This window comes from Schistocerca nitens, chromosome 3 (genome assembly GCF_023898315.1).
Source record: "Schistocerca nitens isolate TAMUIC-IGC-003100 chromosome 3, iqSchNite1.1, whole genome shotgun sequence".
Taxonomy (NCBI): domain Eukaryota; kingdom Metazoa; phylum Arthropoda; class Insecta; order Orthoptera; family Acrididae; genus Schistocerca; species Schistocerca nitens.
Window position 1 is genome coordinate 535,467,172 of NC_064616.1, and position 72,089 is coordinate 535,539,260.

Sequence of the window (72,089 nt, forward strand, 5' to 3'; positions counted from 1 at the left end):
GCTATGTTCCGTTTGTCTTTCCGCACACTAATTTCCAAATATACCTTTTGCCTCAGACTTTCACTAGAGAGAGAATTCTTTTGTGACATTTTTCGAGCACAGAAACCCAGAATTTTCATTTCCGCCTATTTTGGAAATATGTAGATTATTTTTATGGAGCTGGTCTAAGTACTGAAGCGAGTGAATACAGAGAAGGGCGACGCTAGTACTCATAGGTTCGTTTAACTACCGGGAGGATGTAACAGAACTGATTGAAAATGCTTACCGACAAACACTCTCAGAAAGATCAGTTCCTAAGACGGGCTTCCGTGGTAAAATTATGTTCACGAAAATTCCTCAGACCCCGTAGATGTCGCAAAAATGAAGTTAAATTTATAACGGACCATAGAGGAAATCGTTAATCCTCTGCTCCATTCGTAAGTGGAATGGAATAAGACCTTAATATAAGGTTTGCAGTTTTCCTTTTGGTCATATTGATAATTAGTAAAGTGATGAATGCGAGTTTCCTCGCGAGGCTGTCCAGCGACAGTTGTGTTATCTTGCTTGCTGCAACGGCGCTTTCGCGAGCCAGTAAAACGCCTGGATGCGCTAGCGTTTCGGACCGGAAATTGACATCACGTGACCACTACCGGCCCGGCTTTACAGAACACCTCGCTACGCGTTTTGTACAATTCTGAAAGTAGCTGCTAATTGTAGGAAGCTTGCCTATTCTCATTTCGCTTGCTTTATTATTTACTGTTTTTGTTTCTTATATAGTTTACGCTGCCAAAGAGATACATTTATAACTGTATTTGAAGTAATTCCCAATATGCCAGTAGTGCAGGTATGCTCTTGTTTTATTAATTTTGCGGGAAAAGCTTCAGTACTGTAACACGTTTCTCAGTATTTAATGCTTGATGATAATTAATCTTACCACGTACGTTAAACAAATGTTGAATACTGTTTAATCTTACAACGGGGTCGCATGTTCTACAAAACCAGCAATCACATGCTTTCTTTCTATCAGGCGATAGTTCTTAAGCACAACTGAAACGTTATTGCCACTATATTTTTCCCTTTATTAGCAGCCAGCCATTTTAGTATACTCGCTAATTTGTTTAGCGCATATAGATATATGAGGGATTAAAATCAGGAAAAGTTCAAAAGTTTTATAGCTACGAATATATATATATCCCACTCGAGCATAGAGTTCCATGCCAGATGTTCATCTGTCGCTGCTGCCAGGCGTGTGCAGCAGCTAGTTAAGTGACGCCGGTTTCCGGTCCGAAACGTCAACGCAGCCAGGCGTTTTATGGCGCGGGACACTCCCCTGCTGCAACAGGAGACAGCAGGCGTGGAGAGAGAACAGGGAAACAGACCCCCCTCCATGCCGTTCGCGCGCAAGCAGGTAGTCGCAGACTGGCGAGTAACACCCACAACGACCTTTCCTGCCTTCCCAGAAACTGTCGTAAATTGGATCCCTCTTCTCACGTTGCACAGATTTATGGAGAGGTTTCCGGCACAGTGCAGATGGATCTAAGAAAAATACTGATTACAGAGTGGTGTTCAAATGGCTCTGAGCACTATGGGACTCAACTGCTGAGGTCATTAGTCCCCTAGAACTTAGAACTAGTTAAACCTAGCTAACCTAAGGACATCACACACATCCATGCCCGAGGCAGGATTCGAACCTGCGACCGTAGCGGTCTCGCGGTTCCAGACTGCAGCGCCAGAACCGCGCGGCCACTTCGGCCGGCAGAGTGGTGTTTTCATATGCACCTGCAACTGGGTATATTACGCAAACGACTCTACAGTGCATGACGTAAGTTTCTCTGAACAACTCTAATTCTCCTCATGATCCATCACATACAGTAGTGTTATACAAGCAGGAGAAAAACTTCAAAAAGCCAAGATTGTTAATAAAGTATTTCGATAACCGGTTTCTGTAAGACTACGTTACCGCCTTCGGATCTGTATGAAGTCAATATCTATTTATTACTAGGTTTTCTTCCGTAGCGACAGCAGTGCATTTATATTAGATTACCATAGCCATTTGCTTCCGATTGGTATTTACATTCTCTTAAACGGTATATCCAAACATCAAGCAGCAAATTTTGTATGTAACGAAATTAATTGTCTAGTATAGGTTCTTTTACTTAAGTGGTTTTACCCGCAGACTATCAACTTAAACTGTAACAGTGATGAAAATTAAAATGGTTAACACCCCGATTCGATGTTTAGACATAGCATTCATTCACCTAGGCATCGAGCGACACAGTACGATGTGATGGAAATGACTAGTAGTGGTACAGGGTATCTTCCGCCACGCACCATACGTGGAGTTGCAGATTATGTATGTAGATATAGATGTACCTAGATATCGAGCAAAAAAAACTTTTTTGATAACGAAATTAAATTGCACAGTACAGTTTCTTTACTGATGTGGCATTCTGCACACTCTATTAACTTATACTATATCTATGATGCAAATTAAAACTGTTAACACCCCCATTCAACGTCTAGCCTTAATATAAATTCACCTAGACATCGAGTGACACATTGCAATGTATCTAGACACCAATACTCTATTGACAGTCGCGAAATATATAAGGTACCATACTAAGTATGTACTGCCATTTCTAGGTATGGAATTTCAACATCTGGTAGCTTTAGTTTATGAGTTTGTATTCTAACCCCCCCCCCCCATGAACCATGGACCTTGCCGTTGGTGGGGAGGCTTGCGTGCCTCAGCGATACAGATAGCCGTACCGTAGGTACAACCACGACGGAGGGGTATCTGTTGAGAGGCCAGACAAACGTGTGGTTCCTGAAGAGGGGCAGCAGCCTTTTCAGTAGTTGCAAGGGCAACAGTGTGGATGATTGACTGATCTGGCCTTGTAACAATAACCAAAACGGCCTTGCTGTGCTGGTACTGCGAACGGCTGAAAGCAAGGGGAAACTACAGCCGTAATTTTTCCCGAGGACATGCAGCTTTACTGTATGATTTAATGATGATGGCGTCCTCTTGGGTAAAATATTCCGGAGGTAAAATAGTCCCCCATTCGGATCTTCGGGCGGGGACTACCACTGAGGACGTCGTTATCAGGAGAAAGAAAACTGGCGATCTACGGATCGGAGCGTGGAATGTCAGATCCCTTAATCAGGCAGGTAGGTTAGAAAATTTAAAAAGGGAAATGGATAGGTTAAAGTTAGATATAGTGCGAATTAGTGAAGTTCGGTGGCAGGAGGAACAAGACTTTTGGTCAGGTGACTACAGGGTTATAAACACAAAGTCAAACAGGGGTAATGCAGGAGTAGGTTTAATAATGAATAGGAAAATAGGAACGCGGGTAAGCTACTACAAACAGCTTAGTGAACGCATTATTGTGGCCAAGATAGATACGAAAGCCCACACCTACTACAGTAGTACAAGTTTATATGCCAACTAGCTCTGCCGATGACGAAGAAATTGAAGAAATGTATGACGAAATAAAAGAAATTATTCAGATAGTGAAGGGAGACGAAAATTTAATAGTCATGGGTGACTGGAATTCGAGTGTAGGAAAAGGGAGAGAAGGAAACATAGTAGGTGAATATGGATTGGGGCTAAGAAATGAAAGAGGAAGCCACCTGGTAGAATTTTGCACAGAGCACAACTTAATCATAGCTGACACTTGGTTTAAGAATCATGATAGAAGGTTGTATACATGGAAGAACCCTGGAGATACTAAAAGGTATCAGGTAGATTATATAATGGTAAGACAGAGATTTAGGAACCAGGTTTTAAATTGTAAGACGTTTCCAGGGGCAGATGTGAACTCTGACCACAATCTATTGGTTATGACCTGTAGATTAAAACTGAAGAAACTGCAAAAAGGTGGGAATTTAAGGAGATGGGACCTGGATAAACTGAAAGAACCAGAGGTTGTACAGAGTTTCAGGGAGAGCATAAGGGAACAATTGACAGGAATGGGGGAAAGAAATACAGTAGAAGAAGAATGGGTAGCTTTGAGGGATGAAGTAGTGAAGGCAGCAGACGATCAAGTAGGTAAAAAGACGAGGGCTAGTAGAAATCCTTGGGTAACAGAAGAAATATTGAATTTAATTGATGAAAGGAGAAAATATAAAAATGCAGTAAATGAAGCAGGCAAAAAGGAATACATACGCCTCAAAAATGAGATCGACAGGAAGTGCAAAATGGCTAAGCAGGGATGGCTAGAGGACAAATGTAAGGATGTAGAGGCTTATCTCACTAGGGGTAAGATAGATACTGCCTACAGGAAAATTAAAGAGACCTTTGGAGATAAGAGAACCACTTGTATGAACATCAAGAGCTCAGATGGAAACCCAGTTCTAAGCAAAGAAGGGAAAGCAGAAAGGTGGAAGGAGTATACAGAGGGTCTATACAAGGGCGATGTACTTGAGGACAATATTATGGAAATGGAAGAGGATGTAGATGAAGATGAAATGGGAGATACGATACTGCGTGAAGAGTTTGACAGAGCACTGAAAGACCTGAGTCGAAACAAGGCCCCCGGAGTAGACAACATTCCATTGGAACTACTGACGGCCTTGGGAGAGCCAGTCCTGACAAAACTCTACCATCTGGTGAGCAAGATGTATGAAACAGGCGAAATACCCTCAGACTTCAAGAAGAATATAATAATTCCAATCCCAAAGAAAGCAGGTGTTGACAGATGTGAGAATTACCGAACAATCAGTTTAATAAGCCACAGCTGCAAAATACTAACACGAATTCTTTACAGACGAATGGAAAAACTAGTAGAAGCCGACCTCGGGGAAGATCAGTTTGGATTCCGTAGAAATACTGGAACACGTGAGGCAATACTGACCTTACGACTTATCTTAGAAGAAAGATTAAGGAAAGGCAAACCTACGTTTCTAGCATTTGTAGATTTAGAGAAAGCTTTTGACAATGTTGACTGGAATACTCTCTTTCAAATTCTAAAGGTGGCAGGGGTAAAATACAGGGAGCGAAAGGCTATTTACAATTTGTACAGAAACCAGACGGCAGTTATAAGAGTCGAGGGACATGAAAGGGAAGCAGTGGTTGGGAAGGGAGTAAGACAGGGTTGTAGCCTCTCCCCGATGTTATTCAATCTGTATATTGAGCAAGCAGTAAAGGAAACAAAAGAAAAATTCGGAATAGGTATTAAAATCCATGGAGAAGAAATAAAAACGTTGAGGTTCGCCGATGACATTGTAATTCTGTCAGAGACTTGGAAGAGCAGTTGAACGGAATGGATGGTGTCTTGAAGGGAGGATATAAGATGAACATCAACAAAAGCAAAACGAGGATAATGGAATGTAGTCGAATTAAGTCGGGTGATGTTGAGGGTATTAGATTAGGAAATGAGACACTTAAAGTAGTAAAGGAGTTTTGCTATTTGGGGAGCAAAATAACTGATGATGACCGAAGTAGAGAGGATATAAAATGTAGACTGGCAATGGCAAGGAAAGCGTTTCTGAAGAAGAGAAATTTGTTAACATCGAATATAGATTTAAGTGTCAGGAAGTCATTTCTGAAAGTATTTGTATGGAGTGTAGCCATGTATGGAAGTGAAACATGGACGGTAAATAGTTTGGACAAGAAGAGAATAGAAGCTTTCGAAATGTGGTGCTACAGAAGAATGCTGAAGATTAGATGGGTAGATCACATAACTAATGAGGAGGTACTGAATAGGATTGGGGAGAAGAGGAGTTTGTGGCACAACTTGACCAGAAGAAGGGATCGGTTGGTAGGACATGTTCTGAGGCATCAAGGGATCACCAATTTAGTATTGGAAGGCAGCGTGGAGGGTAAAAATCGTAGGGGGAGACCAAGAGATGAATACACTAAACAGATTCAGAAGGATGTAGGTTGCAGTAGGTACTGGGAGATGAAGAAGCTTGCACAGGATAGAGTAGCATGGAGAGCTGCATCAAACCAGTCTCAGGACTGAAGACCACAACAACAACAACATTCTAAACACAAATTTTGCATTTTGGAGTCTTTATCAATGTATAATATAGAGTTCGAAGTATGTTTGGCTTGATTACTCACAGGATAACATCATAAATTGGTTGTATACAACCAGTTATACATGTTAATTAAATGGAGTCTCTTTAAGATTTGCCATAACCTTTTTATAAAAATTTGTTGTTTTAAAATTACTATGGTTTCTGATTTAGATTATGCTTTGTATGTTAATAATGGTGCTTTGGAAGCTCTTTTTTCACTTAGCATATTAACAATTACTTGGTGCTGTAGATTCGTTCCTCTGCATGCACAAAACTATTTCAAACTGTACTACCACCGTGCCACCTGGTGGGCTTATGGAATAGTTGTTGTGTTTACTCTGTATCTCACTCTGTAGTCAGATGATATGTGACCATGAGCACTTGCGTTCAGTGCGCTATCCATATGTTTGTACATATTTTTTATTTTAAGTTTGACATGCCGATATCCAGTGATTTTCATAATCTTCACATGCATATTCGTGATGTGACACGATATATAGCAGATTTAGAGGAGATCATCTGAAGTTGTAGAGCATAAGGTATATTACTTTTCCAAGTGTATGGACAGTTTTGTACATTGTTAAATTTGACTTGTAAACCTGTTATCTTGTCAACTTGGTTCTATTCATTGCAGATTCGAAGATGGTAACGTAGTCTTATTGAAACAGGTTATCGAAATAAATGCTTTCTAGCTGTCTTGGCTTTTTGAGGTTTTTGTTCCGACTTTGTTACACTACAGCTCGCCCCCCGTCTGACGCAATATCAGGAATATATTACAATGGTGGTAGCAATACTGTCGTAATATCTACCTCAAATAGCGATTCCTTAAATTTAGCGAACAAGGTTTCGTCGGGACAACGTCGCTGTTTTCCAGCGATTTCCATTTAAGTTCGCTGAATATCGCCGGTACACTTTCTTTGGCAGCAGCGACCTGACAGGATCGTAGGAGGACGTCTCTAAATTTTCAGGCGTACACTATCAAGCCTTCATGACAACGGCCCCTAACAGTATTCTAGATTAGGTCGCTCAGTACTCTCAGATGCCGTTCCTTTAACATACGCACTTCTCATTCATAGTTTTTTCTCATTCATAGTCTTTCCAACATGCTAATTCATCCCGTCATCTTTCCTTCAATTTATTTCACTTATACTGACTGTTTCATGTAACTTCGTAGCATTAGACCAGGTATCTAAACGATATGATAAATTCTAAAGCTTACCACTATCTATTTATCATATACTGTCGGAACTTCCACTTGTTCCTAGTCATTATTGTACAGGGTGACCATTAATAAAACTGACAAAATGCATTGGCGGGTTGCTGACTGGAAATGGAGGAAGAAAAGTCGTATGAATATGCGTCCGGAAATGAATCGTTGCCATGGTAGATGGTTCTGTCGAATGAAAGTTGCGCTGACCACATGCCATGTTTGTAACCCACAGATGACGATTATGTAGACTGATGATGTCAGTTCTGGTAAAGGTGGCTTCGTCGGTAAAGAGGACTGGGTACAGAAACTCCATAATTGTGATGGTCCACTGCAAAACCCATCGACAAAATCCGTCCCGTAGAGCGAGTTCCACTGCTGATAATCCTTGTACTCGTTGCAAGTGATAGGGATAGTAGCTGTTGTCACGCACGATTCACATAAAATCGTACTTTGTTTTACACCATGTTGGCGGGCCACGTGCCTGGAGCCTATACTAGGGTTCGTCTCAGAACCCTTTACAACCCGGTCCTCCAAGTGTGGTGCGCGCACAGTCCGCGGCCTTCCTACACGTCCGTCTGTCTGAAAGGACCCATGATAGCACAAACTCCCAAAATTGGCTTGAAATATTGTGTGGTGTGGTTGGTGTCTGTGATGGTTCTTGTTTTGGTATAGCCGTGTTTCATCTAGACCGTTTCCATCTTCTTGGCCATACACAAACACTATCTCGGCTTCATTCTACTGCTTACAGTACGCTACGACAATCACACGGCCTACAGCACACAAGGAAAATACGGCAAGTGGTCAGAGGAATTATTCGTCAGCGCCATCTACCGAGACAACGATGCATTCCCAGACACAAGCTCAGGGGCCTTTTTTTTTCAATTTCCAGCCAGGAATCCGTCCCTACAGGTTGTCGGTTTTATTAATGTTCTCCCTGTAAATTGGAGGAGGATGAGTTGTTATACAGCGTACAGACACTTGATGAAAGGTTCGGCTTCCCAACATATCACAGTCGAATTGCTTGGTTGGCCTTCAATGAAACGCTATCCTTGCCCTCCTGCTATTTTGCCTCTGCAGGGCAGGTGCTCTTAAATATTGCAGTTTAGATTAATTGCATGTAAGCTCGAACTGATCTGGCTAAACCACGTATTAGCTACAACCGATTAATCTCTTTACACAAAAAAATCACTTAAGGTAGTTACACACAAATTTTCAGTACTAACAGGTAAATAAATATTTCCCCATATCGTTGTGGTAACTGTAACCTCTAGCTGAAAACAGACCACGATGGACAAAAGCAACTACTGTTATCATAAGAGCTTTCAGTAATTGTAAACAAGGGCAACACCTGGACCAACAGAACTAGAAATCTGCATTCATATCAGCATCACCATACCGTAATTACATTCAGCAAAAATATACGCCTGGGAGAGAATTAAAATCTCTAGTGCGACTTGGTAGTGCCATGGAAAGAACAATTACTACGTGTAACTGAAAATCAATGTTAATATTGCCCACATAGCACTTGTACAATACAAAAAATCTGCTGCTGCTTAATTAAAAGAGATTAAAGTTACAAATAGTAAAAACAAGTCATTGATTTCACTCAAACTCCTTCAACGTGCATTTAACTGTCTCCATATGACAATGAGCTACGGGGATGGAATACCGAATCGAGACTAGGTATGTAAAGGAAAAAACAATTTTGGTCGAAATAAATTATTGGTAAAAGTTCAATTTCAATGAAAAAATTGTTGACAACTATATTTAGTCAGAAGTGTGAGTGGCTTTTGCGTTTTTACCTCTATATAGCGTGTGGGCATGACCAGATTCTCCTTCCTCTTATGATGAATTTTCTTGCTATTTTATACCTTATTCGTCGATATAAAAGTAATGCCACTTTTTTTATACAGGAAATTGGTATAGATATATCACCCACCACCATTTTACTTGAACAACAACCAACCGTTGTGTTGCAACTTCACTGCACGGCTTCTAATAATGATGTAGACATATATACTATACAATATCATATGCATGATTTCTTTACCGAATTATAGTAATTAGAATTATTTACAAACAGTAAATATAAAGAAAACAGTTACCAATTTTATAGTGCAAAGTATTGCGAAATTTACGGCTTGCTAATTATTACTAAGGTTAGCAGTTCAAGTTACACCGTAGAGGTGTTACTACCGTGTCATCCCTACGCACAGTTGTTTAACTTATTGATTGTAATTCCAGAATTAACAACATACATAACATTATACTACTGCAAGCACACCATTTAGGATGTGATTTTCAGAAATACTTTGTTGCGTAAGTGTTACACCTTATTAGATATTTCTTGCGGAGAAAAATAATTTCTTGTCTTTCCAAGCATTCTCCCCGTTTTTCGATCCACACGTGAGTAGAATTTGGCCGTGCTGTAATTGTTCTTGTATGCCATCACTGTTTGCACCATAGCTTAGTAAAAGACCGTTAATTCGTTATTTGTTAATTAACGGAGGTAACATTTCGAGTAATCGATTAACTTTTAATTTTCTTTTAGAAAAACTTTACAGACTCTTTACATTTCGGTAACGTTCTTTGAGTCCTTTAGTCGTTAATTAGGTACCTACTATTTATGACTAACATGACACCACGGAAATCATGACAAATTCGGGTCATGTAGGTGTGTGGATACGCGGGGTGCGTGCGATTGGTGTAAACAACGAAGTGAGAGTGGGAATAACGGGCTTTTGGCCGTTTATTGTTGTTTATTTACTTAGTTCGCATTAAGTACTAATTTTTGTTAATGGATTGACTGAGGAAACTGAACCACTGAATCGTATTATATGTTTAACAACAATGTAAAGAGAAGTCTAGTAGTAACACATCTGAAAAAAGTAAAGCCCGGAGTCTAGTCAAAATGTGTCTGGACATGAACTCGAAATATTCATTCAACGATGCAGTATTTTTTGGGGAACAGATTTTAGTAAATTAATATGTGAAATATACTATCCCTAATCTCCTAGTGCTGGAGTCAAGAGACTTTTTCTGTGGGCAGACATTTTATCTCGTAAATGAGCCTCGCTGTCGGATGAAACCTTTAACATGTTGATGTTCATGAAGGAAAATATGCACCTTATGTCAGATGATGTATGATTCTTCAGTATTTTGATTCTGCTGTGATTTATAATTGATGAATAAATAATTATAAAACTAAATTATTAAACTGCTTTTTATTTGTCTTCGATGTTCTACCTAAACTTTCCCAACCAAAACATATTTATTGAAGCAACGATAATACGTTTGATTCACTTGATCATTTCACGACATCTGCAAGATAGAGTTTACTATTACTGATTAACGATTAACTTTAACTTCCGGTAAAAATCCTGTTAAGTGTAACACTTTAACGTTTAATGAAGTTAATTTCCTCAGTAACGGATTAACTATTAGCGAAATTCGCTTTTTGATTAACGTTGCCCAGCTATGTTCTCAGCATTGCCATTTTAACCTAAGATGTAGAGGAAGGTGTGTACTCCATTTGTTTGCGAATCTAACAAACTCTTTTGTATTCCCGCGTTTAACTGTTTAAGTGCAATGTTCCGTGACAGCATTTTGTCCATGCTCACAAGCCCCTAGCAGATATTGTTCTTATAGCATCGGTCATCTTTTTTACTTATTCTGCAGTCCTTTATAATGTCATCATTCCCTCTGTGTGTAAGGTCCTCTCTGATCTTAGTAGACTTTGATCATTCATAAAAGCTGTCGTTTCCCTTCTTGTGTTGCTTCGATTATTTCGACAGTGCTTACTCAATTCTTCGTGGAATTCTTGCGCTGCCTTTGGCATTATCTGAGATAGTTTGAAACCCAAATGCATTCAGTTATGACTTCAGCAGCTATCTCTCTCTTACAAGGTTAAGTACCATACTAGGTGGTGCGGTAGTTATGACACTGGAGATGGATTCATAAGAAAGGAAACTCAAATCCCCGTCGCAACACGCTCAGTTAAATTATTTATGGAAATCAAGGAAAATCTAAGATGTATCCAGAAATGTGTCCCTCATCTTACCCACGGCAGATTCCAACCACCCCTCCCCCTGCATCTTCCCCATAATGTCACTAAATCATAAGTACTCAGGCTAATGCTTCATAACAGAACGTAAAAGTCATGCGTTCATCTTTATACACTTTTTTATAACGGGGTACATGAAGGAGCCTCCCCGAAGATTGCAATTGAGAAAAGCAGTCGGGCGTACCCTGGGCGTCAAGAAATGACGTCTGATCCTTTCACACCAGAAACATCCATACACAAGCCCTTTCAGGGCCACTGCTAAGCATTATCTCAATCAACATAGAAGGAATAACATCAGCCAAAGAAGAACTGCTACAAGAAATTTGCAGACAGCACCAGTGTCATCTACTGTGCATACAGGAAACACACAGGAGCTGCGAGACCGAAGATAAACGGAATGTGCCTTGCCATCGAAAGACCACATGATAATACGGAAGCGCTATCTTCGTTCATCCAGACGTCTAGACTCTATCCATAGCACTCGCAGAGGAAAATAACATCGAAATCCTTAGTGTAAAAACAGATAATTGTATCAATTCGTCTCTCTACAAACCACCTGGTGAAGAATTCACAGTTAATAAACCAACAAATTACGAAAATAAACAAGTGCAAAGCCAAATTAACATTTGGGGCTATGATAATAATGATGAAAACGGCGCAGTACTACGAGAGTGGGCAGAAATGAATCACCCTACCCTAATCCACGGTGCAAACCTTCCTACACCATTTAACAACGGCATGTGGAGGTGAGGGTACAATCCCGACCTCATATTCACCACCAACAACGTTAACCAAGAGTGTATAAAGTCTGTCTGTTCTCCAATACTAAATTCACAATATCGACCAATAATCTGCCAAATATTTGGTGCTGTTAGACCTCAAAAAATCCCATTTGGGAGTAGGTTTAACTTTAGAAAGGCTGACTGGCCGAGATTTGCAGATTTACTGGATGTCGAAGCGTCTGCTATAGAACCAACGCCAGAACAGTGCGACACCTTCACCACGACCGTAAAGGGATGTTCCAAATATCTATCCCTCGTGGCTGCCGAATATCTTATATCCCTCGGCTCACATCAGATCAGGCAGCCTTATCTACAGAATACTTATTTACAGAAAACCCTTTCAGTGATATAACTATAGAAACAGGGAACAAACTAATTTCCTCGATAAGAGAGTCACAAAGGGAAAAATGGATTAAAACAATAGGAAACCTGCATCTGAAAAGAGACTGTCATAAGGCTGGGAGACTTCTGCGACGCCTGTGCAATGATCCAACTAAGACCACTACACACCAAAATATCACCGTCAACCAAATTGTACACCAGCTACTGCTAAATGGGGAGCCCAGCCATAAATCCAAAACACCAAACCTGCGAAGAACTGAGCGAGGAGAGAATAACAACTTTTCACTCCCATTCACGACGGATGAATTACAGAAGGCTATTAAACAGAGTAAAACTGGAAAGTCAGCTGGCTTGGATGATGTACGAACTGAGCAAATCAAGCACTTTGGATTAGCAACAAAGGAATGGATTCTCCAACTCTTCAATAAATGTATTGATAGATGTTAAATTCCAAAGATGTGGCGGTAGATCCGAGTAATTGCTGCACTGAAACCTGGTAAAGAAGGAAAGAGTCCAAAGACTTTTAGACTACTTTTACAAACAACTTGAGAGAGGGATTTTAAATCGTCTCTCACATGTTACTGATCCCTTGCTTATACCTAAGCAAGCTGGATTCCGCCCTGGTAAAAGCCGCACAGGACAATTATTCTCTCACACAGTTCTTAGAACATGGCTTTGAAGCACGTAAGGTGACAGTAGTGGTACTTGTGGACTTGACAGCAGCGTACGACACTGTCAACCACCAATTACTATTGAACAAGGTCTATAGCCTAACCAAGGATTTCAGCCTCACCAGTCTCATCGTCAATCTTCTGCAGAACCGAAAATTCTTCGTTGACCTCCAAGGACAGCGCAGCCGATACGGGATACAGAAAAATGGCCTTCAGCAGGGAAGTGTGTTGGCTCCAACTGCAGGAGTTTCTTGTGTGCTGATAATTTCACTCTGGCAACCCGATGCACGAACTTCGATTCAATAAAAATCACCCTAAAGATTGCTCTCGAAGATCTGTCAAAATACTCCAGAATAAACCAGCTTAAACTAAACCTATCAAAGACACAAGTTGGCGCCTTCCACCTGAGAAACAGTGAAACCACCCGCAAGCTAAAGATAGAATGGTCAGGGCTTAAATTGGAACACTGTGGCACTCCAAAATATCTCGAAATAACACTCGACAGATCTCGAACGTTCAAAAAAACACTGCATGAATCTCAACTCAAAAGTCTCCACCAGGAGCAACCTAGTGAGAAAACCGGCCGGATCACAGAGGGGCAGCCAAGCTCAAAACATCCAAACTTCTTCAGTGGCATTATGCTACTCCGCTGCAGAGTATGCCTGTCCTGTTTGGTATAAGTCAACATATGCCAAGGAGGTTGATACTCTCCTAAATGACACATGCAGAATTATAACAGTCAACTCTAGTCGAATGGCTCTACCACCTTGCAGGAATTGCACCACCTCCTGTTCGAAGGGAAACAGCAGCGAACAGGGAAAGAACGAAACTGGAGCAGGAAATAACGCGTTCCATGCACAGGCATCAACCCAACCCACAACGACTAAGGCCAAGGAAAATTTTCCTCAGAAGATAGGAGAAACCAACAACCACTGAAGAAAAACATAGGCAGCAATTTGGAGGGCTGAGACATCCCAGCCTCCTGGTTGAAAAAAAAATTTTCGGAATCCTTACCCCCTGGTTATGATGAGAGTTTGCCAGTCTGGAAGTCCTTGAGCAGGCTGAGTCAGTAGTGAGCAGAACACGGGCTAACCTGGCAAAATGGGGATACATCGAAGAAAACAAAATCCTGTGTGGCTGCGGGGAATAACAGACTGTTCACCATATGCCTTAGTGTCCAGCCAGCTGTACAGGAGATGACCTTCACCAGGCAACGGATAGTGCATTGGAAGTGGCCAGATTTTGGTCAAAGACTATATAAACTGTGTTGATCTGTCAGTAATTCTATAAACTGTGTTTTATGTATGTTTCTGAAACGAAAATAATAATAATTTTATAACGATTTCTGAATAACTTAAATTCTTCATATGACATGTCCGAAAGAACAGACACCATTGGTGATCTTCCAGCTCTCGAAGAATGAAATTACAATGAAATACAGACCTTTAGCTGCTTACAGGCGTTGATAAATATGAACGGGGACGGTTGAAAATGCGTGCCTCAACCGGGACTCGAACCCGGGATTTCCTGCTTACATGGCAGACGTTCTATGCGCCTGAGCCACCGACGACAGAGGACAGCGCGACTGCGCACGCTCCCCGTGTGACGCATATTCTCAACTTACTGTCCACACACAACATTTGTAGTGCCCCTGCCCACTATATTCATTACTCGCGCCAGTCGATCTACCGATTCCCGTAAGAGTTCCGGCAATGTGAGTGCGTCCGCACTGAAGAAGATTGACTGCCGCGAGTAATGAGTATAGTGGGCAGGGGCACTACAAATGTGTAGTGTGTGGACAGTAAGTTGAGAATGTGGGTCTCACAGGAAGCGTCTCAGAGATAAGTCCCTGCAGACGCACTATTCTCTGTGTCCTCGATAGCTTGCCGACACGGTAGCTCAGCCTGTTCCGTCAGAGGGCCGATTGTCCTCTGTAATAAAAAAAAAATGAGTAAAGGAATCAAATGGCTCTGAGCACTATGGGACTTAACATCTATGGTCATCAGTCCCCAGTAAAGGAATCAACGATCAACTTGAACGAATGTCACGTGACGTCCGCCGAGACCAAACGAAACGAAAAGAAAAGGGTCAGACGGATAGAGCGTCTGCAATGTACGCAGGAGATCACAGGTTCGAGTCCCGGTCGGAGCACACATTTTCAACTGTCCCCGTTGATATTTATTAACTCCTGCAAGCAGCTAATGGTATGGATTTCATTGTAATTTCATAAATTCTTCGTAGTTTCATCTTATGAATGTGTGTGTCGTAAACACGCTGGTATTCTGCTCTCGCAAATACTTTTTTTCCCATTAAGTGTAACGTTATCAGCATCACAAACCCGGAACAACTGTGAGAGGGTATGGTTTCGAACTGACCATAAATTCCAAAAAAAAAAACAGAATGTGATAGATATGAAAGAAGAAAAGACAGATGAAGACAATGATAACGTAAACCGAAATGGGCTTCAGTTCAATGATTTATTTCAGAAGACACTCAAAGTAACAGGGAGAGAAGACAAACATCATTGGCGAAAGCACAACCGTGAAAATAAAATCGGACACAACAATACCTTAAAAGAGAAGTTAACAACCAATGAAAAGGAGAAAAGACCCTCACAAGGACAGAAGAAGAAACCTGAGGAGTACACGGAAAAGTGAGTGCTGCAAAATTAGCAAGCTGGGAAACTGATGTGAACACTAAACGCACCAGACGACAGATACACCACAGAAAAACACCATGCTGACTGAAAGCCAAAACACAAACGTCGTAAAGGAATATGTGACACAACATTGTGAATAACGAAACATCATTTGATTAGCGAGCACAGGACATAAAAAATAAGTTACGCTGCAAACTTAAAACATCTATTACAATTGTAGATATCGTAACAGATGAAATAATTGCCGTCAAGCAATACATATGGGGCAGATCTGATATAATTCTACTGAAAGAAATAAACAGTCCCGACTGCATCATTAAGATCTGAGAGTGCCTATTGTGACAGACGGAAATTTCGGCTACTCCTTGGGCGCAGCGTAGAAGTCAACAAACAAATCATTGTGGAGAGCTTAAAATCGTAGGATAACTTCAGCTGACTCACACTTGGACGTAAACGTATTGCAGGAGCTCTCGTATATTGACATGTAACTCCCTTTTCGGCCAGTCGGATGAACAAAATATGCTCATGGAGATCGATAACAGACATACACACTTCAATATTTTGGTCAGTGGCGTCCTGCTGAAGTGTCCCAACATGACGTGGCGTGGACTAGAACAGTCTGAAGTAGTACTGGAGGGAAATGACACAATGAGTACTGCAAGGCTGTCCATAAATCCGCAAGAGTATGAGGGGATGGAGATCTTTTCTGAACAACACGTTGCAAGGCATCTCAGATATGCTGAATAATGTTCATGTTTGGGTAGTTTGGTGGCCAGTGGAAGTGCCTAAACTCAGGAGAGTGTTTCCTGCAGGCACTGTGTAGCAGTTCTGGACGTCCTGGGTGTCGCATTGTCCTGCTGGAATTGCCCAAGTCCGTCTGAATGTACAATGGACTCGAATGGATGCGGGTAATCAGACAGGATGTTTACGCACGTGCCACCTTTCACAGTCATATCTAGACGTATCAGAGGTCCCATATCACTCCAACTGCACACACCCCACACCATTAAAAAGCCTCTACCAGCTTGAACAGTTCGCTGCTGACAACCAGTGTCAATGGATTCATGAGGTTGTCTTCATACCCGTACACGTCCATCCACTCGATATAATTTGAAACGAGATTTGTCCAATCAGGCAACATGTTTCCAGTCATCAATAGTCCAATGTCTTGTTGACGGGCACAGGCGAGACGTAAAGCTTTGTGTCGTGCAGTCATCAATGGTGCACGGGTGGGCCTTCGGCTCCGAAAGCTCATATCGATGATTTTTCGTTGAATGGTTCTCACACTGACACTTGTTGATGGCCCAGCACTGAAATCTGCAGCTATTTGAGGAAGTGTTGCACATCTGTCACTTTGAACGGTTCTCTTCAGTTGTCGTTGGTCCCGTTCTTGCAGGATCTTTTTCCCACCGCAGGATGTCGGAAGTTTGATGTTTTACCGGACTCATGATATTCACGGCACACTCGTGAAATGGTCGTACGGGAGTATCCCCACTTCTTCGTTACCTCGGACATACTGCGTCCCATTGCTCGTGCACCGACTATAACACCACGTTCAAACTCGCTTAAATCTTGATAACCTGCCATTGTAGCAGCAGCAACCGATCTAACAACTGCGCCAGACACTTGTCTTATATAGGCGTTGCCGACCGCAGCACTGTATTCTGCCTGTTTACCTATCTCTGTATTTGAATACGCATGCCTATACCAGTTTCCTTGGCGCTTCAGTGTATATACTGGAGACTACATGTAGGAGGTAGAGCCAGGCGCGGTGGCCGGCGGTTCTAGGCGCTGCAGTCCTGAACCGCGGGACTGCTACGGTCGCAGGTTCGAATCCTGCCTCAGGCATGGATGTGTGTGATGTCCGTAGGTTAGTTAGGTTTAAGTAGTTCTGAGTTCTAGGGGACTGATGACCTAGGATGTTAAGTCCCATAGTGCTCAGAGCCATTTGAACCATGTAGGAGGTAGTTATAATTAAAATTTCGACACTTGAGGCATCGTGGACGGAAATCTATGTATCATATGGGCACCGAACTTTATAGGAATGATGTTCAGACTACGTGCTGCAGGAATGCGTTGCTATAGTGAGCGTCACTTACGACGGCGGCCGAGTTTAGGTTCGTTCTGCGCATCTGACGTCACAAAACACAGTCAGCCAATGAACAGAGAACTACATATCCAGAGCTCGACTGCCGTGCAGAGCACGGACGAGTGTCTTCAGTTTTAGAAACGTTCAGTCACAAATAAAGTAATTGAATAAAAGCAATGTCTTGATAGCAGACCTTCTATAAAAGAAAGTTTGGAAAAAGCATTCTTTATACCAGTTGCTTCATATTCTATTAATTAATTAAACCAAACAAGCAATAAGCCTCCTAATTCAGGCGATAGCAAGAAAAGGTGTTTGTAACATTCTCACGAACCGCTTTTTTGCAATAAAGAACAGCGGTAATTGTTTATTTCCTATTGTACTTCGACGAAACGAGAGTAATTCATAGTCATACCAACAGTGTTTGTCAGTATTTTGCGCGATATTCTAGAGTCCTCCTGGAGTTCTGTTGAATGACGAGCTGCACTAGCGTAACGGTTAACGTGTTTGCCGAAAGGTTCTGAGTTCAAACCATGTTCGGTGCTTAATATTTTCTTTATTTAAAAACAATATCGCAGTGTTTTACTTCATGAATTATATTCGTTTGAATGCAATTTTTTTTGAAATTTCTTGTGCTTTGTCTTTTCATTATAATCATATTAGTTTTGGTTTTTCTAATTTTGTCCTCCAATATTTCTTTTCACAGTAATTAAAAATAATGAAAAGGCACACATACAATATTCATGTTATCTGTTTTATTTGTATATCTTATCTTCCGCAGTCGCTGTTTTACTATTCATATTGAGATATATTCTTTTGCGACAGTATTCAAAGTATTATTTAGAGCAGAATTTCGGCTCGTACGTTGCCGAGCTACTTGATTGTCTGACGCAATTCTTTGCTTCGCTGCTTTGGCAACATCGTATTCAGTGTTTTCGTCGACTGATCTATGTTTTGGCAAGTATTTGCTGTCCGTTGTGACAAACACAAATTGTTTGCGCACTGTGCCTCACTGACAATATATTTTAATTTATATGTTTTATTACGTCCACAATTCAGTTTTGTGTACTTCGCCAACTTTGTTTTAATCAGAACGTTTTAGAAAAAAAATAGGGAAATGACTCTTGTATAAATAAAAGTTTTATTACAGTCGCTAAAGATGGAATATTTCCCAATTTATAAACACTGTTTATGTTATGAAGGGTGTTCATTTTAACTGGGGACATTGAAATCTCTTGGAAACGACACACAGAGCCAAAAGAAATCCTAATGAACATTGGATGTCCCCCTCGGAGACAAACAAATTTTAGTTTAAATTTGTTTGATTCGATGTGTAGATTTTTTCGGATATTTGAATGTCTCCAATTAAAATGAACACTCTGTATAGTTGGAACTATGAACGACTGCGATTGATTTAAGGCTCGTTCTACCCACCTGACGTCTCGCATCCGCTGACAGCCAATGAGTGTTCAGCAGTTTTCTGAGCGGTCTGCTGTGAATGTCTTGGCGAGTACGAGTGTTAAATGTGATTGTGGTTATTATTTGATGAATTTTTATCGCATTTGTTGCAAGTTGTCATGGCTGATGATGGTGGTAAGCGACAAACTCTCCATAAAGAGGCGAAGGACATAATTTACAGGATACATGCTTTTTTCAGGCGCGAAGCAGAAAACGGTGGACGTATCACAGACGTCGCCAGAACTCAGGAACCCACTGCAGAAGCGACAGGCGGTTGATAACCGTTCAGCGGATTGCCAATGAAGGAAAATTATCTACGGAGACCTGAGGAAGCTCAATTTTCAGATCGCCAGGGAAATATCGCACTCGCGAGAGGACTGTAACCAATTTGGATAATTACGACAAAGATGTTCTAAGACGAGAAGAGCTAAACATGCACAACACAGGCGAATATCCTACTGTAAAAAAAATCACCGTGAAAATGCGTGAAATCATAAATTTTATTAAAGGTAGCATCACTTCAATGAATAACATTCTTTTCTTGGACGAAACATGGGTGAGCCAAAATCACACAAGGAAAGCGTGTTGGAAAATCAGTGATGATTCGGGTGGGTTTAAAGTACCAGTTGGTAAAGGTGGACGAATAATTGTGCTTCACGCTCGTTCTGCTTCCGGATTCGTTCCAGAAAGCAAATTAGTGTTCCGGGCAAAAAAGAGCAATTCAGGGGAATATCATTCCGAAATGAACTCAGAGACAATTAAATTGTGGTTTAGGAATCAGTTTCTCCCTTACTTGCCTGCAAAGTCGGTGACTGTAATTGACAAAGCGAGTTATCACTCCGTTGTTGTTGACAAGACACCCACAACAAGTACAAAAAAAGCCGATATCATGTTGTGGCTTGCAAGTAAAAATATACCACATACTGCCAACCAAACTTGTGCTGAAATATTGAACCTTGTAGCGCTCCATAAGCCTCGCACAAAACTTTATGAAATCGATTGTATTGCACAGGAACATGGACACATAGTTTTGCATTTGCCACCGTATCATTGTCAATACAATCCAATAGAGTTAATTTGGGCACAAGTGAAAGGGTATGTCGCAGAACGAAACGTGACATTTAAAATTGCCGACACAGAAAGGTTTTTGCACGAAGCACTTGACAGAATTACTCCTTCAGCATGGGCTGAATGTGTTCGGCATGCACAAAGGCTACAGGAGGAGGACATGGACAGGGAAATTGTAATTGACAATCTGCTTGAATCCGTCGTCATCACTCTAAGACCTGATGATTCGGACTGCGACACTGACTACAGCGATGCAGGTGACAATCGCAGCGATTGACAACAATGAAGGCACATACACAATAATACTCATGTTCTCTTTCTTGTTTTTGTTCTACAGTCGCAGTTTTACCAATGGTATTCAAATATGTACCTCTTCAACTGTAATAAGCGTCTTATATAGACCAAACGCGTTTTTCTCTTTTGAAGCACCTTCAGTGGGCAGTATTTTGTCTCCTCCTATGACAAGTCACCTTTCGTAGTTTTGTGCTGCGGTAACACAATATTCAATGTTTGTGTCGGCTGATCAGTGTTTTAACAAATAAATGCTGTTTGTGTGTGCCACAAACAAAAATTATATTTGACATAGCTCAGAGCACTTTACTGATACACTGTTTATTCAAGTCCTAATGTTTTCGTAATAGTTTTTTTAATGTATTTTGTCTACTTCCTTTTGATTGATTGAAGTGCTTTAAAATAAAGCCAAACGCGCCTGGTGTAAATAAAACTTTTATTACAGTCGCGAAAGACGGAATATTTTTCAATATTACATACGACACATTATCTGGTACTTAAATTAAATGAGATATTGTTATACAGTAAATTTTATATGAAATTTAGGTGTCTTGTCTTCATTTCATTCTCAACATTGTGGCAACTAAAATCGACCATACGGAAAATATAAGCTATGGACTTTTACCTCTGCAAACTCTTCAAAGTTTATTGTAATGGTTTACTACATTTAATGCTGCACAATAACTGCGTTGAACATCGAAACAAAATTTAGCCATTTATGGGGAGAAGGTATCAGTCAAGAAGAAAAGTAAAAATCAAATTTTTGGGCCAAATAGTTTTTGTGAAATCGAAAGATCAGTGTGTCAAATCAGTCGGAACACCATGTGTCTGCACAGGCGAGCAGTGCAGTGATGACAAAATCGAGCACAGCGCGGAATGCGGGGTGCACGTCTCTGTAGCAGCGAAAGAGTTAATGCGGCCGTGGTGGCTTTACTTCATAAACTGCGCGCTCCCCCCGAAAAGTAAGTTTGCGAACTGGCGCTGCTTCTCTTGGCGCGTGCGTCGTTTGCAACTGGCAACGCAGCAATCTCCCGCGTCTAGGCAGGCATGCGCGAGCCGCCAAGATAAAAGAATTGAACTATAGCAGTGTTGTTTCATGCCTTGCGGCTACGCGCCGGTGCTTGTAAGCCGATGTTGGGCTCAGACACAAGCATCAGCGTACATCACAGCTGCAGTTAGTCAACATGAGTCTGGAGAAGGTGAATAGGGCTTTATTCGTGAAAGTGTTGTATCAAAACAACAGAGAGAGTTGTGCTACCCCTCGCGAGTATCGACGAATTAAAGGAATACGGAGAGGGCCTATTTCCGCATCGGCGTTGAAGAAAATTTTTCAGAATTACAAATTAACTGGCGATTTGGGAATTGCCCCTGAGAAAGTCCGTCTGCCAACTGCGCCACAAATTGTTGAAGAAATTACTGTTGTCATGGGTGAGAATTCTGGACCTGGTGTGCTATCTTCAATCAGTGCACGAGCTGTGTCACGACAGTCGAACATTCCATGGTCCATCGTCCGAAAAGTCTTGCGAACAGCTGTGGAATTGAATCCGTACAAATTTCCAAGCGGTCGTGGATGCAGACGGTCTTCACACTAAGCAACATTTAATACCTGGATCGTAAACATGGTACTCAATTAACAAATGTCACCCTCTCAGCTGCAAATTAAAATGTGTTCCTTTCAAGGGTTTATTCGTTATTTCCCTTTTTCATGTCCTTACAAATGTTTCCACAAGGTTTCATTGTCCTAAGACCACTCGTTTCTCGTAGGGGCCCTCTCAAATAGCAAAAGTTTAATTATAACTACCCTATATACGGAGGAAGAAGAAAAGCAGATCAAATTAGTGGGAGATGAAAGAACAATCAGGGACACACAAAAGCGGAAAGGATCCACAAATTCACGGGATAGGCAATATACGAAACTGGTAAGACGTTGCCAAAATTAATCGGTGGGGAGGACGAATTTGAGATTTAATTTTATGTCGAATTCTTTCACATTATCGGATCACAAATCAGCAATGAAATTTAAAAGGGGTACAGACACCTTCCAGTTGTGCAGAAACTATAACTAACCTAATCTGTAGGCCTTTAGCTTTACTGTATCTTTATTATCAATTTACAGAATAAAAATCCACTCTAGTTACTTTTTATTCTATAAAGATTTTCGTCAGTAGTGGATGTTCACTTAATCAAATATTTTACTGTTATGCGTATCTTGAACAGCCGATTTAAAAAAAAAAATCCATTAGTATGCAGAACACGTCAAAAGCCTGAAAGCCTGTTATGCAAGGGAAATCTAAGGCAGCATTCTTATTGCTGTTCAGACGTTTAATGTAGCACATAACGAATTCACTTGCCAATCGGTTTTTACAAAGCCGATCGTAGAGAGCAAACAAGTCATGAGATCCATAGGCTCAAGAACTACAAAAAAAGATGAAGCTGTCATCAGCCCGAATGTCGCCTGAACATCATTTTGGTTTATGAGGCATGGTCGTATCATAGGTGGATACAGTTGTCTTCTTCAGGATTTTTAATTTTTTTACCCATCCAATTATGGGGGTGGGGGGGGGGGGGGTGGGAGAGGGGGCTACAGTTTAACGTCAATTCCGAATCACGGCGCAACTCGACTTTTTTCAGATTAAAAACTTTGCTAGAGATGAAAGAACTGAACCGTGTCAGAGAAAAATCCTATGACATATCGGGGCTCCCAACAGATACCTTTGGATCCTTAGTTAGGCACTTTATCGCTTCTTCTTTATTTGGGGTGTCAAATCTGCCCTTATAAGCCATTCTGTCTCTCTTCAAAACTGCCTTTTGTGTCTAGCTTCTCAGGCTATATTCTTCAGTTAGTCTCTTTTTCTCTAGTTTTTCTTTTTTAATCTTAATTCTTGAAATTGAATTACTTCAAAAATAAAAATTAGGTCCCCTCTTCAGGATTAGAACGTACTTTCTGATCCATTAATGACCATTATCACTCAGAGAGCATCGTCGATCCTTGTTGTATTCAAACTGTGCATTCTGCGTCAATGGAAATCAAGAGAGATGATTAAAAAAACATTTGGAGTCGCTAAACGTATTTTCTGCGATACCTTTGTCGCGTGATACAGTTTTTCTGTTGCAGATAAGACTGAAAGACCGATGTGTTCGGAGTGGCTGTGCTTATGGAGTAGAAACCGCAGTGAGCCACATACCAGGTATATGACCGGTGTTGGATCTTTGGAACATGTGCCAGTCCGACTGGAAAATGACATTCAGGCCTATGATGGTAAGATTTGTTAGGGTAGTTACAGCCAATTTCTTCCGCATCCACGACAAATTGCATTTTGGTCACAACAAAGGAGTCTTGTAAATGTAAATGTTCTATAACTTCTCTCTGTTTGCATAGTTCCATAGCCTGCGTCCAACCAAGTGGATTTGACTTCTGTCGGCAATAACTTTTCACGAACTTCCGGCCCAACCCTGCTCTAGTTTGTCGATCGGCAACGCCTGCAAAGTGGATAGACCGTTGGAAGGATTCCTCCCTCATGCAACTTTCGATACTGACATACGACTGCGCATCATGCGGCGGGGTTCTGTTTCAGGTATAAATATGACCTAGAGGCGCTTAATAAGAAGAAAGAAATTAGGAAGTAATTCTGGCGTAAATAATGTTAATATGCACTAAAGTGTTGCGCAAACACAAATCTCCCTTCAGAAATGGGTGTAGCTGTCGCTAGAAAGAGTAACTTCAAGACGTTAGGCGACCAGATTTACCAAGCAGCGGCTGCCATTATTTATTTCCCATGTGAACCGGGAAGGGGTAAACTGACACTTCGTGGCGGACTGGTGGAAATTAAGTGAAGCACAAGTGTTAATGGTTCAAATGGTTCTGAGCACTATGGGACTTAACATCTCTGGTCATCAGTCCCCTAGAACTTAGAACTACTTAAACCTAACTAACCTAAGGACATCACACATATCCATGCCCGAGGCAGGATTCGAACCAGCGACCGCAGCAGTCACGCGGTTCCGGACTGCGCGCCTAGAACCGCTAGACCACCGCGGCCGGCACAAGTGTTAATGAAATGGGCCATTTGCTGTCTGTCAGTATCCCGTAATCGGTAATTTCGTCAGGTTATACAAAAGTACTGAATTTTGTTCATATTTCTTGCAGTCACTGAAGGTCAGCACCGAGAGAAGAGCTCCTACTTTACATAGAGCAGTTGTTCACAGTGTCAGAAAAACAACTTGAAACGTTCCTCCTTGCCGTTCGAGACATCGCTCGAAGACACACGCTCTCCTAGCTATGTGCGGCGACCGAGACAAAAAAATACATCTTATTACTCTCCTGGCAAGTAAAGGAAACATTTATCTGCAGACCTGGATCTGTACTCGACATTGTTACACTTATAAACAGTGTTTTGATTAAAGTCACCCCCATCGCACATTGAAAGGTTACTTTCTTTTTTATACCGACGATTTCACACCTTCTGAAAAGTCCTCAAATTGATCTCAGTGGGGTATCTTCATTTCAAGGGATCGCCGGCACAATGAAAGCACAGATTAAAATAAACAAATGTGACCGAACGTATTTATAAAATTTTCAGTAATGGAGGATAGCCTGTTCCTAGTCATGAAATTGGGCGAAATTAGTTAAATGGATCACTTTTAATTAATCTAGTTTATTTCGTTGATGTAGAATATACAATGTAATCTGAGGTCAATGATATTCATAAAAAATTGATTGTTGCTGTTCTCCGCCCTCGGTACAACCACACTCCTCCGCTCCAGAATACCACGTCCTCCACGAAAGAGTCTATCACGACTGCCAGCCTGACAACTCAGGATTTCTCTTTCTAGCACATATCGCAGGGGAGAAACTGCTGAAATTCTTGAACAGCGCCTATTTTGTTTTCTTTAGTTTTCTGAAGGTTCAAAAACTGATTGCTATGTCGTTCTCGTCGGGTAAACCAAAAACAATGGCGGGCGACTGCCGGAGCTGCCAGAATACGAAAATTTCTCACGTGGTGGGAGCACAAACTGGTGAAATCGTATCCTTCGGAGCCCTGCAGGGACAGCAGATACGTCGAGCTTGAGAACGCTTCTGGGAATCGACGGAACTTCCTGCCTTCAAAGGGCGCGCTCTGTCCTGCTGACAAAGAAGCGCGATCAAATGCAACCTGTGAGTTCTTGGAATTTCTCGACGCTCGAAAAGCGTAGAGCAAGAGCCTCGTTTCCGAAGCGACCAGCCTTCCCAAGGAACGATGCTGACTCGCCTGGCTGTCTCATGCAACACCGTAACTTGGCTCCAACAGTCACTAAAAGTGTCCTTTCTCCAGCACAGTTAAGAAAACACAGATAATTTCAGATTGAATAAAGTTCGCGTAGCGACAGGTAGCAGACTAGTTATGTTACAACCGATATCAACTATTGACCTGCTCTGAGATTCCAATGTCCAAGCACCTCAAACTCGATACTTTAAATTTCCACATATCTCTTCAATAAAAGAACAGTTACAGTCAAAACAAAAGTCCACTAAACTTTCTACAGAAAAAATACCGTTTATTAGCTTTAATTAACCCTCGAAAAGTCTGTCTCCTCAATTCTGGTATAAGGTAAGTGTCTTCCAATAAGCAAAAATTTTGTGATGAAATAAAATTTTTCTAAGAACAAAATGCAAGTACTTCTAGTGAGGCCACATCCCACTCTTTCTCCTCTGGGTCTTGTGGTGTCACACACCTGTGATCTTTATTTCTGGGATGTAATCCCACTGTGAATTAATTATTATACTAACGTAATTGTGAAGGGTGTTTTTATATATGCATTGCAAATGCTTCTGCAATAGCCAATATCGTTTAAGAATTCTTTAAAACACTCTTCTGTGAGATTCTTTGTCATGTATCAGCCAGTTTTTACTGGCCGAAAGACTTTCCAGTCCGGTTACAATATGCAGTTGATCTCTGTATTGCCGCTCTGTTTGTAATAGTTAGATTGCGTCTTCTTTAGGAAAGGAAAGTCCACAGATCATGCAATAAATCGCGCAATGGACACTGTGAACACCTCAGTTGACACGTAATTTATAGGCATAATGTATGATATAGTTGAGGTGTTTGATAATTTATGATGGCCTGCCCTGTTCAACAGAATGAAACATATGGACAATCCCAGGCATTTCTACAAAGACCTACCAGGTTACTACATAAACAGGCAGGTGCAATTAGGATGACCGGACAGAAAATTGTGAAAAACGTCACCAAACGCTGCCCACAGTGCTCTGTTGGTAGTTCAGAGTCCTAGGATGTTGTCATAGAGCAATTACTAACCCTGCTCCATAGTGTAACAAGTATTAGAGGCTACATCGCCTATGCAGACGACCTGCTAATTATAGTATCTGCCAACTGAAGGCGTAAATTAAAGGAAAATCGTAGGATAGTTCTTGAGCGACTACGTAACTAGTGTGTAGAAAACAGACTAACGAAAGCAGCGCACAAAACAATTTATATGTTACTAAAAGAAATAATATCAAGAACGACAAACCCCAAAATCAGAATAAATGACCAGACTGTGGAAAGAAAGGAAGTATATAGGTAGGTACCTTGGTATAAATACTGACGAAAAGCATAACTTCCACACACATGCAGAAATCAGCTGCGACAGAGGCAAAATCCTGAACAAAATAGTAGCGACTGGCCAAGTAAGTTTTCAGTTGCAACTAAGTGCAATAAGAATGTACCACAACCCAATCGTAATTGCTATTGTAGGCTAGGGATCGAGCATTTGGGGTCATAGTTCCAGGACAGCACAGGCTCTACGGCCTGACAGGCGGTTATAGAGCAAACCGACTGAGGCGCTGCTGGTGATACAAAGCTTGCTACCTCCAGACCTTGCAGTAAGAAAGAGAGGTATACACTGTTGACTCAAAAAGGTTCAAATGGTTCAAATGGCTCTGAGCACTATGGGACTTAACATCTGAGGCCATCAGTCCCCTAGAACTTAGAACTACTTAAACCTAACTAACCTAAGGACATCACAAACATCCATGCCCGAGGCAGGATTCGAACCTGGACCGTAGCGGTCGCGCGGTTCCAGACTGAAGCGCCTAGAACCACTCGGCCACATTAGCCAGCGACTCAAAAAGGGAGAATATGTTAAGGTAAAGCAGGTATTGGGCACAAGAGCCACATCGAATCGGGAAATAAAGGCTACTAGAGAATGAAATAAATTTGGGAAGAGGCAGAAACAGAGAGAACTTCCCAAGTCATTCCAAATATAAAAGTAAGTTCAAGAATGTCATACTTTCTTCCGACCTATACACCACCTGTCGGGACATGATCCATACCCGAGCTACCTAATGAACATACGACAACGCTCCACAAACACTTGTGAATCTACATCTACATCTACGTCGACACTTCGCAAGCCACCGTACGGTGCGCGGCGGAGGGTACCCTGTACCACTACTAGTCATTTCCTTTCCTGTTCCATGCGCAAATAGAGCGAGGAAAAAAACCATTGTCTATATACCTCCGTATGAGCCCTGATTTCTTGTATCTTATGTTCGTGGTCCTTACGCGCAATGTATGTTGGCGGCAGTAGAATGGTTCGGCAGTCAGCTTCAGATGCCGGTTCTCTAAATTGGTGTTTCTCGAAAAGAACGTCACCTTCTCTCCAGGGGTTACTATTTGAGTTACCGAAGCATTTCCGTAACACTTACGTGTTGTTCGAACCTACCGGTAACGAATCTAGCAGCCCGCCTCCGAATTGCTTCAATACGACCTGGTGCCGACCCCAAACACTCGAGCAATACTCAAGAGCAGGTCGCACCAGAGTCCTACACGCGGTCTCCTTTTTCACGTGAATCACTCTTTCCTAAAAATACTCCCAATAAAGCGAAGTCGACCATTCACCTTCCCTACCACAGTTCTCAGAGGCTCGTTCCATCTCACATCGCTTTGCGACGTTACATACAGATATTTAAACGACTTGACTGTGTCAAGTAGAACACTATTAATACTGCATCCGAACATAACAAGTTTGTTCTTCTTGCTCATCCGCATTAACCTACACTTTTCCACATTTAAGGCTAACTGCCATTCATCACACCAACAGAAAATTGTGTGTAATTCCTCATGTATCTTCCAAAAGTCACTCTTCGACACCTTATCGTACACCACAGCAAACAATCGCAGTTGCTGCCCACGCTGTCCGCCAAATCCTTTATGTATATAGAGAACAACAGCGGTACTATTACACTTCCCTGGGACACTTCTAACGATACCCTTGTCTCTGATGAACACTCGCCATCGAGGACAACATACTGGATTCTATTATTTAATAAGCCTTCGAGCCACTCACATATCTGTGAACTTATCCCATATGCTCGTACCTTCGTTAACAGCCTCCAACGTGGACCAGTCTGCACCCGGGACCACACCGTCTGGGAATGAGGAAGTGTGGCATAAGCTGAACTCGCTGACAGCTAAAATATCAGCTTATGGACTGCAAGCCTACATGGTTGAGAAAAGCTAGAGGAGGCCACCCATCATTACAGCCAGACGCAACACGGCAGAACATCCACCGGCAACAACCTTCTGGAAACAGTGAGGAAATGAGCGTGGGGGAGGACCAGGAAGGATTTCCTGAGACCCTGACAGCCATCTCAATCTATACACCTTGACTGGCACAGCAGCACAGCCTCTGTGAATCTTGAGTTGTATCTCATCACGCCGGGGGCTAACTATCCAGACAAATGAGAAATCTAGCTTGGTTCTGTTACCAAGTGTAGTAGTATAGTGCCGTGTTGTGTAGTGGTGGAAGTGTATTTTTATATAGTAGTTTAGTTAGAATTATGAATTACAAAATTTGTAATCCAGCCATGCAGTATAGTGTAACAGATCAATAGCACATGACTCCTGGATTCCAGATGAAAGTACATCTATGTGCCAGATGGACAAATTGAGTGTGTAGACTGCTTCTTGTTTTTTAATTAATTTTTTTCCCTTATGTAGATTTTGTTTGCTCAAAACACCATGATGCTTAGTTATATTAGCACATTTTCAATTATGTTAAAATATTGTGTGCTATATTCGTGCCAGTACCAGCGATTTGGAAAGCAACACATTGGTCGGATATTAGGGTACGGGAGGTTATAATGGTTTGGCCACATCCTTCGAGCTGATACATTCCTCCCATACAGAGTCCTGCGTTCTCAACCTGCTGGAAAACGCCCAATGGGACGCCTAAGGACGCAATGGAAGGATCGAGTATTAACAGTCCTTAGACAAGTGATGGGTGAGAAAGCTAGAGACCGGCAACTATGGGCTACCATCTGCATTAGGTATCTTCTCTTTGGTGACTGACTATATTTATTGCGCATTTTTCAATGTGTTCTTTTATAATTTTATTTTTTCCCTATGGTACTGTGATTATTTCTTTTGCTTTTCCGCAGTAGGCCTTTAATGATGATGACAAGAGTGGCTATCATGATGCAGAGCACGCTACGTGCTGTGTGTATTCTTCGTCTATTTCTCCATTGTGGGGAAGGTTTCCGTGGCTGCGTCAAACCTAACTGACGGAACGTCCGTTGTAGAATATGCTTTAATATACTTTCCCATTCGTGATTGCACTTAATCTTCAGACACCTGAGTTTCAATGGGTACATTTATATTTAGGAGGTTGTCGATTATCTCAAGATTTCGCCTGTAACACACTCATCAAAAAAAGTTTTGCATCAGCCCGGTTCCCAGAACTCCTGTAGATGGACGTTGACTGTGGATATTGTATCACATACACAGTCCCCTTTGACTGTTCAGAGATGTCACTAAACCCTCCCAAAGATGGAAACGACCATGCATGAGCAGCGCCTATTAGACGGAGGGGGGTCCGACAGCAAATCAGTTCCAGTCATTCCACCAGGAAGGAGGTACACGGCTAGTGTTGTCTGTAGTTCAGCCATGCCTAGACGGTCAATACCGCGGTTCGATCGCGTCCGCATTGTTACTTTGTGCGGGTAAGGGCTCTCAACAAGGGAAGTGTCCATCCATCTCGGAGTGAACCAAAGTGATGTTGTTCGGACGTGGAGGAGATACAGAGAGACAGGAACTGTCGATGACATGCCTCGCACAGGCCACCCAAGGGCCGCCACCATGTTAAATAATGCTTTTCGTGCAGCCACAGGACGTCGTGTTACGAGCCGGCCAGGGTGGCCAAGCGGTTAAAGGCGCTACAGTCTGGAACCGCGAGACCGCTGCGGTCGCAGGTTCGAATCCTGCCTCGGGCATGGATGTGCGTGATGTCCTTAGGTTAGTTAGGTTTAAGTAGTTCTAAGTTCTAGGGGACTGATGACCTTAGAAGTTAAGTCCCATAGTGCTCAGAGCCATTTGAACCATTCGTCGTGTTACGAAGCAAACTATGCGCAGTAGGCTGCATGATGTGCAACTTCACTCCCGACGTCCATGGCGAGGTCCATAGTTGCAACCAAGACACCATGCAGGCCGGTACAGATGTGCCCGACAACATACGGAATGGACCGCACAGGACTGGCATCACGTGTTTCTTCACCGATGAGTATTGCATATGCCTTCAACCAGACAAACGTCAGAGATCTGTTTGGAGGCAACCCGGTCAGGCTGAACGCATTAGACACACTGTCCAGCGAGTGCAGCAAGGTGGAAGTTCCCTGCTGTTTTGGGGTGGCAGTATGTGGGGCCGACGTACGCCGCTGGTGACCATGGAAGGCGCCGTAACGGCCGTACAATAAGCGAATGCCATCATCCGGCCGATAGTGCAACCATATCGGCAGCATACTAGCCAGGTATTCGACTTCATGGACGACAATTCGCATGCCCACCGTGCACATCTTGTGTATGACTTTCTTCAGGGTAACGACATCGCTCGACTAGAGGGGACAGAATGTTCTCCAGATATGAGCCCTGTCGAACATACCTGGGATAGATTAAAAAGGGCTGTTTGTGGCCGATGCGACCCACCAACCACTCTGAGGGATCTACGAGAATCGCCGTTGAGGAGTGGGACAATCTGGATGAATAGTGACTTGATGAACTTGAGGATAGTATGCCACGACGAATACAGGCATGCATCAATGCAAGAGGATGTGCTACTGGGTATTAGAGGTACCGGTGTGTACAGCAATCTGGACCACCACCTCTGAAGGTCAGGCTGTATGGTGGTACAACATGCGATGTGTTGTTTTCATGTGCATTAAAAAGGGCAGAAATGATGGTTCAAATGGCTCTGAGCACTATGGGACTCAACTGCTGAGGTCATTAGTCCCCTAGAACTTAGAACTAGTTAAACCTAACTAACCTAAGGACATCACAAACATCCATGCCCGAGGCAGGATTCGAACCTGCGACCGTAGCGGTCTTGCGGTTCCAGACTGCAGCGCCTTTAACCGCACGGCCACTTCGGCCGGCAGAAATGATGTTTATGTTGATCTCTCTTCCAGTTTTCTGTACAGGTTCCGGAACTCTCGCAACCGAGGTGATGTAAAACTTTTTTGATGTGTGTATAATTTAGTTCGAGACAGTAGGTTGGTTCAAATGGCTCTGAGCACTATGCGACTTAACTTCTGAGGTCATCAGTCGCCTAGAACTTAGAACTAATTAAACCTAACTAACCTAAGGACATCACACACATCCATGCCCGAGGCAGGATTCGAACCTGCGACCGTACCGGTCACGCGGTTCCAGACTGAAGCGCCTTTAACCGCACGGCCACACCGGCCGGCGAGACAGTAGGAGTTCATATTTTTCGGCACTGTATGTTGAGTGTGTAGAAACACGAGGCTCTGCTATTATGTGATTAGAATAAAGAAATAAGTATTGATTATTGTATCATCTTGATCATTGGAATTTTAGTGGTTTTTTTTTTTTTTCATATACGAGTACATTGGAAACAGCATTCAGTCTCCAGTCATATCACGAGGACTTAGCTGAAATTTGTTCGGCGATATGATGAGGTACCGGTCCAATCACAGACACATGAAAGTTTCGAATGTTCGCCGTATTTAATCAACATTTCTTAAATGACTTACTAAGGGATTTTTAATAGTTATTGATTTTACATCCCTAATGGCGGTGATCAAATCTTTGAAACTGAGCATAATATGTACCCCTGTCAGTCGTCTTTAGTTTCTCTTCGTTAACCAGTCTACGTGCGAATGTATCTTGCACCTGGCACTTTGTGAAGAGAGGGTCTGGTGTTAGACTTCTGTGTAACTTCTCTCTAATTGGAAACCTCCCATAGATTACATCCAACCAAGTGGTTTTGACATCTGTCGGCAGGGATTTTGACGAACATTCCGCCAAACCCTGCTCCAGTTTGTCGATAGATAACTCCTGTAAAGTCGATGTGAACTTCAGCTTCTTGCTGTGCCACTTATCGGTATCATGCCAGATATATGTACGTACGTATATTTAAAGTACAGGAGTAAGCTTACTCATAAACCAAAGAGCTATAGAAAGCGTAAAAGAGTATTCATATCTTGGAACCATAATAAATGAAAGTTGGGATAACTCGCAAGAAATCATGATTCGCACCGGGGAAGCAAGAAGTGTGTTTCAGAAAATAAGTGCTGTATTCAAAAGCTATAAACCTACCTCTAAGAAAAAAAATCAGGCTCTGACACTGCTATGCATATACTGTTCTCCTATATATCGTAGACACATGGACCTTAGATAAAAACACGGTGCAGTGCGGGATTATCCGAGCGATCTAAGGCGCTGCAGTCATGGAGTGTGCGACTGGTCCCTGCGGAGGTTCGAGTCCTCCCTCGGGCATGGATGTGTGTGTTTGTCCTTAGGATAATTTAGGTTCAGTAGAGTGTAAGCTTAGGGACTGATGACCTTAGCAGTTAAGTCCCATAAGATTCACACGCATTTGAAAAACGCGGAGAAGAAGCTGGAGGCCTTTGAGTTGTGGCTTTCTAGGTGGATCCTGAGAACTCCTAGGACCCAGAGAGTGATAAACGTAGATGTTTTGAGAGGAATGGACACAACACCTAAATTAAACAAGACAGTGAAACACTGGAAGTTGCAATATCTAGGACATATAATGCGTAATAGAAACAGATATGATTTGCTACAAAATGTGCATCAGGGGAACATCAACAGCAAAAGAGGTCCTGGAAGAAGACGAATACGTATCTTGGTTTGACAACCTTAGATGCTGGTTCAATATGCCTTTAACAGAACTATTCCGTGCTGCAACCAACAATAGAAGAACAGCCATCGTGATCGCCAACATCCGAACCGTATAGACACCGAAAGATGAAGAATGTTTGAAGTTACACATTTATGACCTAGGTATTGTTGGAAAACGTCCCGAGCTCTATATGTGTCTGTAACACAGTTTAAAATATCACTAGTATAGTCAGCTTACGCCTGAGCGCCACTTTTATCCCAGAATATATGTATTCCTCTGAGTGTTTTGCGAAGTCTATAGCAAGGATTCTACGACCATGGCGTAAAGTTGTTGAAAGTGGACAATACTGTTTCAGTATGCTGCTTACGGGGAATGATATTGTCAAGTTGTTATTGATTTTCATTCTTGTCGTAAAACTATCTACATAGGTCTAGATCCTGTAGCTCGGTGGCTCCGAGTTGAGAAATCTGCTTGCAGAGGTCTGTTTGTGGGGACGTGCTGTATTTCTAAACTGCGCAACGGCGGTCGTTCGAGAAAAACACATCAAAGGAAATTAGTGCTGCTTCAGTCTTTCGACAGCAGCAATTGCAAGTAATCGCCTCCGGAGCATCTAGTGAACATGGAACAAATTCGAATACAATTAGATTTAGCCTCCTATAACGTTGCGCCAAACCGTGGAAAGGTGAGATAGATGACTGGCTTATTGTGAACCTAGGTTTACCTTCAGAGAATGTATATGAATTTGTTTTATTTATTTCAGAACCCATTTTGTAATAAAGCAAACTCAGAACTAGCACTCCAACGACTCATGGACAGTACTAAAGGAGAAGTTGATATTGTGACCCTTTTGAAGTGCCAAACGAACATATTCATTTATTACTGACGGCTTATGGCAGGGTTGTCCATATAATATAAGAGAGAAGGACAACTAATACCCGTCTAAATGTCTTAAGTGGTGTACGAACGGGTTGCATTGATTTAGGAAAACATACCCCGTCTTATATTAATGTGAAAGATTTTCGGATACTTGTCGTATTTGAAGGTCCACCCAAAACTTGTTCCGTAAGACAAGTTGGTCACCTACAAGAGTAATGTACTCGCGTCGGTAGACCCTTTCAGCTCCCAGACAGAAGCATAAAATGATAATGGTAACATCATATGCAGCCGTGACTGCCAGTTCAGTCCGACTGGTAATATCGGCTATTACCACGTTAAAACGACAGAACACAGACCAAATGCAACGATACTCGAGCGAAGAAAATTTGTGACAGCCCATCACGCCTATAGCCTGACCACTTAGTGCACACCCTAACGACCGCTAACACTCCACCTTCGTCCCAATTGCGGCCAGAACCACAGCTGGGAGGATTTCAACAAAGAACAGAAAAAACCTTCCAACGTGAGGTAGACATGTTCCTGCTGAATCAACAGCTATTTATAACTTTCTGCTAACCACGGAAACTCAAAAGTGTGCTATCCTGCACATACGTATAACGAAGTCATTACACAATCTGTACAAAGGTAGGTCTTTATCTCAACAAAATACACACCAGAGACAAAAAAAAAAAGGTCCAAATGGCTCTAAGCACTATGGGACTTAACATCTAAGGTCATCAGTCGCCTAGACTTAGAACTTAAACCTAACTAATCTAAGGACATCACACACATCCATTCCCGAGGCAGGATTCGAACCTGCGACTGCAGCAGCAGCGCGGCTCCGGTCTGAAGCACATAGAACCGCTCGGCCACAGCGGCCGGCCACCAGAGACATATCGAGAGCCAAACGAGCCTTGGCATCACAACAAGAGATTATTTACGAATAACAGGAAAGGAACCTACCAAAAATTAGGAAAGCAAGTAAAAAAGATCTCGGAGATCTTTCGATGTTAGTTAAAAACTCTACCAAGACAAGACTAATGCAGCTGTGAACCACAACCGGAAAACTAAACGGCACCCTCGGACTTACAGTATGACCCAAATATCCCCCGGTCTGAAGACATGCCTGTTTAGGCGGCAATCGCCGCGCGGTGTAGCCGTGTGGTTAGATTAGATTAGTTTTCGTTCCATAGATCCGTGCTGAGGAGATCCTCGTGGATGTGGAACATGTCAATTTTTTTTACTCACTTTTTTTATTTTTATTTTTTTTTAAAGCTGAAATAACAATACTAATAGTATGAGTATATACAATACATCATTTGTTTCTATTAAAAAATTCGTCAATGGAGTAGAAGGAGTTGGCCACTAGTAAGTCTTTCAGGCTCCTTTAAACTGATCTTTATTTGTAACTAAATTTTTTATGTTTACTGGCAAATTATTGAAGATGAGTGTTCCTGAGTAGTGGGCCCCTTTTTTAACTAAATTAAGTGCTTTTAAGTCCTTGTGCAGATCATTTTTGTTCCTGGTATTGTATGTATGAACTGAGCTGTTTGTTGGAAAAAGAGATATATTATTTAGGACAAATTTCATTAATGAATAAATATACTGTGAGGCAGTAGTTAGTATACCCAGTTCTATGACGAGGTTTCTACAGGACGTCCGTGAATTTACTCCACAAATAATACGTATTACCCGCTTTTGGACTCTGAAAACTTTTGTTTGACTTGAAGAGTTACCCCAAAATATTATACCATATGACATTATGGACAGATCATTTTTGTTCCTGGTATTGTATGCATGAACTGAGCTGTTTGTTGGAAAAAGAGATATATTATTTAGGACAAATTTCATTAATGAGTAAATATACTGTGAGGCAGTAGTTAGTATACCCAGTTCTTTGAAGAGGTTTCTACAGGACGTCCGTGAATTTACTCCACAAATAATACGTATTACACGCTTTTGGACTCTGAAAACTTTTGTTTGACTTGAAGAGTTACCCCAAAATATTATACCATATGACATTATGGAATGAAAGTAGGCAAAGTATGCAAGCTTTTTCATTTTTATGTCGCCTATGTCTGCTAACACTCGAATTGCAAATACAGATTTGTTAAGGCGTTTCTGCAGTTCTGTGGTGTGCTCTTCCCAACTGAATTTATTATCAAGTTGTAATCCCAGGAATTTAAGACTTTCAACCTCTTCTATCTGCTCTTCTTCGTATTTTATGCATATGCTGGGTGGAAACCTCTTACAGGTTCTGAATTGCATATAGTGAGTCTTTTCGAAGTTTAATGTCAGTGAGTTGGCTTTAAACCATTTATTAATATCCATGAAAATATCATTAGCAGATCTTTCTAGAACTACACTTGACATACTATTTATTGCAATACTTGTGTCATCTGCAAACAAAACGAACTCTGCTTCTGGCAGTGTAACTGATGAGAGATCATTAATGTACACAAGAAAAAGCAATGGCCCTAAGATGGATCCTTGTGGGACACCACATGTAATTTCTTCCCATTCTGATGATGACTGATGACTTAATTCACTAGTCCCTTGCACTGACACCCTTTGTTTCCTGTTAGTGAGGTATGACTTGAACCATTTTGCAGCACTGCCCGTGACACCATAGAATTCTAATTTACTTAAAAGGATGTTGTGGTTCACACAATCAAATGCCTTTGACAAATCACAGAAAATACCTGCTGCTTGTAATTTGTTATTTAAGGAATTAAGTACATTTTCACTGTAGGTGTAAATAGCCTTCTCGATATCAGAACCCTTCAGAAATCCAAACTGTGTTCTTGATTATATATTATTTGTGGTCAGATGGTTGAGCAGCTGCCTGTACATTACTTTTTCTAAAATTTTTGAGAATGCTGGCAAAAGTGAAATCGGTCTGTAGTTTGATGGTATCTCTTTATCCCCTTTCTTGAATAGAGGCTTAACATCTGCATATTTTAGCCAGTCAGGAAATGTCCCAGTTATAATTGACTGGTTCCACAAGTAACTTAGAATTGTACTAAACTCACAAGAACATGCCTTAATTAACTTTGTTGATATTTCATCGTACCCACTAGAATGCTTTGTTTTTAAAGATTTTATTATGGACGTTATTTCTTTTGGTGAAGTGAGTGATATATTCATGTACTTGAAGCTATTTGTGAAGGCTAGTTTCAGATATTCAAGGGCATTATTTACTGATCCTGAAAGTCCCATTCTATCAGTAACGGATATAAAGTACTTGTTAATTAGATTTGCCACACTACGCCCATCAGTTACTAATGTGTCATCTACCCTTAGTGCTATTTTCTCCTGTTCCTTTCTGGTTCTACCAGTCTGCTCTTTCACTATGTCCCATATTGTTTTTATTTTGTTCCCTGACATTGCTATCTACTTCTCGTAGTGCATTTGTTTAGACGTCTGAATTACTTTTTTAATGTTTTACAGTATTCCTTGTATTTAGCTAAATCATCAGCATTGGAGCTATTCTTGGTCGACAGATACATTTTCCTTTTTGTCTTACAGGAAATCTTTATTCCTTGTGTAATCCATGGTTTTATTATAGACTTCTGTTTAATTTGAGTAACTTTTAGAGGAAAACAGTTTTCAAACATGGTACTGACATTGTTCATGAATGTGTTATATTTTTCATTCATGTCATGAGCACAATAAACATCTTTCCAGTTCATATCTTTGAGCAGTTTTCTAAAGCACTCAATTTTTGGTTGATTGACTACTCTCCTGTACTCAGATTTAGCAGTCTTGATAATCTGCTTAGAATTTACATCTAAAACAAGGAGCTGCATGTCATGATCTGATAGTCCATTTATAACAGGTTTTATGATATGGTTGTGTTCCTTTGATTTGTCTATAAAAATGTTATCAATGGCTGTCCTTGAGGATTTAGTGATCCTAGTTGGAAAGTTTACAGTGTGAGTTAGATTGAAAGACAACATTACTAACTGCAGTGAATGTTTACTGGAAGATTGCATTAGAAAATCTGTATTTAAGTCATCAGCAATCAAAATTTCTTTGTTTCTTCCTGTTAAATAACCCAAAAGAGCTTTTAGATGATCTAAGAATAGATTATAATTGCCTGCAGGTGCTCGGTAAATAGTTATTATTATATAGGATCTGTTATGGAACTCTACTTCTGTTGCACATGCTTCTAGATGCTGCTCTAAACAGAATTTATTAATGTCAATGTTCTTGAATTTATGGCAGTTTTTGATAAATGTGGCAACTCCTCCTCCATCCTTATCTACTCTGCAGAAGTAGGAAGCTAGCTTAAATCCAGAAATGTCTAACATATCTATATCAGTGGTCACTTGATGTTCAGAGAGGCAGATTATGTCAATTTGGTTAGATGAATTCATTTCATCAATACAAATGAGTAGTAAAGGGCGCCTTGTCACGGTTCGCACGGCTGTCCCCGTCGGAGGTTCGAGTCCTCACTCGGGCGTAGCTGTGTGTGTTGTCCTTAGCGCAAGTTAGTTTAAGTTACAGTAAATAGTGTGTAAGCCTAGGGACCGATGACTTCATCAGTTTGATGCCATAGTCCTTACCACAAATTTCCAATTTAGGCGACAATGAATACATAGACATACTGTTTAGCTACTACAAAGGTAAACAGGATATCTTCTGCCATCAAAAATCTGCAGTTATGACAGCATTTGCGAGAAGCAGATGTCAATGTAGTCTTTTAGCAGAAAGTGTGCTCTCCTGACTTGCCACCGGATTTGACTCAATTATTAATACCAGACCGGAATCCAGTAGAGCACTCCTACTCAGGCAAACAGTACCGTGCACATCTACAGCTTTAGTCCCAAACAGTAGAGGCCTAATAACTTGACAACTCTTTGACTTACACACATTTATGTGCCGTCGGGCTCGGGGGTTCAGAACGAGGGTAATGAACTTTTTTACATACTGCTAACCCAACTTCCCACAAATTTCGGAGCGCGTGAGATTATAGTGGACGATTTTCATTGCGTGATCGAACAACAGGACCAAAGTCCTTATTTTAAATATTGTACCGAATTGTGACAAATTAAGAGCAAACTACATATTGTGGATGTGTGGCGCAAATGGTACCCATTACAGTCAGCCTTCGCCTACTTCACAGCTGCCACGGTTTAGGCGTCTTGACCGGATATATGCTCACATGCCAGTACAGCCAGACGGGAAGTATACTATGAAATAGTAGCCCTTGGAAAGTGACAGGCAGAAGGATCCGAGAAACAGTAACATCATACGCTACAAACTACACACCGCAACAAATGTTTGGAATATCATAGAGTTTACTACCATGACTTCTTTTAGTACAACAATTGAGGCTTTTACGATACCTTATTAACAAAATAAACATAATTCCTTCTGAAAAGAAGAATGAATTTGGTTGATTACAAAAAATCATTACAAAATAAAGTAGGCTCTCTCCTAAGTGTACCTCTTGAAAACAAAAAACCGAAAAAATCTTTACCTCATGATGATTATAATCATTCTTTAGTAGTGAGTATGTCCTCCCCGCACAAGGATGTGTTCTCTCGCTTTGTGAGACGTGCTCTGGATGAGACCATCAAGTTTATCTTGGGATAGGTGTTGACAGATGTGAAAATTACCGAACTATCAGTTTAATAAGTCACAGCTGCAAAATGCTAACGCGAATTATTTACAGACGAATGGAAAAGCTGGTAGAAGCCGACCTCGGGGAAGATCAGTTTGGATTCCGTAGAAATGTTGGAACACGTGAGGCAATACTGACCTTACGACTTATCTTAGAAGCTAGATTAAGGAAAGACAAACCTACGTTTCTAGCATTTGTAGACTTAGAGAAAGCTTTTGACAATGTTGACTGGAATACTCTCTTTCAAATTCTGAAGCCGGCCGCGGTAGTCTCGCGGTTCTAGGCGCGTAGTCCGGAACCGCGCGACTGCTACGGTCGCAGGTTCGAATCCTGCCTCGGGCATGGATGTGTGTGATGTCCTTAGGTTAGTTAGGTTTAACTAGTTCTAAGTTCTAGAGGACTGATGACCTAAGATGTTAAGTCCCATAGTGCTCAGAGCCATTTGAACCAACCAAATTCTGAAGGTGGCAGGGGTAAAATACAGGGAGCGAAAGGCTATTTACAACTTGTACAGAAACCAGATGGCAGTTATACGAGTCGTGGGACATGAAAGGGAAGCAGTGGTTAGGAAGGGAGTGAGACAGGGTTGTAGCCTCTCCCCGATGTTATTCAATCTGTATATTGAGCAAGCATTAAAGGAAACCAAAGAAAAATTCGGAGTAGGTATTAAAATCCAGGGAGAAGAAATAAAAACTTTGAGGTTCGCCGATGACATTTTAATTCTGTCAGAGACAGCAAAGGACTTGGAAGAGCAGTTGAACGGAATGGACAGTGTCCTGAAAGGAGGATATAAGATGAACATCAACAAAAGCAAAACGAGGATAATGGAATGTAGTCGAATTAAGTCGGGTGATGCTGAGGGAATTAGATTAGGAAATGAGACACTTAAAGTAGTAAATGAGTTTTGCTGTTTGGGGAGAAAAATAACTGATGATGACCGAAGTAGAGAGGATATAAAATGTAGACTGGCAATGGCAAGGAAAGCGTTTCTGAAGAAGAGAAATTTGTTAACATCGAATATAGATTTAAGTGTCAGGAAGTCATTTCTGAAAGTATTTGTATGGAGTGTAGCCATGTATGGAAGTGAAACATGGACGGTAAATAGTTTGGACAAGAAGAGAATAGAAGCTTTCGAAATGTGGTGCTACAGAAGAATGCTGAAGATTAGATGGGTAGATCACATAACTAATGAGGAGGTACTGAATAGGATTGGGGAGAAGAGGAGTTTGTGGCACAACTTGACAAGAAGAAGGGATCGGTTGGTAGGACATGTTCTGAGGCATCAAGGGATCACAAATTTAGCATTGGAGGGCAGCGTGGAGGGTAAAAATCGTAGAGGGAGACCAAGAGATGAATACACTAAGCATATTCAGAAAGATGTAGGTTGCAGAAGGTACTGGGAGATGAAGAATCTTGCACAGGATAGAGTAGCATGGAGAGCAGCTTCAAACCAGTCTCAGGACTGAAAACCGCAACAACAACCACAACATGAGTTCCTCCTCCTCACTGGCAGCTTCAGTGAGGTGCTAAAGATTGTCGCGTGGATTCGAACTATGTGGAACGGCTACATTCAACAAGTCCCATGCATACTCAATTGCATTCATGTCTGGAGACTGTTCTGGCCAATACATTCGGTTGACGCTGCATCTTTGAAGATACCGAGACACAGCTAGAGCACGGTGTCGCCTTGCTTTGTCATCGACTGGCATGAAGTTGTCACAGTCTTCACGTCTGTTGGGCCTTATAATCCTTTGTAGGACCTCTTGGATGTATCGGAGACCAGTGAAATTTTCGTACTTGGCAATTAGAGAGGTCTGCCGTCCCATCATTATTTACGCCCAGAACATTACACTTTCACCTGCAAACGGATGGACTCCCTGAACGTATCGGCGTTCGTAGTGTCGTCTAGGTCTTCTCCAAACCCTAACACGTCTCGTGTCCGGTCGCAAACCAATCCTGGTTTCTTCAGCAAACATAACTCCATTCTGCAATGGTCCACTGTTGATGAGCAAGAGCCCAGGCCCTTCGACTGCCTTGGTTCCGTTGGTTCAGTGAAAAACTTCTCAGTGGTCTTCTGGAATGAATATCGTCCTGATACCATCTTCTACACACTGTTTGGTCTGAGATACGAATCCCCGTTACCCGGGAGAAGTCATTTCCAATAATTCTGTCAGTTGATGTTGGGCGCCTGCTAGCCGACAGTTGGAGGAAACGATCCTGTATAGGTGTCGTCATACGGGAACGACCACTGCGAGGTCTATTGTTCACATTTCCCGTCTCTCTGTACCTTCTCCACCTTAGACACGCCACTTTGAGTGGTATGAAACCAATCGGAATTATCTTGTTTTGTAGGACCTGCTGAAAGTAAAGCCACTATCCTAACTTTAATTAAGTGTTGTGTGCTTCTACGTGGCATGTTACTGCAGTACTGAACACAAACTGAATGGAGCTGTAGTTGATACTTGATTGCTTGAGGTGTGCCGCTGCAGCAGCGCTATGTTAACATAACTGGGAAACGGCCACTAAGTATGTCAGTAGTAAATACCGTCTAGTATACGGACTCCAACTGGATAACGCATGAAGTGCTTAGGTCAATGAGATCACTAGTATTGTGGAGTAAATTTTACCTTAATATTTCAAACTTTTTTTGAACGGTGTATTTACAGAGCCAGATACTTGCGGCGGCTAAACTCCAGCTGCGTAACAGACATGAAACTAAATTATGAGATGGTAACACATTGGGACAAATGGGTTTCTTCCCGCTCAAGATACGGAAGTGGAATCGAATGGTCGTTCATTTGTGTCTGCAGATCTCTAACGAAATGTTAAATAGCGTACCATGACCGGCGACGTGGCTGGAGAGAATCTCCGCCTTGTAGTCAAGCAAGCCAAACCGAGAAGGTTACAGCACTGTCGACCCATCAAGTGCCTTAGCGCTGATTCCAAGCCGTATACCCTACACTCAATGCTCGAAGGTGGACAGTTACTCCTCTGATGCTGGGAAAGTATCAGTACAGTGCGATACCGGGTCGATCTGTGTGAGAGGTTCTTGTATCAATTGTGTGGCATACAAGAACTTCCTTGCTCTTTCTACGATCGCATGGAGTATTTCTGCCTAATATATTGCCTACTGACTTAAAGCTTCGAGCCCCATTTTGTTCACATTATAATGGAATGCATCTTCCACACCCAAACAAGAATTAGGATCTCTCACTCCCACACATGACTCATATCCTTCCATCGATGTCTGCGATAGGGATTTCTCCTAGCTACGATGTTATGTGCTTTAGCCACTGTGCCACTTCTGTGAGGCCTCTATTCTAAGAGCTTTACATCATTTGGAATAAATATGGAGGGCAGCCCATGCAGATGTCATGTGCGTTATCCTTGCTGGCGAAGCAGATCTTCGTCTCACGCAACAACTCGTGCAGGAATATGAAGGAGACAGCGGTACCAGAATCATGCCAAACAATAGTGTCCTTCAGCTGGATTAACCCCGTCTGGTCGAATTTTTATAGTAAGCGAAGTGGCGAAACCAAAGAAAGGAGGCCGGCCGCGGTGGCCGTGCGGTTCTAGGCGCTACAGTCTGGAACCGCGGGACTGCTACGGTCGCAGGTTCGAATCCTGCCTCGGGCATGGATGTGTGTGATGTCCTTAGGTTAGTTAGGTTTAAGTAGTTCTAAGTTCTAGGGGACTGATGACCTAAGATGTTAAGTCCCATAGTGCTCAGAGCCATTTGAACCATTTGAAAGAAAGGAGGGTGCATATCCCCGTCCTGTCATCCAGTTTTCCGTGCTGTCCTTTAATTGATTAAAGTAAATTGTGAGAAGATTCCTTCGAAAAGATGCGAGCAATTTCGTTCCTCATATTTATGATATCATTCTTATATTCACTCTCTTATGACCTCGCAACCGTGAGTACTTTTAACCGCAATCTTGGTTTTCTTCTTCAGATGTTTTTGTCGTTGTTATCGCCTCCAGGCCGAAGCGAGGTTTGATGTAACTCTCCATGCTAGTCCATCCTGCGCAAGTGTCTTCAGCTCTGCATAACTGGTGCAATCTGCATCCTTTTGTATCTCAACTTTCGTCACCCTATATAATTTTTCCTCCACATGCTTCCCTTCATTACCAAACTGACGACTCCTTGATGCTTCTTTTAGTAAAGGTATGTCGCAAATCTTTCCTCCTCCATTCGATTCAGTACTTTATTCGTTATCCAATGAACCCTTCTATCTTCAGCATTCTTCTGTAATACCATATCTCCAGCCTCTTTTCTTTCAAGATATACCATTTATCATTCAAGGTTCACTTCCATATAAGGCTACACTCCATACAAATATGATTAGAAAAGACTTCCTAATATTTAAATTTATAATATGTATGAATATTTATTCTTTTTCAAAGTAACCTTTTCTTAATATTACCGCTTTGTCTTTTATATCCATTTTATTTCTGCTGTTGGCACGCTATCCAAATAGCAAAATTCTTTCACTCTTTTTAGTGTCTCATTTCCTAATCTAATTTCCTTAGCATCATATGATTTTGGTTCAAAAAGGTTCAAATGGCTCTGAGCACTATGGGACTTAACTTCTGAGGTCATCAGTCCCCTAGAACTTAGAACTACTTAAACCTAACTAACCCAAGGACATCACACACATCCATGCCCTAGGCAGGATTCGAACCTGCGACCGTAGCGGTCGCGCGGTTCCAGACATCACATTATTTTATTGAACTACATGCATTCTCTTGTTTCACTTATGTTGATTTTCATATTATCTCTTTCCAGGACAGTATCTTTTCCGTTCAAGAGATTTTCCAAGTCCTGTGACGTCTATGACAATTACATTAAAGTCGGCAAACATAAACGCTTTTATTTCTGAACTTAAACTCCCTTCTCAAGTTTCTCCTTAGTTTTGTTTATTGCTTGCTCAAGTACGGATTGAGAAACATTAGCAGTAGGTTACAGCCCTATCTCACTCACTTTACAGTTGTTGCTTCTCATGTCCTTAGACTTCTCTGATTTCGTTCCTTCTATTTTATCACTTATCAAAAAAATGGTTCAAATGGCTCTGAGCACTATGGGACTTAACATCTATGGTCATCAGTCCCCTAGAACTTAGAACTACTTAAACCTAACTAACCTAAGGACAGCACACAACACCCAGCCATCACGAGGCAGAGAAAATCACTGACCCCGCCGGGAATCGAACCCGGGAACCCGGGCGTGGGAAGCGAGAACGCTACCGCACGACCACGAGATGCGGGCTATCACTTATTAGTTTCCTATCTTAATGACTGTGCAGTTATATAATATTTGATGGTGCACCTAACAAAAATAAAGCTCCTTACGAATTTTTCAGAAATTACTTTAAATGAATGGATGCTATTTGTAAAGCCATAGAGTAAATACGTGTGATCGTGACTGGATCATGTGTGTTTTGATATAACTTATAATGAGACTACAAACACATCAATTACCTGGTACATACGCATGGGAAGGGTCGATTGTCATTACCTGTGACTTCATTGATGGAAGACAGTGCCGTGATCACAGATCGAGTGTTGTAAAATCGCCACTGAAAATACTTGCTATGATAGTGTCAGGGATGCATTGTGAGCGGCAGTGCGCTGCCCCTTCACTCACTATTTAAGTTGCGGGTGCCAGTACTCCACTTTAAAGAATACGTGGGCGGATCTGGTTTATGTCCCGTCGCTCTATGACGATGGAAATGCTACGGTTCACCTTGGTGGCTAATGTAAGTGTCGATGTTTCACTAACAAATATAACGACTGAACCCTTTGATCTGTTGCAAAGCGTCAAATTTCTGTCAGTAATTATTTCGACAAACTTTGTGACACGCAGTTGTTTCAGCAAGAGTCAAAATGATTGACAATAAACCTTCATTTGGCCTCTATGAGAAATTAAATTGCAAAAACTGGTATGAAAAGTCTTTTATGTGTCAGGTTGACACAGCGTTAATTATCTGCCTCCAATGGAAGAGTAAAGGATTGCTGGAGGGAGTAGGGTGGCCATGTCCGACTTTTTACGTTCGTGCCAGGCCTAATATACACAAGTCCGGCCTGTCCAGCTTTTGTTGGGCTTTTTAGCTATGAGGTAGAGAAGGTACAACTAAGGCCCGTTGGAAGCCAATGACGAAAGCGCGAGCAGTAAATGTGTGGAGGAGTAAGGAGATGTACAATAAGTATATATAAATATACTAACCAATGCTATTCTTATTTCTGTGTTCTACGTTTTTCTTCATAGATCAAACGAGCCTAACACACATTGCCCTAACGGCTCTAGACGCAGAGCGAGCGAGGCAAAACTGAATAATATGTCGATCAGCCAATGACAACCCGCCGCATCCCATCTCGCTCACAGGTTGCTTCTATCCGTGTTAAAATCCGCAAGTGCCACCAAGAGCTAGTCAGGGAAAAGACTGACCAATTATGGAGACTGAACACTTATTTGCTATCGTAATTGCCAGATTATAAGGCCGGTTATTGTTCTTTTATTTTACGTTCATTATTGGTGATATCTCAAAAAACGGACTGTAACGGGTTATTAAACATGTTCAAATGTCTGCTGAGGTCATCGGTCCCTAGATTTACACACCACTTAAACTAGCCTAAACCAACTTACGCTAAGAACAACACACACACCCATGCCCGAGGGAGGACTCGAACCTCCGGCGGGAGCGGCCGTGCAGTCCGTGACATGGCGCCTCAAACCGCGCGGCCACTCTTCGTGGCATGGGTTATTAATAAACCATTGCAAATACCCATCTTATTCTGTGTCTAGACAAATAGGTAATCCGGTTTTTACGGTAAAATGTCTGGCTAAATATAATGCCGACTCCGACTTTCTATTTTTCTTGGACCTGGCAACGCTAGGGAGGTTGCGTAATATTTCCGGCCAATTATTCGTCTTTGCATTCCTCAAGCGATAGCACAGCTCGTAAGAAAGTTAGGTTAATATTTATAGAAGACACCCCTTTGGTCGAAATTTGATTACTCTGCAGCTTGCCCGATTAATGACGAAGTGATTTTCCTAGAAAATATGCGGCAGAGCGAAATTATTTCTTAGATCTCAGCAACTGTAGATTGCAAACTCGACAGGAATAAATAGAATTTTTGTTTTTGGTTTTGAGTGTTCTTGTATTTTCAGGTAATCCCAAATGGATTCTGTGTCATCAACTTCGATTTTTTTTCTTCAGAAGCACACGAAACACTTTTAGATGCATTACTTTTAGTGTCCTCTGAATCCTACGCTGAAGCCGATGAACGTAGAAATTTGGGTGAAGCTCATCGAAATTATTGAGACGCAGGTGTGGCTTCCCGTTAGCAAATCACAGCCCAAATCGGAATCAGATATATCAGCTTTTAAAAGACGGGATACTGTGACATGAAATAAGAATGACGTGTCTTCCCAGGACTAAACAAATAAAATCACATATACGTTTCAGCTCCTCCCTACGGTCTTTGTTCGACCCGACCAAAGCAGATGAATGGCACGGTCACGCCACAGTGAGGATGGGCTTGCGACTACCTGCGTCCATTGACAAGGAAACCGTTAGCTGGGAGGACGCAGTGCAAGGCTCTATCTGCAACAGGCTCCCAGCGGAGGGCTTGTGTTCGGGGCTCCCTTCCCGCTCCGCGGGGAACACGGATTAGTGACGCTGTAGGCGAACAGAGGGAACTTCCTTTCTCCTCCAGGAACAGCTTACGTCAGAACAGACGTGCTATCGACAAACACCAGCCAACATGTGAGGAAAATAACGTTCTTACCGCAATAAAATTAATGTCAAGGGAACGAGGAAAAAATAAATGGGTGGGAAGTATCCTCCACCATGCATATCACAGTGGTTCGCAGATTATAGATGTAGAGCTTCCATGTTGGAGATTGTTTGTCTGTGACTTCACAATGAAAATTAACTTTTTCGCTGTGGCAATACCAGTTAGAAAACCAGATGCAGTTTATGCTTTGTGTGTTTTAGTACTAGATTTAACGAGTTAGTACGCGCTTCGTATCCTATTTCAGCATCTGGTAACCATTCACAATAAGTTAATATATCATACTGAGCTTCAAACTTTAATCTATTTGCACTATTTATTAAAATTATTTTGCAACACGGCGCACAGTGCTTGTGAGGGGTTCCATACGATTCTCTACTTTAGCCTCTTAGTTGTATTCTGACTCAAAACTTGTTTCTACTCTGGTGCGACTACGGTTTGAGCATAGCGACAGAGAACATTATTCGTTTTTCAAAAATGATTCAAATGGCTCTGAGCACTATGGGACGTAACATCTGACGTCATCAGTCCCCTAGAACTTTAAAATACCTAAAACTAAGGACATCACACACATACATGCCCGAGGCAGGATTCGAACCTGCGACCGTAACGGTCTCGCGGTTCCAGACTGAAGCGCCTAGAACCGCTCGGTCACAGTTGCCGGCCTTACTCGTTTTTCTTATTAATAAATCATAAGTATAATGAGTGTACTGAAATCGTTTGAAAGGAGGCTGGTATATTGGGTAGAATCAACTGCTCTGCATCTGATTACCGAGCTAAGATTAAACTATACCGTGTTAAAGTTTTTTAGAAGACAATGAAGAATTCAAAAACTTCCACATAGGGTTCAGAAGGTAATGTTAAATGTGATCAAATGAACAATAATCTTGTTAGAATAACTCACAACTAACAGGTCGCCAACATACACAACGATCCCTTCTGGACGTTCATCTCCCTCGATTAAATCCAGGAGCGGTTGAATTGTGATATCCCAGAAGATGGGTCCGCAATAGAGCCTTGTGGACTTCCTGTGGTAACCATTTTTACAACCTTGCTGTTGCCCTCTTTCCATTCAGCTGCTTTGTTCCTACAGTAGCCTCGAAGACTATTGTACAAGAATCCAGGTACCTGTAGTTCTCGAAATCGTGCAGAAATTGATGGCCACCAACGATTATCAATTGGGTGATTACTGTCTGGTTGCTGCAAATATTTCCTCTGTGAATCGCATTTCTATATTAATTTCTTTAACGTTTCTTCGTAGTACCCACGTACGCCAGTCCACAACTTCAAGGTTTTCTGCAGATTCCAGTTGTCTCTGACGGTTGGTAAAAGACCAGGAAAGGACTGTGTATGAGGCCTTAGTTGTACGAAAGTGTACGCAGCCAGTGCAAAGACAGTGTTTGAGAAAAGAACAGATGATCAGTAGTAACTGATAAATCAGGTACAGAAAGATATTCTTTGAATCAAGAAAATCACAGGATTCTGTTTGATAACACTAAGGCCCTGTCATCCACAAACGGCCTGTCATTCACGAGCGGTACTACGACAAATTCGTACAGAATATTCACGTCATTGTGTAGCAAGTCACGATGATCACTACCGAACGTACATCGAAGCGAGCAATACTTAACCCATCTACTTATAACGACGTAAACAGAACGCCAAACTAATTTTCCATTCTTTATCTGAATCTTTTCATTAATATATTTTATGTTCCCGAATATCTCAGTAAAAGCGTGCAAACAAACTAAGGAAATGGGAAGGAAACTCAGTTTTTAACCTACCACCGCGACGAGGTAATTGAAACGGAGCACAATTTCGGATTGTGGAGGAACCTGAAAGAAAACTGGTCGCGCCCTTTCGAAAGAATTTTCCCTGCAATTACATTAAGTGATTTACGGAAATTGTGGGAAACTTATATCTGAATGGCCGGGTGGGAATTTGAACCTCCGTCGTCGCGAATACGAGTCTAGTGGTGCATCAGTGGTCCACTACATTCGCTCAAAATTCTAGTAGTCGCTACAAAAAGAAAGTCCGTGCCGTTATCTGACCAAAACGTACTTCTGTTTTTCACATCGAAGTTTCTGAATGTAAGGACTCCTAACCTAGATAAAAACGTGACGATAGGATCGGTAGATATTGCTGCACACGTTCGAATATGCAGTGCTCTTTGGATATTACATCATATGAAACTAGCGTCTTGGGAGCGAAGCCCTTGTCTCTGTCTACAAGGACCAGACACACAAGCAGTTGCAGATAATGAAATACCAGAATACGAGAGCCTGCTGAAAACTAATGCCTGTGAATTTTAAAAAAAACTCTTAAAACTTTTTAAATAAAATAAATGTCATTAACACTCTACACCTTGACTCTTCATGTTCACATATTTTCATCCCTCTGCCGCTAGAGGGCATCGAATTATACGGTGTAACTTGATGGTATCTGACGTATCTATGTCGGTACGTGAGAAATAACGTGTTGCAACCGAATTTTGAAGTCGAAGATATCCTCCACACATGAGCAACCGCTCCTTCAGAATAACAATGTCAGACCACACACGAGCTCTGCATCTGCAGCTATCCGACGCCTTAGGTTCGTTGTCATCGATCATCCTACATAAAATCTCGACTTCGCCTCATCCAATTTTTCATGTGTTTCCAAAAGAACATCTTCGACGACTTCACTTTGTTAATGATTAAGTGGAGCAAACAGAGGTGAGGTCATGGCTCCGTCAACAAAGTCACACATTATAAGTGACTGTATCAACAAATTGGTCTCTCGTTGGGAGAAATATGTTTGTCACCAGGGTGACTACGTTGAGAAATAAACATGTGGACATGAAGAATAAAGATATAGAATGTTAGTAACGTTTGTTTCATTTAAAAAGCTTTAGGAGTTTTCTCGTAAGAAATTCGGAGGTGCTACTTTTCAGCACACCTTCGTTATCAAGTTGATTCACGTCACACTGCAGTGAGTCGGGTCGCCCACTCTAAAATAGCGCCCAGGGAATGTAGTGTCCAGATGACTGTGGATCGTTGTGTAGAAGTTGAAACCACATTCTCTGAAGAACACGCAAATATGTGTCTTCCAGCAATGAAGATAATATATGCTGTATGATTCGCAATTACAGATAGCCATTCAGATGGACAGGTACGAAATACTGTCCAAGTGGAGTGCTGTGCAACAACAGTTCATATTCGCAGCAAACGGTACATTGTAGTGTTTACTTTTACTGTCTTCAGTCCGAAGATTGTGTTGATGCAGCTCTTAACGTTAATCTCTTCAGTGCAAACCACTTCGCCTTTTTGTGATACTGCAACCTACATTCATTTGAACCACTTTACTGTAGTCAAGCGTTGGTCAGCCTCTGTAACTTTTATCTACCATACTTCCATCTTTTACCAAACTGACGATTCCATCATGCCTCAGGATGTGTGCTCTCACTCGATCCAATATTTTGCTCAAGTTTTGCCGTCGAGTTCTTTTCTCCCCAGTTCGATTCAGTACCTCCTCAGTATCCGATCTCATCTTAAGCATCATTCTGCACCACTACAATTCTGAAGCTTCTATTCTCTTCGCGTTTCAACTATTTATCGTCCACATTTCACTTCCTTACGAGGGTACACTCCAGACAAATATTTTCGTAAAAGAGTCCATAGACTTGAATGCACGAGGGCGTGCTGAAAAGTAGTGCCTCTGAATTTTTTATGTAAAAACTGTCAGATCCGATAGCTCAGTGGTGCCGGCACGGTAGAATAAAAAGAAAAAAAAAGTGGTCAGCGCGACGGACTGCCATGCCAAGGGGCACGGGTTCGATTCCCGGCTCGGTCGCAGATTTTCTCCGCCCAGGGACTGGGTGTTCTGTTGTCCTAATCATCATCATCTCATCCCCATGGAGACGCAAGTCGCCGAAGTGGCGTCAACTCAACAGACTTGCACCAGGCGACCGGCCTACCCGACGGGAGGCCCTACCCACACATTTCATTTCATGTCAAAACCTAAAACTTTTCAAATAAAACAAACGTTATTAACACCTACATCTTTATTATTCATGTCTACATACTTACGTATCAACATAATCAACTTGGCGACGAACATATTTTCCCAACGAGAGACTAGATTGTTGATACCTCCACTGTAGAATGGCTCAAAAATGGCTCTGAGCACTATGGGACTCAACTGCTGAGGTCATTAGTCCCCTAGAACTTAGAACTAGTTAAACCTAACTAACCTAAGGACATCACAAACATCCATGCCCAAGGCAGGATTCGAACCTGCGACCGTAGCGGTCTTGCGGTTCCAGACTGCAGCGCCTTTAACCGCACGACCACTTCGGCCGGCTAACACTGTAGAATGTTTGACTTTGTTGACGGAGCCACAACCTCACCTCTACTTGCATCGCTTCATCACAATCGATTTGAAGTCCTCGATGATGTTCTCTAAATTTAGGATACAGATGGAAATCGAATGGAGCCAAGTTGGGACTGTACGGAGAATGTTCGCTGACAGTGAACCCAAGGCGCCGAGTTTTTGCAGATGTTGCGGCGCTCGTGTATGCTCTGATATTTTCCTGCTGAAGGAGAAGGTGATCCATCTGTGGACGAACTCGTCGAATTAGGGCTTTCAGTTTTCTGAGGGATTGCACGACATTGTTTATCACGCACCGACATACACTATGTGATCAAAAGTATCCGGTCACTTGAAATTGACTTATAAGGTCGTGGTGTCCTCCATCGGTAAAGCTGGGATTCAATATGGTGTTGACCCACCCTTAGGCTTGATGACAGCTTCCACTCTCGCAGGCATACGTTCAATCAGGTCCTGAAAGGTTCCTTGGGGAATGGGAGCACATTCTTCACGGAGTGCTGCACTGAGGAGAGGTACCGATGTCGGTCGGTGAGGCCTGGCACGAAGTCGGCGTTCCAAAATATCCCAAAGGTGTTCTACAGGATTTAGCTCAGTCCATTACAGGGATGTTATTGTCGTGAAATCACTCCGCCACAGGACGTGCGCTATGAACAGGTGCTCGGTCGTGTTGAAAGATGCAATAGCTATCCCCGAACTACTCTTCAACAGTGGGAAGCAAGAAGGTGCTTAAGACATCAATGCAAGCCTGTGCTTTGGTAGTGCCACGCAAAATAACAAGGGGTGCAAGCCCTTTACATGAAAAACACGACCACACCATAACCCCACCTCCTCCGAATTTTACTGTTGGCACTACACAAGCTCGCAGATGACGTTCACCGGGCATTCACTATACCCACACTGCCATCGGATCGCCACATGCTGTACCGTGATTCGTCACTCCACACAACGTTTTTCCACTGTTCACTCGTCCTATGTTTACGCTCTTAACACCAAGCTTGGCGTCGTTTGGCATTTACCGGCGTGATGTGTGGCTTATGATCATGAAATCCAAGTTTTCTCGCCTCCCGACTAACTGTCATAGTACTTCCAGTAGATCCCGATGCAGTTTGGAAATCCTGTGTGATGGTCTGGATAGATGTCTCCCTGTTACACATTACGACCGTCTTCAACTCTCGGCAGTCTCCGTCAGTCAACAGACGAGGTCGGCCTGTACGCTTTCGTGCTGTACGTGTACGTTCACGTTCCCACTTCACTATCACATCGGAAACAGTGGACCTAGAGATGTTTACGAGTATGGAAATCTCGCGTACAGACGTATGAAACAAGTGACACCCATTCACTTGATTTCCGTGATTTCCGCAGAGCGCCCCATTCTGCTCTCTCTCGATGTATAATGGAAATGGAAATGAGCATTTGGCGTCATTGGCCGGGAGGCCCCTTGCGGGGCAGGTCCGGCCGCCTTGGCGCAAGTGTTATTACATTCGACGCCACATTGTCAACCTGGGCGCCGGGTGTGGATGAAATGATGATGAAGACAACACCCACTCCCTGAGCGGAGAAAATCTCCGACCCAGCCGGGGATCGAACCCGGGCCTATAGGACGGCAATCCGTCACGCTGACCACTCAGCTATCGGGGCGGACACGATGTCTAATGACTACTGCGGTCGCTGATACGGAGTACCTGGCATGTAGGCGCGCAGCACAATGCACCTAATATGAAAAACGTATGTTTTCGGGTGTGTCCGGATACTTTTGATCACATAGTGTACAGTAGTTACGTTACTCACACTACAGTTCCTACCCTCGCTTGGCGAAGAATTGCAACCTACGTCAGCAAAGCGGGAAAGTGGGCCGAGTAATATGCATGGCATGTAATACCTCAACCGAAGTTGAGAACAGCATGAAAAATTCGGAGGCATTAGTTTTTAGTACTCCATCGCACATTAGGGTATTATAAGATATCTTTTTCAGAAATAATTTTCTTTCTACACATAAGCGTAAAAAAGTGATATAAGCATACGTATTCAAATACGGATATATGCAAACAGGTGGAATACGGCGCTGCGGTCGGCAACGCCTATAGAAAACACCAAGTGTCTGGCGCAGTTGTTAGATCGGTTACTGCTGCTACAATGGCAGGTTATCAAGATTTAAGTGAGTCTGAACGTGGTGTTATAGTCGGCGCACGAGCGATAGGACACAGCATCTCCAAGGTAACGATGAAGTAGGGATTTTCCCGTACGACCATTTCACGAATGAACCGTGAATATCTGGAATACGGTTAAACACTAAATCTTCGACATCGCTGCGGCCGGAAAAAGATCCTGCAAGAACGGGACCAACGACGACTGAAAAGATTCGTTCAACGTGACAGAAGTGCAACCCTTCCGCAAATTGCTGCAGATTTCAATGCTGGGCGATCAACAAGCGTCAGCGTGCGAACCATTCAACGAAATGTCATCGATATGGGCTTTCGGGCCCGAAGGCCCACTCGCGTAGCCTTGATGACTGTTCGACAGAAAGCTTAATGCGTCTCCTGGGTCCGTGAACACCGACATTGGACTGTTGATGATCGGAAACATGTTGCCTGGTCGGACGAGTCTCGTTTCAAATGTATCAAGCGGATGGACGTGTACGGACATGGAGACAACCTCATGAATCCATGGACCCTGCATGTTAGCAGGGGACTGTTCAAGCTGGTGGAGGCTCTGCAATGGTGTGGGGTGTGTGCAGTTGGAGTGATATGGAACCCTTGATACGTCTCGATATGACTCTGACAGATGACACGTACGTAAGCATCCTGTCTGATCATCTCCCTCCATTCATGTCCATTGTACATTCCGACGGACTTGGGCAATTCCAGCAGGACAATGTGACACACCACACGTCCAGAATTACTACATAGTGGCTCCAGGAGCACTCTTCTGGGTTTAAACACTTCCGCTGGCCACCAAACTCCCCAGACATGAACATTATTGAGCATATATGGGGTGCCTAGCAACGTGCTGTTCAGAACAGATCTCCACCCTCTCACAGTCTTACGGATTAATGGACAGCCCTGCAGGATTCATGGTGTCAGTTCCCTCCAGTACTACTTCAGACATTAGTCGAGTACATCCTATGTCGTGTTGCGGCAAATCTGCGTGGTAGCGGGGGCCCTACTCGATAATAGGTAGGTGTACCAGTTTCTTTGGCTTTTCAATGTATTTACAGTTATAATTTTATATCCTACATACTTCGGCAGTCATCAGATTTTTGCTTCCCAAATTACTTTATGATTGAGTTCGGCAGGAATAAGTAAAGGCCCAGTATATAGATCACACATCCCGCACTGAATACAAGTGTAATCTAAAATTTCATTCAAGTCGTTGAAACAGGTAAACTATTCGGAGTACCATTATGGAACTGCATCAGCATGTTCTGGAACAGACGCACAAGGTTTCATTTTAGTTTTATTTGCAGGAACGAATTTTGAGACGATATATGGAATAATTGCCCGTTACACAATCACTGTCATGTACACTAATGTGATAAAATTCGTGGGATACCTCCTAATATCGTGTCGGACCTCCTTCTACCCGGCGCAGTGCAGCAACTCGATATGGCATAGACTCAGCATGTCGCTAGCAGTCCCTGTGCAAATGTTGAGCTATGTTGTCTCTATAGCCGTCCATAGCTAAGAAAGCGTTGCCGGTGCAGGTTTTTTGCACAAATTGACCTCTCAAATATGTCCCATAAATGTTCCATGGAATTGATGTCAGGTGATCAGGGTGGCCAAATCTTTTGCTCGAATTGTTCAGAAAGTTCTTTTTACCAGTCGTGAACAATTGTGGCTCGGTGACATGTTTGGGAACATGAAACCCATGAACAGCTGCAAATGGTCTCCAAGTAAACGAAAATAACCATTTCCAGTCGATGATTATTCCAAAAATGGTCAAATGGCTCTGAGCACTATTGGACTTAACTTCCGAGGTCATCAGTCCCCTAGAACTTAGAACCACTTAAACCTAACTAACCTAAGGACATCACACACATCCATGCCCTAGGCAGGATTCGAACCTGCGACCGTAGCGGTCGCGCGGTTCCAGACTGAAGCGCCTAGAACCACTCGGCCACTCCAGCCGGCGATGAGTATTTCAGTTGGACCAAAAGACCCAGTCCATTCCATGTAAACACACACACCATTATCGATCCACCATCAGTTTACACGGTGCCTTGTTGAGCTCTATCATCATCATCTCTTAGCGACTGAAATTGGGACACATCTGAACCCACCACGGTTTGCCAATAGTCTGGGATCCAACTAGAGATGGGGGATCCGCTCTTGAACTAATTCATAGAGTTGAATCTTTCAAAGGAGTGAACAATCAGTGATTCAGAAAAAAAGAACGGTAGCTCCAAACGTTTCCCACGGCAGAGAGAGAGAGAGAGAGAGAGAGAGAGAGAGAGAGAGAGAGAAATGGCTCTGAGCACTATGGGACTCAACATCTTAGGTCATAAGTCCCCTAGAACTTAGAACTACTTAAACCTAACTAACCTAAGGACATCACACACACCCATGCCCGAGGCAGGATTCGAACCTGCGACCGTAGCAGTCCCGCGGTTCCGGACTGCAGCGCCAGAACCGCTAGACCACCGCGGCCGGCAGAGAGAGAGAGAGAGACGGAGCATATCAGCGGGGCCTCTGCTGGTCAGAGCACACTGCACGCCACACAACACAGCCGGCGCCGGCCTCTGCCCTGCTTCTGCCTCGGCTGCCTGCATTGTGCAGTGCCCCATTGGATTTTGTGTTTCACATATGCCGTGCCGTCTCTGTGCGTCGTCTGCCGTGTGCAGTGTCTGGCGCAGCTTAACTTCGCATCGCACTCTGTCGGCGATCGTTTCAGTCGCACGTCCTGCCCTCTGGGCAGTTGATGCGAGCAACAGGACAGAGAGCCACCTAGCGGATAACATAGGAACTACTTGCAAAAACCTGCTCGCAAGGGAATGGACGATTTGTCTCGGAGCGGGTGAGTTCACCGCTCCCCCCACCCTCGGAACTCGCCCGCTCAACGCTCACCCCACCGTCTCGACTCTAGCCAGAGCGTTGAGCAAAGCGACTCAGGTGTCACTCTGGTCTCTGCGGTCTTAGCTCACGCAGTAATACAGCTCGCGGCTCGACCTGCTCGACTCAGCGCCTCTGCATCGGAGTTCGTCCCCACTGGATATTGTTCTTCGTAGGAATACCGCTATGTATATTACATTATTATGTTATGTATACATCAATCGTTTTTATTTTTATTTGTTTAAACTGATTAGATTAGGTTCCTGATGACTCACCATAGGATTTTTATTATGGACACTCGAATTTACGCTTTAATTACGAGCGAACCGATAAACGTATCGCAAAATGTGATACACCAATATTTTCCTTGTTTTATTCTGCGTAAGGCTATATGCAGCACTTTCGTTTTACAGTCAAATTTATATATTTTTTTCTTATTCTGGTACGGATTTTGCGATTTTAGGCGTCTTCAGAAGGAAACGTTCACTTTAAAAATATATGGCTTGCGATGTATTTGTATGAGGTTAATGAAATTTTAATACATTATAGCCAAATATATTGTTAATGTAAATCTCAAGTTACAACATTTTTCGATCACCCAAAAAACCACGATAGTGCAAAATAAATCAATAATCAAAAACTTCGTCATATCGTGGAAATTTCAATAAACAATACAAAATTCTTACTCATTATCTGTGTTACTTCAAAATAGGATCAAATAAGATCAAAATACGGGCATAGTACTGGAATAAACCAAGTTTAAAGGGCAATGTGCCTTCCATTTATTTTCTATTGTAAATGAGTGGTGAGTCATGAAAAAGAGCTAATTCATTTCAGGGAGTGAACAGTTCTGATCCAATCTCTGAAAAGAACAGTTTTGCCCATCTCTAGATCCAACACATGTGGTCAGAAGGCCAGGAGAGGCGCCGCAGGCCATGTCGTGCTGTTAGCAAAGGCACTATCATCGTCTGGCTTCTGCCATAGCCCATAAATCCAGATATCGCCCACTGTCCTAACGGAGACGTTCGTCGTACGTCCCTCATGGATTTCTGATTTTATTTGAAGCAGTGTTGTTTGCCTGTTAGGACCGGAACAATACGCAAACGCAGCTGCCCTTGGTCGTTTACTGAAGGCCGTCGGCCACTGTGTTGTCTTCTTGACACTGTGGATCTCGGAATATTGAATTCCCTAACAACCTCTGAAATTGATTGTCCCATGCTTCTAGCTCGAACTACTATCCGCGTTCAAAGTCTGTTAATTCCCGGCGTGCGGCCATTATCATGTCGGAAACCTTTTTACATGAATCACCTGGGTACAAGTGACAGCTCCGACAATGTACTGTCGTTTTATAGCTTGTGTACGCCATACTACCGCCATCTGTATATGGGGATTTCGCTATCCCATGACTTTTGTCACGTCAGTATATATCACGATCAGCTGATTTCGGCGCTGTGCTGGCAGTGATTGTTTAATAGACACTGCGTAAAATGGAACTGACTTTAAATAAATTTGTGGCTGTGGCATCCGATATCTAAAAACTTACTGCTATAAAGACAAATTACGAAAATGGCTTTTCTGATGAGGTTACCGAATTTTCGCCGCATGGGGAAACTTGTTTGATATTACATTTAGGCGAACACATTGTGCGAACGAAATCTTAAAAATACTTTTCGTCAACTTCAAACTGGATCAAGGCCAGAGTTTTCTAACACTAGGTAATTTCACTTAAATATGACGCACACTGGTCCACTTGCGTGTCAGATATTAAGCGTGTTATGTAAATTGAAGGTGGAAGGGGGGAAAGCAAAGACTGTTGTTTGTTGTGGTCTTCAGTCCTGAGACTGGTTTGATGTAGCGAAGGAATTAGTTATATCAGATGCTCCGGGACTTTATGCAGAATCAATGGCGATGAGTGAAAAAGTGTGCCGGGAAGAGACTACCGCCTGCTTACTAGAGAACTGCGTTGACAACCACGCCACCCGGACACAGTGTTTATCGCACTTGAGTGGACGATCTCGGCACGCCTCCCTGCTGATCCACGCTCCCACTGAGCGCCGCCTATGCGTAATTCCCGTCCATGTCCTTCATGCTCGCTACTTTGAGATTCCTGCAGGTGGTCGAACGTAGTTGTGCAGCCACACTGAAGCTGGTGGACATCTACTAAAGAACAGGCACCAAGAATTTATAAGCAGTCACTCGTGTGGTTTGGTTACGAGAAACAGATCACTAGGTTTACAGTTAATCTGTTATTAAGTTCTCTCAGTTGCCCCCATATTTCTAACGTAACAAAAAACGAAAATTTATGCGTGTTTACCGTGGTTAGGAAACGTCTCGTAAAAAGGCTAACTGATAATGGGAGAAAGAACAAAAACGATATAGATAACAGTTAACTCAGTATTGCAGCTGTGATACTGTAAGAGTAATTTTACTTTATTCTGAGATGACCTTCATTTGGTGTTAGTTGCTGGTAAGCTTTTTTGTCAAAACGTTAAAACATACGAAAATATAATTTTCTTATGTGGCTACTTACGATTGTAAACTGCCCATTCCAAACATGCAGCTGAATCCTCCTGTTCTTCAGTTCTGTGGTGATAATGGAAAGTCTTGTTATTTATTGGAATAAATATTTCCTCCTCTAAAATTTCGAAAACAGCTTCTCACGTCCAATCTCTTTCCATGACAGTCTGTTTATATTTGATGGCATTCTTCTAATCCTGAGGTGTGTCGTTCCTGGCAGCTTCGACTGCGGAAAGAGCAAATTTATTATTCTTCCTGGTAACGTATCCTTCAGTTTAGGCCCATAATAACTTTGCTGGGTGGAAATGGCAGTTACGGATTGTAACGTAAAGCTTGTAGGCCTATATTTTTTTCCAGAGCGTCGATTTCATAACTTGTATGGGGAATTGTAGTCTGTGAAGAGATATTAGTTCCGTAAGCTCAACCTTTCTGAGATTATCGGTTACATCGACGTTACGGCGCTGAAGCCAAACTACCATTCCCTCCTTTCGCTTTGCCATGGTAGGTGCCTTGTCAGTAACAACTGACTGGTAAGGAGCATTATCTAGAACAGTACTGTTGGTTTTCTCCAGACACAGCGTTAGTGATTCTACAAACCCTTTTGTAAACGTAATGTGGTTCGTTTTTTAATGATAATATACTGCATTGTGATTTAAAAATCAGGGGACCATTTGGGAGAAAACCTTGCGAAGTGTCTGCTTGCCGAAGAGGAAATCTGGCTCCTTGCTGGGAGGCATTACTATAGTAACTTTAGTTGTGTCAGCTGTCCAACCCTGCTTGACAACGTGACCGGAACTGAACCACGTTTTATCAAACCACACAACTTCGTCGCTATACATACCACTTATCTAGCTTAAGAATCTGTATCTCCATGCAGCTGTATCCCACCTCTCCATCAACAGCTTACGCCATAAAAATGCCCATAGCGAAATCCTAGATTGTGCAACACTGAATAACGATGTGCGACTGCTTTGAAAAAGACCAGATTACTTGAGGGTGACCAACAACATGCTGAGAGTCGGGTGTTCGTTTCTGAGATAGTAATCATAAGCATTACGACGAATCACATCCTCAACAAGGGAATTTACGTTGGTAATCGTCTTATCCATACAACGCTTTTTCCAAAAGTTTCAAGCTAGGATGTTTTTCCACTTTTCTTTTCTTTCACGAACATTTCCTTGCCAGTTTTTACAATTGTTACGTTTTTATTCAAATCTGCAGCACATCTATCGACTGCTTTGTTAACTGAGAGTGGCTGATTAATGTTTAACGTTCCGTCGACAAAGAGATGTTTAGACACGGACCTCTACAGCGGATTAGGGTGGTAAATGAACCATCAAAGGAACCACCCGACATTTGCTATTAACTATTAAGGAAAACCTAATTCTGTATGGCTGGAAAGTGTTTTAAACCAGCGCCCTTCGAATGCTAGTAATGATTAACCACAGTTCACGCACGACTATTTCCCTGCTGCCCCAAATAATATCATAGGTAACCCTAGCCTCGTCCGTAAGAAAAAGTTAATTTTATGGCACCAGATCCTCCTTCATTGCTGCAATACAACTAACAACTCTCTCACAGTGCAGTATCCTTATATTCAACAAAAGGCCGTGGTATGGGTCATAATGATGTAACAGTTGCTCAGCAAACACTTCGACACTACATCTGCTGCAACGATCATTGCAATTTGAAATGTTGTCCGACAGATATGCTAATCGCGCAAACTATGTTGACTCTTGGAACATTGGCCTATGGAAGCGACCGTAAATGTATTTTCCATTTGCAGTTGCTCCCAACAGCCACCGCGCCGGGTGTCAACTTAGTTTGCGTGAATAATAAACACTTTCATAATGGATAACCCCCTTTCATAAATTTTTCTTTCCATTGTCTGCTACAGTAAGGGTATTGTTACGTACCTCGCCAGACAGGAAGTGAACAACTACTAGCTATTTGAAACTGTTCCAGTACTGCGCCGTCGATATATCCGACTTTGTGAATGAAAATAATAAATTACGACTGTCGTTTCGTAGGCACGCATTACTGCGTTGTAGGGACGGAAAGGCAACCCCTTGGATACCCACTGAGCCACAATTACGTAGTGTGCCAGCTTGTATCTCCTTTCGCTGGTTTTACAGATTGTATTCCATAAAGCAAAATGTTTAATGCAACTTTAACATAAATACTCTATAACTTTCTTTCGCGTGGCTATTTCCTTTACTACACAGACTATGTACTCGTTTATGGTAAACATGAAGTGTAATTGAACTTTAATCTTTTTCTAGTACAGATCACAGTGAAGACTTACCATGGTCGAATTCACGATTTGGGCAGAAAGTAATTACGACGTAAACGTTTGGTCCTTGCATACTTGTTAGATTAATTCGCAATAAAGCTACATTAGCAACACGTCACACGCAATAGCACGTTGAGATTACTGTTCAAATGTATTTCGTACCCAATAACTTCATTAGTGCTTCAATCCCGGTTTTAAAGATTTTTTTTTCGTCCAGTGAAACAAACTGCAGTCAAAAGCAATAAACTGAAAACGCTGCAAAGTTGATGCGAGGAATTTTCACTCTCTGAACACTATTTCACTTACCCAAAGGTTCCATCTGTGCTACGACAACATACACAACAATATTCTTACTTCTCAGTAACCTATCGCTAGAGTTTTACGAATCCCTTGCATTCATACCTGGAACACCATAGATTTTAACAGTCATTTACGTTTACATAATGTACGATTTCCATCCTGCAAATGAGCTCTGTTCACAATTTCACTTACAAGAAGGAATCATGCTACTGTTTGTCGTTGTGCGTTTAGCCTGTAATCAGAAGTTCAGAGCAATGAGTCTCGCTTAAAAAGTATCTCTTAACGCTGAACTCTTTATCAGACAGGCTATTTGTCCTAACATACATTTCAGAGAAATAAAGTCTTAGAAATAAAGGCACAATGTGATTCTTGTGAAGCTGTTACTTGAATAAAAAAACAGCAGTTAACCAGCTGCTCGTTCCATAGTGGAAACTGGGAAATGCATTCGCAATGAAACCTCATGATGACAGAAAATTAAATAACGGAGCGCAACTTACGAAACAGAATCACGAACTGTTTGTCGTTGTGTAGCTATCTGTTAACCGGGAGTTCAGAGCACTGAGTCTAATTAAAAAAGTATCTCTCATGCTGAACTCCCTATTAGATAGGCTATCTGTCCTAACACACATTTTAGGGAAATAAAGTACTCGGAACATATCCTTGCGGTTTTAATACTGATCTTGTCCTCACATTTACAACGAGCCAATCATTCACGTTGGAGTCCGAAGTCTTTCAGAAACCTATGGTAAAGAACGCCCTCGGCTCTAAACCCTGGGTTACATCCCTTGGCAACAGCGCAGTACCACGTGGGTTTGCTCATTTCACACGGAAAATACGCTGAACAACTCACAAGATTACAAAAGCTATCACTTCGTACCGGAATACGTCACAGATCAGGTAGTACACTCAAGGACGCGAGGTCACAGTTCCACCAACAACGAGGCGAGTGCCGCGGACGCTTCGCAGCAGCTGCCCAGTAACGTCACGCCTCACCAGGCCGTGTGACCGGAAAACGTGAAGGGAACGAAGAATGCTACCCCCTGGGGAATACACCTCCCCGCCCAAACTGAAGGGAGGCACGGAGCTCACCCTCGTGGCTTTCACAGCAACCGCCAACCAGGCGCTGCGCTAGGGGTTTGAGTCTGCTGCTGCCTCCTGCCCTGCCCGGCAGTCTAGGCGCCCAACTTGCGCACGGGTAATAGAGAAATTTGAACGAATAACGGCGAGTGGTGCTGGACTATACAGAACAATCAGGAAGACTGGTTGTGAGTTAAATTTTTTCTTCTGAGAAGAAAATTGCAGTAGGGCTACTCTTACTGAGAAACAGTGCAAATAAGAAAGCTATCACGGCTCCCATTGCATTTTTAAGATTATGCGTACTTTTGCCATTATTATCTCAAAATGAGAATTACAGGAGATACTTACATAACGGAGAATTGGGTAGCTGTTTCCTAGGCCTTGTTCAAGAGGGAGTAATAGTGACGCGCGTTTCATTGTTTTTTACCGCTGGACACGTCGTCCGTTTATACCGTCCGAGTACCTCGATAAAATTTCTACTCAGTGCCGATCAAGCGAGCGTTTATAATGGGTTAATAAGGATTAGGAAGGAATTATATTATTTGCGCTTATTCAGAGATAAAACTTTTATCCATTCTGGATTTGGAACACTGCGACTGTCTTGCTAAAGGTTTCAGGAATTACTGCCATCAAACGCCGTTTTTTCTTCAATCTTTATTCATTCATTACCGGTTTCGAATCACCAGGCGATTCATCATCAGATGGTACAATTTAGTTTGGAGTATTGTGGGGGTCGTGCATTGTTTTTGTTCTTGTGGCAGGCACTGTTCTGGAAAACAGAGCAATACGACTCCCAGAGTCGCCATCGATGGAAAAGTTCCTGAAAGCATACATTATGTTTTCCAGAGCAGTGCCTGCCACAAGAATAAAAACAATGCACGACCTCCACAACACTCCAAACTAAATTGTACCATCTGATGATGAAAAAATAAAAATTGAAGAAAAAACGGCGATTGGTTGCAGTAATTCCTGAAACCTATTCAGAGATAATTTCATGACAAGTTCACGGAGTTCAGCGAGACGATGCAAAATTTTTAAATCACTTTCGAATGAACGTCCATCGTTTGATGAGCAGGCAAGCAGGAACAATGACGCAATCAACAGCGAAGGTTCCGTAATGAGCCACGCTATTCCCGCAGTAGAAATGTCAACTGTTGACTATCTCTCTATAGTATACCAGTTACAAATGTTTGCATATTGTCCCTGATTTCTATGGAAGAGAATCTGAGAGTATTGTATTTGACAGCGCGAAGTCATTGGCAAGCCTCTTCCTCGAAGAGAAAAAACAAATTTACGTTTCGTAGTTGTTGGACATTAAGAATTTTCTCTATCCCAAAATGTTATACGGCTATTAAATGGCAGTTTTTTATCACACAAGAAATGTATACTCAGTTGTCCAACAAATGACAGAAGATTTGTTTGATGTCTGTTTAAGATACTTTAAAACAAAAGGAGAATTCATCACAGGGCAATAAATGTAACCAAGAACACAGATTTTCCCAACTGTTGCACAGCGAGCAGCCAATTCCCCAATGTATGCCGAAACGTTGGATCAGAAGATTCTGCAAGAGGATGCAGTGCCAGTAACCAAGAAAATTTAATATCAATAAAATATCAAGTTCGTCATAGCTGTCAGAATTGTTAAATGTGGAATTTAATATTGATATTTCAACAAGAGGAACTTTCTTTTTCTTCTTTTCCTTTTGCCCTTAAATCCTGCTCATAAACCACTACTGATATGAATTAATGCATTTTGCTTTTAGGATCTGTGTTACGAGACACGTCCAGAAATTAAGAGTTCTTCATGCCTTCTAAAACTACATGAACTTTGATACTCCGCAAATCACACTTAAGTGCCTTGCAGAGGTTTCATCGAACCACCTTCACAATAATTCTCTATTATTCCAATCTCGAACAGCGGGCGGGAAAACGAACATCTATACATTTCCGTGTGAGCCCTGATTTCCCTTATTTTATTGTGATGGTCGTTTCTCGCCATGTAAGTCAGCGTCAACAAAATATTTTCGAATTCGGAGAAGAAAGTTGATGATTGAAATTTCGTGAGAAGATTCCGTCGCAACGAAAAAAAGCCTTTGTTTTAATTATGTCACCCCAAGTCCTGTATCATGCCAGTGACACTCTCTCCCCTATCTCGCGATAATACAAAACGTGTTGCTCTTCTTTGAACTTTCCCGATGTACTCGGTTAATCCTATCTGGTAATGATCACAGACCGCGCAGCATAACTCCAAAAGAGGACGGACAAACGTGGTGTAGGCAGCCTCTTTAGTATGTTGTTGTGGTCTTCAGTCCTGAGACTGGTTTGATGCAGCTCTCCATGCTACTCTATCCTGTGCAAGCTTCTTCATCTCCCAATACGTACTGCAGCCTACATTCTTCTGAATCTGTTTAGTGTATTCATCTCTGGGTCTCCCTCTACGATTTTTACCCTCCACGCTGCCCTCCAATACTAAATTGGTGATCCCTTGATGCCTCAGAACATGTCCTACCAACCGATCCCTTCTTCTTGTCAAGTTGTACCACAAACTCCTCTTCTCCTCAGTCCTATTCAATACTTCCTCATTAGTTACGTGATCTACCCATCTAATCTTCAGCATTCTTCTGTAGCACCACATTTCAAAGGCTTCTATTCTCTTCTTGTCCAAACTATTTATCGTCCATGTTTCACTTCCATACATGGCTACACTCCATACAAATATTTTCAGAAACGACTTCCTGACATTTAAATCGATACTCGATGTTAACAAATTTCTCTTCTTCAGAAACGCTTTCCTTGCCATTGCCAGTCTACATTTTATATCCTCTCTACTTCGACCATCATCAGTTACTTTGCTCCCCAAATAGCAAAACTCCTTTACTACTTTAAGTGTCTCATTTCCTTATCTAATTCCCTCAGCATCGCCCGACTTAATTCGACTACATTCCATTATCCTCGTTTTGCTTTTGTCGATGTTCATCTTATATCCCCCCTTCAAGACACTGTCCATTCCGTTCAACTGCTCTTCCAAGTCCTTTGCTGTCTCTGACAGAATTACAATGTCATCGGCGAACCTTAAAGTTTTTATTTATTCTCCATGGATTTTAATACCTACTCCGAATTTTTCTTTTGTTTCCTTTACTGCCTGCTCAATATACAGATTGAATAACATCGGGGAAAGGCTACAACCCTGTCTCACTCCCTTCCCAACCACTGCTTCCCTTTCATGTCCCTCGACTCTTATAACTGCCATCTGGTTTCTGTACAAATTGTAAATAGCCTTTCGCTCCCTGTATTTTACCCCTGCCACCTTCAGAATTTGAAAGGGATTATTCCAGTCAACATTGTCAAAAGCTTTCTCCAAGTCTACAAATGCTAGAAACGTAGGTTTGCCTTTTCTTAATCTAGCTTCTAAGATAAGTCGTAGGGTCAGTATTGCCTCACGTGTTCCCATATTTCTACGGAATCCAAACTGATCTTCCCCGAGGTCGGCTTCTACCAGTTTTTCCATACGTCTGTACAGAATTCGCGTTAGTATTTTGACTTATTAAACTGATAGTTCGGTAATTTTCACATCTGTCAACGCCTGCTTTCTTTGGAATTGAAATTATATTCCTCTTGAAGTCTGAGGGTATTTCGCCTGTCTCATACATTTTGCTCACCAGATGGTAGAGTTTTGTCAGGACTGGCTCTCTCAAGGCTGTCAGTAGTTCTAATGGAATGTTGTCTACTCCAGGGGCCTTGCTTCGACTTAGGTCTTTCAGTGCTCTATCAAATTCTTCACGCAATATCATATCTCCCATTTCCTCCTCACCTACATCCTCTTCCAGTTCCATAATATTGTCATCAAGAACATCGCCCAAGTATAGTCGCTCTATATACTCCTTCCACCTTTCTGCTTTCCCTTCTTTGCTTAGAACTGGGTTTCCATCTGAGCCCTTGATATTCATACAAGTGGTTCTCTTTTCTCCAAAGGTCTCTTTAATTTTCCTGTAGGCAGTATCTATCTTACCCCTAGTGAGGTAAGCCTCTACATCCTTACATTTGTCCTCTAGCCATGCCTGCTTAGCCATTTTGCACTTCCTGTCGATCTCGTTTTTGAGACATATGTATTCCTTTTTGCCTGCTTCATTTACTGCATTTTTATATTTTCTCCTTCCATTATGCCCGCATCTCGTGGTCGTGCGGTAGCGTTCTCGCTTCCCACGCCCGGGTTCCCGGGTTCGATTCCCGGCGGGGTCAGGGATTTTCTCTGCCTCGTGATGGCTGGGTGTTGTGTGCTCTCCTTAGGTTAGTTAGGTTTAAGTAGTACTAAGTTCTAGGGGCCTTATGACCACAGCAGTTGAGTCCCATAGTGCTCAGAGCCATTTGAGCCTCCTTCCATTAATTAAATTCTGTATTACTTCTGTCACCCAAGGATTTCTACTAGTCCTCGTCTTTTTACCTACTTAATTCTCTGCTGCCTTCACCACTTCATTCCTCAAAGCTATCCATTATTCTTCTACTGTATTTCTTTCCCCAATTCTTGTCAATTGTTCCTTTATGCTCTTCGTGAAACTCTCTACAACCTCTGGTTCTTTCAGTTTATCCAGGTCCCATCTCCTCAAATTCCCACCTTTTTGCAGTTTCTTCAGTTTTAATCTACAGTTCATAACCAATAGATTGTGGTCAGAGTCCACATCTGCCCCTGGAAATGCCTTACTATTTAAAACCTGGTTCCTAAATCTCTTAGTATATCTCTTTAGTATATCTGTCACATTTTCTAAGCGTTCTGCCAATAAAACGCGGTTAAAGGCGCTGCAGTCTGGAACCGCAAGACCGCTACGGTCGCAGGTTCGAATCCTGCCTCGGGCATGGATGTTTGTGATGTCCTTAGGTTAGTTAGGTTTAACTAGTTCTAAGTTCTAGGGGACTAATGACCTCAGCAGTTGAGTCCCATAGTGCTCAGAGCCATTTGAACCATCTAACTAACCTAAGGACATCACACAACACCCAGTCATCACGAGGCAGAGAAAATCCCTGACCCCGCCGGGAATCGAACCCGGGAACCCGGGCGCGGGAAGCGAGAACGCTACCGCACAACCACGAGCTGTGGACAACGCAGATTTACTTTTGGTGTTTGCTGTGTGAGGACGTGTAATATCATGAAACAGGCACACTCCCTTCGTTAATATTTTCCTTCTTTTGCTGTCTACCACTCTCCGTAGTTTCTTTAAGGTTTCACAGCACCGTAGAGCATTAGTGGTTTCCCCCTGAGGCAAAAATTCGTGGGAAGAATCCCTTTACGATTACAGAAGACATTGGCCACGAATTTTATAGCCGAAGCAATGGTTTTAATTTTTCACTGTTGATGAGGAGGTATGTTGCCACTGCATTGATTTTCTTTTTATCGTATGGGTGCATTTGTCCACCCACGTATTTTCGCCATTCATAGTGGTGTAAAGCAACTGTTCACCATTCAGTTCAAAGCGCTCTAGAAATTTCCGTGAAAATATGAATATTTAACTTTCTGTTGATCTGTGAGCGGCCTTGGTACCAGCCAAGCTCAGACCAAGTGTTTCAGTAATGATTTCACATGGAAGACATCTGAGATTTATAAAAAAATTGCGTTCATCTTTGCGAAGTCAACCGACGATAGCCACGAACCATTTCTTCGATCTTGTTCACCATCTCATCAGTCACGACTGGGGGATGCCCATTTCACTGTTCATCATGAACATTCGTTCTGCCAGCATTATACTCACCACATCATCTGAACACATTAGTACGATTCATCACACCATCCCCATAAACTATTTCTATTTCCTTAAAAATCTAGAACGGCACGTTTCCCTTTCTGAGAAGAAACCAGATTATGCTCCTCACCTAGCAGCTGCCGGAATTCGGAATGGAAAGTCACTTCATCAGACCCGTACAACAAGACTCTTCAGCCAACGCAGGCAAACGATCGTGCGTTCCTACTGTCAACACCTTTGCTTTGGATACAGTGAAGTCATCTCGCTAAAAGAATCCTTTGAGCGTTAGAGGTTCAGTGTTGTTAAATTTCTGGATATTCCTCGCATTACGTTTCAGCAGATACATCCCACACCTCCCGATATTATTTCACTTCATTACTGAGCAGTTCAACACTAATATCACGATCTTTGCTACTGCCAACAAATACGGTTGCGGCTTGTTCCACAGACAACACGCATAGAGCTACTAAAACAAATGATGACGACAAGTTCCAGTGGGAGAAGCACATTGTTTGTGGTGACACCACATTCCAGCAGGAAAGCTGCACTGACGCTGCAGTAACTGACGCACGTGTGAACGGATCCATTCACTGCGTGATTCCATGTTGGAGCTGATCAGCGGAGACGGTTAACCGGCGAATAACTAATATTCCTGAGTACTGTGCTGAATCCGGTTGTCTCCGGTACTATCGCAGTTGGCGATGAGCAATCTCAGCCCAGCCGGAGCAGATGGGACAGGCGAAAGAAGGAAAATTAGTGTTTAACGTCCCTTCGACAACGAGATCATCAGAGACGGACGGAGCAGGAGAGCAGGCATTCATTTGACTAGAGCGGAACCATCAGCGGATGCAGGATTACTGAGTAGTGTCAACAAATATAAATAAATATGCTTGCTCTTCTTGTTTTGATTCTGCCTATTCTTGTACGGGGTCGGCATTGTCGGCAATGTTAGTGTTGGTTGGTGGCTGGATGCCCTTCTGATACCACCCGCTCCCCCTCCCACAGCACAGAATCTATGCACACCTGCATGTATCACTCTGTAGCGGGGTGTGAGCTGATACGAGACTTCCTGGCAGATTAAAACTGTGTGTGCCGGATCGACACTCGAACTCGGTCCGGCACATAGTTTCAATCTGCCAGGAAGTTTCATGTCAGCGCACACCCCGCTGCAGAGTGAAAATCTCATTCTGGAAACATCCCCCAGGCTGTGGCTAAGCCGTGTCTCCGCAATATCCTTTCTTCCAGGAGTGCTAGTTCTGCAAGGTTCGCAGAAGAGCTTCTGTGAAGTTTAGAAGGTAGGAGACGAGGTACTGGCAGAATTGAAGCTGTTAGGACGGGTCGTGAGTCGTGCTTGGATAACTGAGATGGTAGAGTACTTGCCCGCGAAAGGCAAAGGTCCCGAGTTCGAATCTCGATCCGGCAGACAATTTTAGTCTGCTTTCTAAATGTTTGCGTAGCACGTATCTGAGGCGGTTAAAGGCGGTTTATTGGCAGCACTGTATTTATCTAATTGGATGTGGAAACCGCCTAGAAACCACATCCAGGCCGGCCGACACGCCAGCCCTCTTTGTTAATCCGTGAAGCGAATTCAATGTGGGACAGGCTGAACTCCCCGTATCCGGAAGTGGCACCTTTAACGCGCTCGGCTGGACGGGCGTATCATATATAGTCGCTCTCATTTCATGATTAGGGCGTGTGCTCTTTCACACATGGACGTAAACTGATAAAAGACTGTCATGGGATGGACGTATAAACTATTTTAGCTGTAAGCTTGCAAGAGTACTTTTTTGTTGCATAAATTACGACAAAAGTCAGTAAGAATCTGCTACTGCAGTCTTACTGCCACTCACACCTGTCGCATGGAGTACTGTTGTAGGGAAAATGCTTCAGAATCAGCTTATGTTGCCAACTGAAGAAGAGCCATTAGATGTAGTCTAGGTTTGCCTCCCACAGAGACTTGCAGTGAGATGGGGAACGATGGGTAAATGCGTACAAGTAAAGACGCAAGAGGCGTTAATAATTTCTCAGCACGAAGAATCTCACGCTCTTATGTCATTAACGGCCGTAGAAGAGTGTTTGAAGGAAAATACCACCATGTGTCCAGCCAGAGGAGTGCAGACTGACTCACAGATATGCGAAGTACTAGGCAAAGGCAACGGAATATAAGAAAGAGATATTGGCCCCACAGCGTCATCTTCAGAAGGTATGCTCAGAAGGTATACTCAGTTTGTGCACCGTCAACTGTAATCATGAATTTGCTATAAGAATGGAATACCTCGCGGCATAGTAAAGTTCGAGGACATAATAGTGATATTTTTGTGAACGGCGTAGCTTTTGAGATAGCTGGGACGAACTTCCGCCTCCATACTACAGTCAAAAATACGGCTATACTCCAGCTTATTCAGTATACATTGTATAGGCCAGAGAAACCATTTGAGGTATTGTCACCGTAGAATCTAACCTACGTTAATAACACCCTGAATCCTGATCTCACACACACTTTAGGCACATTAACAGTATCTCAGCAAGGCAAAATTTCCATCGGGCAAATGTTGTCACATATTCAGCGATATCAAGAGAATCGACGCCGAAATTTGGTGACCATAAGCATTACGACCTCCAGTCCTGCCACGTTTCTGTTAACAGTTTGCGTACCGGCACTTTACTTTTGTCTCAGACCTAGAAGTATCCA